The sequence below is a fragment of the Pyxicephalus adspersus genome, chromosome 12 (assembly GCF_032062135.1).
Source record: "Pyxicephalus adspersus chromosome 12, UCB_Pads_2.0, whole genome shotgun sequence".
Classification (NCBI taxonomy): domain Eukaryota; kingdom Metazoa; phylum Chordata; class Amphibia; order Anura; family Pyxicephalidae; genus Pyxicephalus; species Pyxicephalus adspersus.
This window is the reverse complement of record NC_092869.1, coordinates 11,639,614-11,711,702: the sequence shown is the minus strand read 5'-3', so window position 1 is coordinate 11,711,702 and position 72,089 is coordinate 11,639,614. Positions and strand designations below refer to the sequence as shown.

At 37.6% G+C, this 72,089-nt stretch overlaps 3 protein-coding genes across 8 annotated transcripts in view; 1 reads left to right on the top strand and 2 right to left on the bottom strand.

The window, feature by feature from the left end:
* The first annotated feature begins 25,764 nt into the window (after window positions 1-25,764).
* On the top strand, window positions 25,765-30,199 carry SRP14 (signal recognition particle 14). The gene is made up of 5 exons (XM_072428533.1): window positions 25,765-25,886; window positions 26,191-26,263; window positions 28,357-28,469; window positions 28,552-28,584; window positions 29,233-30,199. Exons 1-5 carry the CDS (start codon window positions 25,863-25,865, stop codon window positions 29,320-29,322), a joined length of 333 nt encoding a protein of 110 aa, XP_072284634.1. The 5' UTR covers window positions 25,765-25,862; the 3' UTR covers window positions 29,323-30,199.
* A 2,556-nt stretch (window positions 30,200-32,755) lies between these two features.
* LOC140342371 (cytoglobin-1-like) lies at window positions 32,756-39,966 on the bottom strand. Its single transcript, XM_072428532.1, has 5 exons — window positions 39,324-39,966; window positions 37,882-37,989; window positions 36,887-37,007; window positions 35,324-35,404; window positions 32,756-34,599 (listed from the first exon to the last, which is right to left on the bottom strand). The coding sequence occupies exons 1-5, from the start codon at window positions 39,497-39,499 to the stop codon at window positions 34,507-34,509; spliced, it is 579 nt and encodes a 192-aa protein (XP_072284633.1). The 5' UTR covers window positions 39,500-39,966; the 3' UTR covers window positions 32,756-34,506.
* Window positions 39,967-51,860: 11,894 nt separating this feature from the next.
* PLEKHG3 (pleckstrin homology and RhoGEF domain containing G3) overlaps window positions 51,861-72,089 on the bottom strand; it is a 95,843-nt gene continuing 75,614 nt past the window's right edge. For 4 of the 6 annotated variants that reach the window (XM_072428526.1, XM_072428527.1, XM_072428531.1 and 1 more), the window contains 15 exons: window positions 71,444-71,513; window positions 71,040-71,086; window positions 67,641-67,791; window positions 66,885-67,016; window positions 65,643-65,825; window positions 64,035-64,127; window positions 63,325-63,411; window positions 63,173-63,203; window positions 62,964-63,059; window positions 61,764-61,844; window positions 61,361-61,399; window positions 60,777-60,787; window positions 56,227-56,343; window positions 54,287-55,757; window positions 51,861-53,474 (listed from right to left, as the gene is read on the bottom strand). In XM_072428526.1, coding sequence (XP_072284627.1) covers window positions 52,603-53,474; window positions 54,287-55,757; window positions 56,227-56,343; window positions 60,777-60,787; window positions 61,361-61,399; window positions 61,764-61,844; window positions 62,964-63,059; window positions 63,173-63,203; window positions 63,325-63,411; window positions 64,035-64,127; window positions 65,643-65,825; window positions 66,885-67,016; window positions 67,641-67,791; window positions 71,040-71,086; window positions 71,444-71,513 — 3,481 coding nt within the window. In that variant the 3' untranslated portion in view covers window positions 51,861-52,602. The remainder of the gene's footprint in view (window positions 53,475-54,286; window positions 55,758-56,226; window positions 56,344-60,776; window positions 60,788-61,360; window positions 61,400-61,763; window positions 61,845-62,963; window positions 63,060-63,172; window positions 63,204-63,324; window positions 63,412-64,034; window positions 64,128-65,642; window positions 65,826-66,884; window positions 67,017-67,640; window positions 67,792-71,039; window positions 71,087-71,443; window positions 71,514-72,089) is intronic. The other 2 variants (XM_072428528.1, XM_072428529.1) reach the window with 2 other exon arrangements.

Sequence of the window (72,089 nt, the reverse complement as noted above, 5' to 3'; positions counted from 1 at the left end):
ACTTTAGAAAAGGTGTTAAGGTGTGAGTGATCAAATCATGGACACAATGTCTGGTGGGTAATTTACTTATAAATATCATAAAGAATACTTTGCATAACAACATTTTTCAAAACCTAAAGCTAAAAAACATATTTTATAGGCTATACACTAATGCACACCAGTACCGGCATACATTTATAAAACAACAGTGGCATTTTAAGCTAGATGGATGTAATCCCAGCTGTGGCCCCGGGTAGGCCTCAGATATCATAATAAAAAACAGGATAAAAATGAATAGCTCTGGTTGCATTTGGGATCTCCATTAGACATGGTAAATAGGATCAGAGAGACAGCAATATTTGCCTTTTTTTATTATACAGTATTTATATAGCACCCTCATATTATGCAGCGCTGTACAAAGTCCATAGTCATGTCACTAACTGTCCCTCAAAGGAGCTCACAATCTAATCCCTACCATAGTCATATGACATTAATATAGTCAACGGTCAATTGAGGGGGAAGACAATTAACCTAACTGCATGTTTTTGAGATGTGGGAGGAAACTAGAGTACCCGGAGGAAACCCACGCAGACACGGGAGAACCTGCAAACTCCATGCAGATAGTGTCCTGGCTGGGATTCGAACCTAGGACCTAGGGCCGCAAGGGCCAGAATGCTAACCACTGAAGTACTCTTGTTCTTCAAGCTTTGAGATTAATACAAGAAACAATGCATAAATCAAGGAAACCCCTTTTGTAATGTTGGAGAAGCAACCCCAAACATTACAGGTCACATGCTGTCTATCACATACAAAATGTCCAAGTGTCAGAACTACGATTTTTTCCACAATTACTGATTGCTAGAGGGCTAACTTGCTTCTACAGCCTTACTAATTCACTGGGTAAAATCTTATTTTTTGCTACTAATTTTGCTTTGTGTTCCTTTGCAATGTAGGCACTTCAAGTCAATCATGGGCAATAATCCATTTAGTCATGACAAAAGACAGGAAATCACATAACCATGTCCAATCTTCTGAGCCTCAGGATTCTAGATGTGAATTGTGGTTCGGCATAGCAATTATAGAGAGTCAATGGACCACCATCCTGCAAAATTGCTTAAAGCCTTACCTTTAATTATGATATGTACTCTACATTAGAAACTCCTAAAAACAGATGTTTCCTAATTAATGTGGTTCTTTATTTTATAGTAATATCATACTGGTTTATGTAAAAAGCACTCCTCATTGCTGTTAAACATCCTATAGCATGTATTACGAATTAAGAAATCACATGTTTTCACCAAATTGTTTAGCCAGAAGGAGGCATATAGGGCACAGCAGTTTTCTGATGTATGTTGAATTAAAACCACAAATTAATAATACAATATATAAGACACTGACACAATGGTGTGTTGTCTCTTCTGTTACATTGTAAATATTGGATTACTAGTTCAATAATATTCCATAAACCCTCTCCCCTCCCATGTGTGTTAATTTCCCCACCTCCTAGCTCTTTGGAGCAGGGTCCTCTGTCACTGTCACTGTCTGTATTCATCTGTCATTTGCAACCCCTATTTAATGTACAGCACTGTGTAATATGTTGGCGCTATATAAATCCTGTTTAATAATAATAAACCCAGTGTTAATTACTACCTTCATGGCATGCCATTAAAGCCCCAATCCAGGCAGCAGAAAAACAATTGCTTATATTTTAGGGGTAGGCAGTAATACCATAGATACTCAAATATAAACCCCTCTCATACCTCTCTCGTACCTCACTATAAGATAGCTTTTTTGGCACATATTCATGTGTTGTAGTGCTGTGCATAAAGTTTAACTTAACATGCCTAATAAGTGTTTAACCCTTGTATTAGGGAGGTGGTCAGTACAAGGATAGATTTGTTTTATAAATATGGTGGTTAAGCTTTAAAAAAAGTCTTACGGTCTGATGGGTTAAAGGACATTTATTACCTAAGAAAAAAGAGACACTAACTTGCCCGATTATGAAACGTAATACATTTACGTATGTACCTTTGATGAGGTGGATCAGCTTGTGGCATTAGGTGGTTTATATAAAGGGTAGGTGGCATATGTGTTTATTTATTTCTTAGGATGCCTTATCACCAATATGCTGTGGCAACTCTAGGTAAAGCATGCAATTTATGGTGCAGTACTTTGGTGTAATTTAAGGTGCATTACAGTGCTAATAATTTATAATGACTTCACAAATTACAGCTACGGTAAACAGCAATGCATTTATCCACCAAAGTACTGCAATACACAAACATGTAAACCCTAATGCTTAATGTCTATGTAAACCCAACGTTTATTTTTCAGTATGTTTGGCATCAAGCCTCAGTATATACAGTTGCAAAACATTTTCTTTGTTACTGGAGACCCTGGCAGTAACAGTTCCTGTGGCATAATGGCCAAACCACGTGAGCAGCAGCAGCGTAGTCAACCTGTTGTGCGAGCCCATTTCATAGGTGAAAATAGCTGCCCGATTGAGAAAGGCAATCAACCAGATAGTTTTTATATAAATATTAGTAAATCCAATAATCACAGTATTTTAATAATTTGTAAGACATAGGTCACACTAGCCTTTAAATATAGCAAATGTTTGTATTCAAGCACTACAGATATAGTAAACCAACTTTAGATGCTAATATATATTCAAGAATACCATTTGTTGAAAAGAGCTGCTATAATATTGAACACAATATAACATTTAAAACAAATAGATTACAACAGTCTCAAGATGCAAAATTGAATCCAATAATGTTCAAGAGTATAATCCAAAAATGTGCAAAAGAGACTGCTCCGTCACCCAAAGATAAGATACACACTTACCAAAAGCCGATGACCCTATTTCAAACTAGCGGTCAAATTAAATACGTTAAATGTTGCCTCCCAAAAGTATATATACAAAGTAGGAAACACAAAAAGGCTGGGTTTAAGGTGGCAAAAGTCAAAGTTGTATTTGACATATCAACTTGTATGCCATTTAACTAGTGAATAACAATCGAATCATTGTGCAATACATAAAATTCTTTTGTCTATTATCATTTCAGCAACTATTGATGTTAAAATCACTATTATAAACATTGTTATACTTACCATCCTGATAAATTGTTTGTACTGTTATAGATTATTATATCTTATTACACAGTCACATTACCGGGTCTCTGCATATCCCCTGAAGAAGCCCTCCAGCGAAACGTGTCAGGATTGAGAGGTGTTTTTTACTTGTCTTTATGCCATCTGTGTAGGCAGTCTTTTTGTCTAGTATATAGGCATTTCCCTATTTGGATTACATAGGGTTGCCTGAATTCTTCTCTTGTTTTATGTATTGCACAATGATTGGACAGGTATTCATTTGTTAAACGGCATATAAATTGATATGCCAAATACAACTTTGACTTTTGCCAGGTTAAACCCAGCCTTTTTGTGTTTCCTACTTTGTAGTGGTCAGAATAACTTGTTAGCATTCTAATTAATCAAGTATCCTGGAAGGAATATACTGCTATAATGTATCTTCGAAAACATTGGGTTAGCAACCAGCGCATTTCTGATGTCGACACCACATGTGTGTTGGGGTGCATGATGGGAATGTTATATTTGTACAGAGTACTGTACATGTCATACTCCAACCTGGCTTTTAAAAGCACATAGTACATAAGATACCCCACCTCTCCACTTATCCACTGAGCTCAGTTTATTTACTCCATACTCATCACAGTATTGACATAATTATAGAAAGAAATGTCACCCTATTTAACTAAATTTTTAAAAATTAATGAAAATGACTTTATTCTGTTTATCAATATCTTTGCAAATTGTGTCACATCTAAATTTCTTTATGTGAAATACAATTTGGGATTAAAATAATAAAGCTCAAAAAACAATTATATGCTAGTGTATCTTCAGATAGTATCAGTATGCTACATTCAGTGGTAAATTAAATGCACAGTTGTCCATATACACAAAATACAGAGAATGTTTAAGTACCTGGAAGTGGAGAAGACTAGTTAATAATTTATCATCTACTGTCTTTCTAGAGGACATTTAGAGGTTTTTAAAGATCATATTTATTGATACTAGTCATAGACATAGCTAGTATCTTGCATGTGACAAAGCATGACAAGACTCCTAATACCTACACCAAAAATGTAAGAAATAAGTGGATGGTAGAACATTTACCATCCAATCGACTTTTATACTTTACGGATGGCAGATGCTCATTGGTATGCCTTGGTGTGCTTTGCCCTATAGGCAACCTGACAGTTGTCTGATCCTTATGAAATGGTAGGTAAGACATAAGCCCATCAAGTTATTTTAGTATTCCAACAACGTACGTTCCAGAGACTCAAATTAACATATAGTAAGGGGCCTATTCCCACTATGAATGTGTGCTTTGTTTTTAAAATAGAGACACGTAGCTGTGCATTTTGCCATATGTTACATTTGGCAACCTATTCATTTGGGTAAGTGGTCCAATGCACCACAAATCACAGAAATGTAATGCATGTGGCTGGTGATTTGGGGTGCCATTAAGAATGAATAGTAACCTAGCACATGTTGCATTAATGCACATAGCAATGCATGCATTCAAGCAAAGCATTAATGCAACAATGCTTTCTCAAACACTATTATGAAAATGCACCAACGTAACATCTTATTTAGATTTTTTTTTCCTATAGTATAGATTGGTGGTTGTCAGCCTGTGGTCACAAAGAGTAAAGCTACGTACACACGTCCAATGTTTCTCTGCCAATAATCGGCTCAGGGCCAATATCGGGAGAGAATCTAGAGTGTGTACAGCGCCCCTCGTTCATCGTCCGAACGACCGTTCTGGCTGATCCACGGACAATGGACTACTAACGGTCCTATTGCAAGAGAAAGGGGAAAGTGCGCAGCAGGGTATGTACAGCACTCGTTCATGCATCGTGCAGTGCTAGTCGTTGGAAAGGATCGTAAAATATCCTTTCCAATGACTATTATTGCACGTGTGTATTATGCTTATTATGCTATTGTTTTCATCCTTTCCTCTGGGAAATCTATTTGACTTTGATCACTATCCAGTTAAAATGTAACAATATTTTTTCTTTTATAACCTCTTGTTTACTATTAAACCCTAAACATTGTTCTTAAACTAAATAATATATAACTGAGTATGTAAGTAAAATGTAAAAATGAATTATGAAAAAAAACCCCACTCTGTCCCACTTTGAGATCCAGAAGAAACATTATTGTTTGTTGTACATTAACCAGACTGAGCTGCAAATACTAGTAAGAGAGTTTCTACCTTATCTCTAAAGATAAAATGTTTACAGTTGTACACTAGAAACATTTCAGTTGTCAGTTCTCAGATAGACAAACAATATGCCAGTAATAAAAGAATCTAACAATTATATGTTATAAATCCAAAACCTATTAAAAAATATTCCATAATAGTAAAAGTACCCTTAGACTTTGGACTAGAGTTCCAAAAAAAGGGGAATTCCAGGGGGTAAAAAGAGGTCAGTAAATGTCTGTAGTCAATAGGTGCTCAAAGGTTGATTGGGGTCAATAAATCTTTTGATATTTCTGTAAAGATCCAGTCAGTGTCACCCAGGTCTGGATGGCTAGCCACCAGTAAACCATTAAGCTACGTACACACTTCCAATAATTATCGTTGGTAAACGAACGACGAACGATCCTGCACGATATCGGCGAACGATCGTATAGCACCGATCCTGTACATGCAGATAACGACACGATCGTTCGCAGATATTGTACACACAATAGATGCGATCGTTTGAGCAATACAGGAAGTGACGTGCACGACAGGAAGTGAACGAACGTTCGATCATCACGCATGCTCAGACCATGGACGATCAATGAACGACCGTACACACGATAGATGGTAAACGATCGTCGTCCAATCCGATCCGCCGGTCCGGTCGTTCATTTCCAGCGACTATTCTCGTTCGTCGGCATCGTTGGTTACTTTTTTTACGAACGATTTTTGACCAATGGATCGTTCGTCGTTCATTTCCAACGATAAAAATTGGAAGTGTGTACGCAGCTTTAGTGCAAACTGAGTTGTCTCCACCAGCTGTGAGTCAGTGCGTTTTGCTTTGTATGCCTGTGCCCTTCCACCCTATTTAATATGAAAAAGATACATACATGCATGTTCCTTTCCCTTACTGAAAAAGCCTCCTAGTATTCATAGCCCTGCCTCAAAACCTGTTGGCAACCCATTAAGTACACCCATCACAAAAGAAGGGGTATCAAGAAAACTGATTGCTGTTCCAGTATATGGAAGAATAGTATTATTAAATTTCTATAATTTATAGTATAATTTATTCAATTATTTTTATAAAATACATTTTGTTTCATAAAATAGCTGCTTTTGAAAATCATTGCAGTGTATTGCTGTTTATATTAGTTGAGGATTGTCTGATACTACAATAGCCGTAAAAACCTTCGGATCCTCTAAGCCAGGGGGTCCCAACACGTGGATCACGATCTACTGGTAGATCGCAAAGGCGACGTGAGTAAATCGCAGAGCCCTGCCTTTCAAAATAAACTCTACCGCGCCCAGGAGTTATTAAGTCCATGTTTTTATTGTTGGTGGATCATTTTGACTTGGTCATTTTAAAAGTAGCTCGCAAGCCAAAACATAGTGGCCACCCCTGTTTTAAGCAGTACAAGTTAAATGTACCAGTTTCAGTTTTCCTAGTGTTAAGTTATTATTCCAATGACATAGTGGAGGTTCTGGGGTGCCTGCTTGTGCAGTTTGAGCAATTTGACTGTCCTTGCCCTATTCACTAATTTAGTTTAATCAAATATATTTGTCAGAAATCTCTGATGTGGTTGTTTTAGAGATATGATCCAACCTGAAAAAAGCAGAATATCAAGACACAAATTCAGGGGATCTTTACGTTTTTTAAATTTGAGGGCCTTGAACGATGAGCAGCATACATACATTCATCATACCTGTGGATTTTTTTTTATTCCTGGCCATTGCATACTTAGCATTCATAGGACCTGGTTTAGACCCATACACAGGCAGTGATGAGCCGTTGGATATGACTTTTCCCAAAGTAATTTAGATGTTTCCATCAAGGGAAGTTAATATCTTAAATTTGACTATGCAAATATATTTGTCAGATCCGTGAAAGAAATGCTAAATAAACATAACGTCTAATCACTAGAAAACAGTAAAACAAGCAGTAAATATAATTAAATACAGAGAGCAGTAGACACTTGCTCAGTGTTTGCACCTTGTAAATATATTTATTTTTTTCTGCTAAGGGTTATTAACCCAATTATAAAATGGTGTGCTTGTTTTACAACTCTACTTCTACTAATGCATTTGTAACTGTGATTATTATTTTGTCTACACATGAAGCAAGTGAATTGAGAGCTTCATGCTGGCTCAGTCACCTTTCTTACAGCTGTGGGCTCCACATGCCAAGTCTGCCTTGGCTCTGTCGACTAATAATTGTTTGTGGCTTAGGGCCAGGGACTGCCGCCAGATTCTGTCTCACTTGACTGAACCCGAGACGCAGAGTTTATTAATTCTTCGTGAGCCCTATTGTCTGGGCTCCGGCCTGCGTGTTTATTTACTTCAGCAGGCCCTCTATTGACTCAGGCAAAGCACAGCCTGGCTGCATTGTTTAACTCTGCAACGACCTTGTGTCAACTCTACGAGGTGTCTAAAATAAGGACTGTGTATGTACATAATTATCTGAAAGTATAGAAACTGAGAACTTGGACTTATATACAAAAACTACAGCAAAGTTTAGAACCTGCAAGGCTATATTGCGGTTACATATGAACTTATTCGCCTAAAAAAAATGTATCATTGTTAACTTGGAATAAATAAAGAATTGAACATTTGTGCCAAATATGCCCATCAAGTATGCTCAGTTACATAATTGGCATTTGATATTAAAGTATTAGTGGTATCACAACATGGATATTGGTCGACTGTGTTTAAGACAAAAAAAGAGCTGTTCTCATGTGAATATGGCTACTTGAGGTTGTTGCACTTCCCCTGACATTTTTTGGTTTTTTTTGGTAACTATCTTGTAAAAAAAAATCACTGCCTTTGTTAAGAAAGTTTATTTTGCACATTTTGAAGTGAAAATTAGTGATCAGGACAAGTCATGGGCTCCACATAAAGTTTGCTGTATTTTGTGTAGGAGCTTTGATAGTGGTCCCAAGGCAGGGGTGTAGTGGGGCGGGCACAGGTGAGAATGCCGTGCCCTCCCTTATTTTGGGAATGGGCACACGTGCCCGCTCTTATTTGAGAGTGGGTGGGTTCTGGTATCATGACATCACTCTGGGGAAAGTTTTTTCCCCTATAAGTGACACATAGGCAGGGCTGTAGTGGGACGGGCACGTTTACATAACAATGAAGCACATGTGTGCTCACCATGGATAGTACCATGCCCCCTCTTCTTTTTTAACGACTACACCCCTGTCCCAAAGTAAAAAAATCCTTTTTTAATTTTGGGGTGCCTATAGTCTGGGGGGAGAATTGTTGAAAAAATGATGAAAAATTATATAGGAACTGGGTTGTTCAATGGGCCTCAAGCTGCATTTCCTCCACTCTCATTTTGACTACTTCCTGGAGAACTTGAGTGGGGTGAGCAAAGAACAAGGAAAGAGGTTCCATTGCTATATCAAAAAAATGGAAAGGAGGTACCAGGGGCAGTGTAATATTAGCTCAATTGATGCCTATTGCTGAGCAACTGTTGACAAAAAACATAAACTGGAAGCCTCAAGAGTTTGAAGGACAAGTAGACAAGTTTGAAGGACAGTAAAAACGCCATTAAGTATATACATAGAGACCCATATTTTAATATTGTTTTAATATAATGTTAAAAAATATTTTTACAACAGAGATTATTCATAAAATTTTAAATAAATAATGTAAATGTAAATTGAATAAATTCTTACCAGTGATCGCTTTTTTATGTTAAGTACTAAATATGTTTTTATTATTTTCTTTTTTAATCGGGTAAAATTGATTAATATATTTGATTTATTATAAATGTACTTGATATTATATAATGATATATCACACTGTCATTTGCTGCCAACAGATGGTGTTCTAGGCTACTTTTCACAAGAAAAGTTCAAATTTATACATGCAACCAAATGATTGGAATTGACCAATCCGCCTCTCCCCCTCTTCGTCTCTCCTTACCTGGAGTTTTGAGTCCAGGCAAACAGAACCTCAAAAAGAGTCTGAAAGAAATCAGTTCCTACTGTGTTCTATCTGCAGAAGAGCCTCTATGAATCCTGTGTCACAGGTATATCCTGTAAGGTACTTACCTGGCCAGCAAGCCTGCGGCGTCCTCCGGGATCACGTGGGAGACAGCGCTGCAGTAGGCAGAGTGACCAAAGTCTCTCTGCTCCGGCAGAGGGATCTGTTCTGGCCGAACTACTGTTCGACCAAATGGCATTCCCGCTACCACACACGCCTCTTGTACCCCTCGGGGGCGAGACAGTCAGCTGCCTCACCGCGGGGCGGGACATGTGGAGTTTGAATGGCCGCAGGGCATTCAAACTAAACATGTTGGTTTGGTTTGTGTTGGTTTATCCTGTTGACCTCTGTTGTGTCATCACCACTGTAGACTTTACCCGCAGTGACCCAGTCTGATATTCTGCCTGCCCTGACTTTGGATTTGTTTCTGACTACCCTTGCCTGCTGCCTGCCCTGACTTCAGATTGTCCCTGACTACGCCTCTGCCTCATCCACCTGTACCACACATTTTCGGGCTGACCTTTGTGTATGACCTTGGCTTGTTTTTGGATTTCGTAATAAAACTTCTTGAAAGGTTTCCTGGTGTTGGATAAGGCATTACATATCCTACAATAAATGTTTACAAGATTTATACAAATTTATTACTTACCTTTTACAGTGTGTAAATGTTTACAAAATAAATGCAGCTTGCGTTATAATTAGCCTTTAAACAGGGAAATACTGACCATTTTAATTAAAGTCATTTAGTTGGCATACCAGCCAGGTAACCAGCATTTTCAGTAGGAAAAAATACAATGGTATTTAGGTTTCCTCTGATAAAATGTAGTAGCATCACAAAGGAGTGTCACCCAAAACTGTCAAGTGAAATTCAGGCTTTCATGACATACTTACCATATTTGCAGAAACTGCTGGAATAATAGTTATGAAACCAGCATCTGTTTAATGACTCATAGATCATGAGGGTAGGGAAGGGAAACCTCATACAGCCCCAAGGCTGCCAACTGGGAATGATGAAACTGGAACAAGGAAAAACAGCTTTTCTAAATGTTACTGATAATTTGTCCTGTTATCATTGTTCAGTAAGGTGCAAACCTTCAATTGATTGTAGAGGATTCCTATATTAATTTGATAAATTGTTCAATACAAGGTTCAATTTAAGGGTATGGTAGGAGGAACTCAAGGAGTCAAAAAGCCTTTAAAATGAATCCGTGCATAGTACAAAAGAAGTATTCACATGGTTAATTTCACAACATTTCCCCCCAAAAAAATTCCTAAATTTTATTAATTAATTTAAAATCCAATGGCCAAATATTTATCTAGAACAACTGTTGTGTTATGTATGGTATAAATTTAGCCTAATACCATTTACTCCTGCATACTGCTGTTTCAGGTTTGTATGTGCAGTGTATGGAAACTATGGGTTTCATGGTGCCATTATATTTGATTTCATATCATCACTATGTAATATTACTTTTTATATAAAAAATCGGATATTTGATTAGATTGTTATGAAATATATATGAAATATATAGGTTGAAAATCAAAAATCTGGCAACCTCAGAATCTGATTTTTTAAAAGTTATACTTACGTCCACACACAGGCCAGCCTTCGTCTCGCAGCACCGCAGATATCTGGCACAGTTCTGGAGAGCAGGCAGCAGGGACGTCTTAACGTGTATTTAGTGTAGCAAGCAAGACCTAACAGCTGTTTCTGCAGAACAGCGCCATCAAAACATAAGTGGCCAAACAGTGTACTGCAGTCCCTGTATTTAAAATGCGATCCGAAATTCATGCCGGGAAACTGAAGGTTCCGGATTATCGATGGCCGGATATTCGATTTTCAACTGTATGTATATATATATATATCCTTCTTATATTCAAATCATCCTCCATATATATAAATTCTTCCATACAATTATAATATAGTGTGTAGGTATTGTTTGTTTGTCTGTTGTTTCATTTTCATTTTAATGCTTAGATGATAGATTTATTCAGTGGTGCCCAACATTTTTTCATCTGGGGCCCGCTGTTGACATTGAGATAAAACTAGCAGCTAGATAAAGCTCTCAGGGTTTCCTTTGTACCCTGAAAATTTCACATTTCTATGACAATCAGTGTAGGAGACCTGAAGGGTTATACATGGGGTAATGACAGATGCATGGGCACAAACACAGCCCTCATGCTGCTGCTGCTGGGATTATCTCACAATACAAGGTGGGTGGGGATCAGAAACAGCTGATTGCCAGGTCTATGGTACATGTTCTCAGGGAGCTAACACTGAGCATGCTCAGGAAGCTTCCTCTACTGGCAGCATATAAAATCTCATATTATAATTATAATTATTATAATTTTTTATTATTAATATTTTTAATATTATTACGAATAATAAACAAGATTTTTTATATTTAGATTTAGCTAAGCTAAGGATTTAGCAGCTTCTCGAGCTGGACGTGGCCCACAGGTTGCAGGTTGGGCATTCTGTTGTATTCTTGCATTTGCCATAACCATGTCAGTGGTACAAAAGCAATAACCTGAGTCACCCTTAAATGTCCCCTTTCATATGTCCCCATCTGACACCTGGTAGATAAGGATTCCTGCAAAGAAGATTAAAAATAAGAGAAGTAAAGAAAACTAACATTTATACACTAACCTCTGAACTGACTAAGCCTTCTAAAAATAGTATTGAACCATGTTGGGGATTAGGGGCCCTTTAAATAAAGAGCTTTTGAAGATCCCAGCTGGAAGGAACTTTCCTACATTGTACAGGGGATTTTCTGCCTAATACCCAAACTCCCAGCTTTTGTATAAAACTATGTAACTGATTGAAGAATATCAAATCCAATGTTTAATGAACATATATTTTTTTAAAAGCTCTTGAATCTGAGTAATTTGTTTCCAAAGTATGGTACCTCATTTTTTATAGGAAAGAAAGTGTAATGAAATAAAGACAATTATAAAACACTATGGGGTGCATTTTATTTTTATTTTTTTTATTTATTTATTTTTTTTTACAGTATTTGTCCCTGGTTTGGAGATTTAGCCACAAAAGATTTCCACCTGGAAGATTAGGAAGACATACTAATCCCAATAAAAATGTAGAATAGAAGTGGTTTAGATCTACAGATCTTTATTAGATAATAAAAATCTAGAGTAGAAATAGATTAAATCTATCAGTGATCCCTCCCTCTCTGTGTCAGGTTGTGGCATGATAACAGAGGCCTACAAAATAAATTTACAATTTCCCATTGATAAAAATCTGAAAGATTTTCTCCCTCCCCCTTTCTAATAAAAAAAGTTGGGGATTTGGCTTTTAAGTTAACCAGTACTAGTGTAATAGCCAGTGAAATCACATTGTTGTTGTACAGAAGACACTAGAAGAAGCCACCTTACCTTACCTTGACATAACCTCCCATCTCCCCTTTGTTCCTCCGAAGTCCCCCAAATCCTATGCAAATAATTACTTTTATGAAGTTTGCAAACTTACATAATGGTAAGGTATGCCTTCCTGTCCCCGACTATTCCAAGCTTTAGATATTGAAAGCAAAGGGTCTGCACCAGTAAAATTTACCTTAAAGCAAGAATTGTAATATGTTAGCCTACCAGTCATTAAATGTGGTGGCTACATTAGTTTTAAGTTTGCTTGACTTCTGGAAGATCAAGCAATGCTTTTAATAGACCCTATAACAGAATGGGAGCATCACAAATGTTAATTGATAGAGTTTAAAACCTTTATAAATCCAAAAATGAACAATGCAAATTCTAAAAACATAATGTTAGTAGATTTGACATTTTGAGCTACTATAGCTCTTTTCTGTTTTTAATTTATATTGTTCTCTCACACCATTATTTATCTAGGTACATAGGTATATATACCTAGTTAAGGCAAAACGTGTCAAATTTGCTTAGCTTTTAATCTCAACAAACCCCCAAAAACTGTAGGGATGGAGTCTATAATATCTAATGTTATTGTATTCTATTACTATTGTCACTATTGTTGAATTTGTTAAGCTTTTTCACTAAAATATATGTTTTCCTAAAAACAAATCTTTTTTTCCTCTACTTGTTTTCCTTATTGATTTGTTTTTATATACTTTTTTGTATTCATTGACTAACATGAATGCTGTAAATTGATAAAATAATATACAATTATTAGATAATATGGCTAAAGTAAGGCTGAGCATATACACTGGATTATTGTAATGATTGTTTGTGATCCTCTTGGGCAAAAAAAAAAAAACAAGTAGGAGAACAGTGTAGGATACAGTTTAAAGATAGTGCTCTGCCATGTTAGATCATTAACAACTGAAACCTTTCATTAATTTTAATGAAGATTTTTACAACCAATACTTATCCCTCCCCTTTCCCTAGGACAGAAGAGGTGTCTGTACAGCTATTGTTCCTAAACTGTCACCCGTAACAATTAGCACAAATTATTTGGGTGGCAGTAATTAAAAGTGGACACTAAGCATTATTCCCATGCCCCATACTAATATTTGTCAAACAGTTTATGTTTATTCCATTGTCAGGCAGATTTACACTGAACCATGCTTTGCACAAACTGGAATGAGTCATTTAAATTTAACATTTTGTGCACTTAACAGTCAACACATTTCTAACTATAAAACACATGAACAAATAAGAACCTGTTTACTGTTTAAACTTTGACTGGTAGATAGTGTTTACTGTACTTTGCCCTTGGGGTATTGCCCATATAATTCTTTATATTTCCAAATGTAACTGGAAACCACGCAAGAAAAATGACTAATAAATGAGCAGGAAACATTCCATACAAAGTCCTTCAATATGTAAATGTTGTAATCTGTTTTTAGCTTGTTGAGAGCTAATGCCTTATCACAGGGATTTTGCAGAAAAGTGAAAAAGAAGCTTTCACACACCTACTTATCAACCAAAAAAACAATCATTTTCAGGAAAACGGCTCATTTTAGGATTGTCCATGAACTGCTTTTGAGGAACAATTACACTGCACAAAGTAGGTTTATGAGTAGTTTGTAAGCTACCTTCAGGCTATAGAGCATGTTGGAGCTTGCTGTTTCTCAACAGATGGCTACACTATGCTTGTAAGGTCCTTACTGACAGTGAGAAGAAACACCTGCCTTAGGTGAATCAACATGAGGAAGGGGCACAGAGTGCAACAAATTGCATGACACAGTTTGCTCTTACTTACTTAAACATTTGCATTAGAGCTTGGGAGTGATGTGCAAAGTAAAACATGCTTGTTTTTTACAACAATCTTTCAGCAGCTAGATGGTGCACTCAAGGCTGGTAGGATCCTTTAATTCTTAACTCCAGGCCTAACAACGTAAAGGAAATTAGTGAAGTATTTGTGAAGACAAACATGAAAACGAACGACGAACGATCGATTGGGCAAAAAAGTTCGTAAAAAAGTAACCAACGACGCCGTCGAACGAGGAAAGTCGTTGGAAACGAACGACCGGACCGGCGGATCGGATTGGACGACGATCGTTGAACATCGTTCGTGTGTACGGTCGTTCGTTGATCGTCCATGGTCTGAGCATGCGTAATGAACGAAGTTCGTTCACTTTCCTGTCGTGCACATAGTTCCTCTATCGCTCAAACGATCGTATCTATTGTGTGTACAATATCTACGAACGATCGTGTCGTTATCTCTATGTGCAGGATCGGTGCTATACGATCGTTCATAGATATCGTGCAGGATCGTTCGTCGTTCGTTTTCCAACGATAATAATTGGAAGTGTGTACGTAGCTTTACTGTCAGCAACAGTGCCATGGGTTGCTAAATGGCTCCAATTTGGTATTGTAACCCATCTTTCCTTTAGGGTAAAGGAAGTGAGTCTAGCTATCCTCTACTAGTAGGTCTGCTTTGCAAACCCCCAAAAACTTTAGTATATAGAAAAATGACAGAGAAAAGGCGTTTGTTTTTTTGGTAAAGTAGCATATATTGGGTGAAATTTAAATACATCATATGAAGCACACAAACTTTCTTGGTACACATATATACAAAACAAGGTAGGTCATTCCCAGTAGTAGTTTGGTGGGAGATATGACTTGTAGAACGCTAATTATAGGTTGTGATGAGTTGAGAACCCAGTACCAGGGATATTGTATATATGTGTTGGTTCACTATAAAGTCTCTCTTTAAGATGTAGGGAGAATAGTGCTGGTAACCAGCAGGTTATCACATAGACTTCACATAGACAGTGAATATGAATGGGTGTTATACTCACACATATGGTTATAAATCATCCAGTTTTCACACTATCTTAGATTCAAGATCATATATCAGTTGTATTTTTTCTTCACACATGTTCATAAGGTTTTTAATGGTGGTGGTTGATGCAAATACAATCATATAACTTAAAAAGGATGAACTAAGCATTACATAGAATAATTATTCCCTTCGGATTGCTCAGCCTAAACTTACATGGCTTTCTTGGAACCCAGACAAGAGTTGTAAATATCATCTTTTATTATATGTCCCAAGTCAGCCTTCAGAACTGGACCAATTAGGTCAGAAATTAGGCATGAAGATTGTTTGGTTATGGGGAAAAAGGTCTGTTAGGTTAGTGACACCAGCATATTTGACACATTTTTAGCATCCACCTTCCTTCTCTATACATCAAGTTTTTTCAGAACATAGGACAGTAAAATGTATCTGAATGTTGTATATGTAATTGTGCTAGTAAAATAAAATAAAATGTAAGAGTTTAATAAGGGATAAATATTGATACAATAAAATGTATCTGAATGTTGTATATGTAATCATCCTAGTAAAATAAAATAAAATGTAAGGGTTTAACAAGGGATAACAGCAAAAGACATTCACACTGAGATGTCACAAACACTGGGGAAGAAGTGTCCTTCCTACAGCACTGTCAAAACCTGAATATCTCTTTTGAAGACTGGACATTTCACCGTTGAAGATGAACCCCGCAGTGGGCGCCCCCAACCTGAACTGACCCGGCAATCTGCGATGCTGTCCATGAGCTGATTATTGGGGTCCGGCGAATAACCGCAAAAAAGATAGCCCAGATACTTGACATCACACAGGAGCGTGTTGGGTTTGGTATCACCACTATCCTAGACATGCGCAAGCTTTCAGAGAAGTGGGTACTGAAATGTTTGAACAGTGATCAGAAGAAGGAACGAATTGAAGCATCCAAACCTGTTTTGGCCCATTTTGAAGCTTCACAGGAGTTTTTGGCTAGGTTAGTGACTGAGGATGAAACCTGGCTCCACATCCATGATCCTGAAACCAATGAACAGTCAAAGGAATGGCTCCACAGCGGGTCCCCGTGGGCAGAAGAAGTTCCGAACCTAGAAATCGGCCAAAAAACTCATGGCGTCCGTTTTCTGGTGGACTACCTACCTCAGGGCTCTAGTATCACTGGACAGTATAATGCTAACCTCCTGCACCAGCTATAGGAGGCAATTAAGATGAAACGCCTTGGAAAGTTGACCAAAGGGATCCTTTTTTTGCAGGACAATGCACCTGTGCACATGTCCAACGTTGTGGCTACCAACTTGAACACCCTGGGTTTCCAATTGGTCCACCATCCCCCCTACTCACCTGACCTGGCCCCTTTTGGACTATTATCTCTTCCTGAATTTGAAGAAACACCTGAATTGGCAACGTTTTGAGGTCATTTCTGACGTCAACCATGCTGCTAAGATCTGGTTTGCAGTCCAACCAAAGGACTTTTTTTTGAATGCTCTAGAAAAGCTGCAACTACGCTGTACCAAGTGCATCAGTCTCAGGGGTTAATATGTTGAATAAATGTGTTATTTCATAACTCTGGCTCTCTTCTTTCTGGGCAAAGCCAGGAACTTCTCAGCACCCTCTCGTACATGAACATTAATTCCCTCTTACATGCATGGTTGGTAAGAAAAATAATTCACAATACATATGAGGCCAGTGAGAAAAAGAATGCCGCTTACCTTCCTCTAACCACCAATACAGGAGATATTTCTTGCATTGGTCGACAAGGGAAAAATGTATGAAATAAATGTGTCATTGGCCTCTTTAGTGTCCTGACTCTAACAACTTTTATGGCCCATCATTTAGGAGGTTCTTAGCAAGGGTCAGAAAATACAATTAAAGTGCCCCTTTTATACCACCAATGTGAGATCAGTCTAAAGCTACGTACACACATCAGATTTTTATCGCCCGATAATCGGCATCGGCCAATTATCGGGCGAAAATCTGCCGTGTGTACAGTCGGTGTCGTCCATCGTCCGGACGACCGACCTGCCGGATCCACGGAAGATGGACGACAGCCGATCCTAATGAAAGGGAAGGGGAGAGCGCGCAGCAGGGTGCCGCTCCGTCGCTCTCCCCCTCCCCTCTCCATAGAGCATGAACGGTGCTGTATGTACAGCACCGTTCATGCATCGTGCACTCCCTTGTCGTTGGAAAGGATCTTTCACGATGTGTGTATGTAAGTGTGTATGTAGCTTTAGTGATTGTGAAACTCAAAGTGGAAACAGTGTTGCAGGTTTTCCTGAAAAGTTTAGTTATTACTTGGTGACAATTAGGCAATGCACTTGCAAATCTGAAAAGAGAATGGGGAATCAAATATTATTAATGGGATATAGCATGCAGCAATGCTTCTATTAGAAGAATTTTAGATGTAGGATTTATTTAGACAAAGGTTTTTTTTTACCATATGAGAAACAAAGACAGACAAAAATGCAAATACATTCAGCTGACTCTTTTCCATTTGTAAACATTTGCTGCTTGGGTTGCAGTAAGGAGTTAACTAGCAGTGTTCTTTTTGCTCTAGCCTAAAGGTGAGACCCAGGCTGTAAATCACATCTCCAGCTGTCATCAGGACACAGAGCAGCCTTTTCTTGGAAACCTTCCTGCTCTGGTTACACTGACAGCCTGCAGAGTCAGCAGAAAATAATCACTGCCTTTATCTGGAATCAGAATGGCTGAGGGGGGATGTGGAGAGGGGCACAGGGATAGAGGGCAGATTACAGAGGAGGTCAAGTTTAGTGACAACACTTTATAATGTATTGGGGGAAGGGGATCAGGAAAGCAGCATCAACAGTGCTGACTGATATTTCATGCATTATGTACTTATGGGATGAATAAGAAGGCTTTTCAATGTGACTTTTTCAAGTCAGTAAAAATACAAACAAAAACAGACATACCAGGACAAAGATAGTCCTTAACAACATATATAGTTGGTCTCTGCAAAGTCATACTTACATTAAAAAAAAATACAAAAGTTGCAGAAATTATTGTTTGGAATTGATCGCACATTACATACCGGAGATTTTGTAAAATCCCCGGGCATTGAGAATAAAAACTCTGCGTTAGTTCACGTTTTAGACATGTTTTAGATGTACTTCAGAGTGGTTAGCAAGAGAAATATTAATACCTGGCTATTTTTCTTTTGGGGGGGGAAAATGGTAAGTGTTGTGTTTTGGAGCCCTACAATAGTTGGCAAATGCCTTAGGAGCACATGTTAATAAAATACTTCTACTGAAGTGCATTTGACAAGCTTTGCAAGTGGCAAATATCTGCTAAAGGTTGAAGGCAATAGTGAAATAATGCAAAGTGTTGCAAACACTGTGTAATCTTGACTGCTCCCTACTAGCTTCACAAAAAAGCTTTTGCATGATGAAGAGGTGAGAAGCAATAGGAAGCAAATCCCTGTTCTGTATGTCTATTTAAAGGCCTTGACTCACCATTAGAGCTTTAACCCTCTGGGTTTGCTGGTTAAAAAAAAGTATTTTGTAGCACCCCATTTACATGACATAGCACTAAAAAACAGAAATAACTTACATGGCAACAAAACTGTTATCCCGAGCCCTTGTGTATATGGTACATGGGTATACTTTTAAATTTAGCATAGGGTACCACATAGGATTAGCAGCAGGACAAGCATGAAAGTCATACAGAAGGCCATTTAAGGGATCTTCTGCAGAAATAAAACAGGCAGGGCACAGTAAGTAAAGGAGTAAAGGAAAAAGCCTTCCTGAGAAATTAGGTATTTTCCATGGTAGATTTAGAAGGCGACCCCTTGATCTTAAACATTAGAATTTTAATTTTTTTTTGGTTTCAGATATAACTAAGTACAAAACTTATTTTGCTTATTTGGATAGAGTGGTGGGGGATTGGAACTTCTGTCAGTGCATGTCATCAATAGAGATATTCACCCTACCTAGGTATCCTATGACTACCAATATCACAATCCAGAGTGTTGGTAATTCTAAAACATGGGGTTGCCACCAGAAAGGAAACAGAGTTAGAAATCTTCCAATGGAAATCTCAATCTACTTACACACGTCTAATGGTTCTCGCCAGATAATCGTCTCAGGGCCGATATTGGATGAAAATCTGGCATGTGTACAGCACCCGGTGTCCATCGTCCGAACGACCGGCCTGGCGGATCCACAGACGATGAACGATCCTAAAGCAAGGGAAGGGGGAGAGAGCGCAGCAGGGTGCCGCTCCATCGTTCTCCCCCTCCCCCCTCCATAGAGGAGAATGGTGCTGTAGGTACAGTACTCGTTCATGCATCGTGCAGTGCTTAGTCATTAGAAAGGATCGTGAAAGATGCTTTCCATCAACTGTCTAATATGGTTTATCTTTCACACTGGAAAGGTATCCTCTCACTTACTGTTGAGTCTTCAGGACTGGAAGTGAAGCAAGGTAGCCATTGTCAAACACAGATAGCAGGAAAACACAGTCTTTTTTTTCTTTACTGAAAATAATGTATAACTAAAGCTAAAACTTTATTTTATGTTTTAAATATTGTTAGGCTTGTGGGCGGCAGGGGGGGAAGTAGGAAAGAGTGGATGGTTTGAAATGTTTGATACTTTGAAAAAGAAGGAAGTTATACCAGGATTTGTTAAGCATGGAACTAGGATTCCAGCTCAGCACCACTACTTTGGTAAACAGAATTATTGCAAATATGTTGTATGGAAAGAAATATTGAGGTAGGAGTAACAGCAGCAAAATCACCACCAGGTCAATGCCAAAGACTTATGGGCAGACTCAGCGGAAATTTCACCTCCAGCCATGTGTCCATCTTGGATATCTGGTAGTCTATGGTTCTTCTCTTTTGAAGCTGATAGCATTTAAACTAGAGCTGACATACTAACTGACAATTATGGCTAGGAGCTGCTTATGGTTGTTGGCTTTCCTAGAAGACCCAGATTCATGAGGGTCAGGAAGCACAACTGTATTCTCCAGAATCTCCAGATACTCTCTTCATCCATAAATGGCTCCTATGTTATAAAATTTTATCACATAGTTCCTATGCAAAAAATACTTTATGTTTCTCATGTATTGTAGGTGAGTTTACATGTAAACACCAAATACATGAACTCTGTTTAAAAGTAATACAAAAGAATTAAGCCAGCAGAACACAAACTGACAGGTTTGTTTTCAGTGTTTTCTATTTAAATAACAAAATCAAACAGGTGTCAAGCTTGCTCTTATCCTTGTAACCAACAGCTAAAGCAGACACCAGCCAAGGTTAATGGAGATATGCCAGAGCAGAGTGCCAATTAACGCAGTGAGTGGAAAATGAAATTCAGTCTCCACCTATCCTGATACAAATCAGGTGCCAGCACTAAAGTTTTGGCACAGTGTATGTTTGCATATTCTAGCCAGAAATCTCAGCATCTCTGACTGGATGACACCAGGCAAAAAATATACTTTACAATAGGCTAAGTGACTTAAACCTTAGTGAAAGCTAAAAAAGCTTGATGCCTAGCATTTTAAATGGGAGTTTTAGGTTTTAGAGTCTCCCCCCTCCCCTTACTTTTTTTTTTAGTTAAGTTACACCACATGCATCTGTGTCTTATTCTGGGTTACTTCCAGCTCTGAAGCTGTGAAGATTTAAAACAAAGATTTATTTTCTATAGTCAATATAAGAATTGTTTTCAATTTACTCTTTTTTATTCACTATTAAAATGGCGATTCATTGGGTGCTCTAAGTTATAGCTTACTGCTGAAGCTGTTGCATGTATTATTTGTGAATCAATATATCATATCCTACCTTCTTCAAAACCCACCCTCGAAAAAAGAGCACTGGCATAATAAAAACTGGCTTTGCCAAGTGGCATTGGACTTGAAACCATGCGGGCGCCATCAGATGGAAGCTCAATAAGCCACAGCCTAAAAAAAGCCTGGAGATCTATAAGGAACCCCAGGATGCCATATCGCCTTGCCTAAAATATCTAAATGACAAAGGTACTGAAAAAAACTAATGGAATGGTAAAGAGGCTAAGTATGGCAAGGAAACGCACTTACTCATTTTAGGTGTTTCTTATAACTCAATACAAAGGAGATAGGGCTAGGACAGCGTAGAGTCACATCCATAGCAGTCTATCACAGTCACAATAGTTGCTTTTTCTCGTGTGACCTTGGGTCTTGGGTCTACAATGAGCCAATGAGAACATATATACTGGATTGGGTCTCCCTTAATGTAACAGTCCTGAATTTTTGCAACAGTGGAATCCTCTTCTTAAATTTCTTGTCTATAAGCCCCATTCTGCTGAAGCTTTTTCACTTGAAGCCAGACTCTTTCACCACTGAGAACAAAATTCCACTATTTGGGTAAATAAGTCTTTATGCCCCAGCCTAATCAGGTCCTGAAAGCCTAACCAGGTCCACACGGTCTTCCTTGTTCCTTCTGATTCCTTTAGCATTACATGGTGAGGAACCCCCCTCACATTAGATTTATATTTATTTAACAGAAACCTTGTCATAGACCCATACAGTAATGCACCTCCTCTGTGACAAAATATAGCTAACCATCACTGTTTCTAGTCTAGATTACAGTAGTAAGGGGCATTGCTATTCTAGAATTGTGCTACACCTTTTCTTTGTAATTCCACCTCTGCACTATATCTAAATGTATTTACCAAAGTATACTGCTGCTGTAAATTATATCATGCAGACTTATAAATGGGTCCAATTAAATTTAAATAAAGAAACTGTTTTTCCGCAAAGCATTTGCATGTAGTATAGCTCTGTTAATCATAAGAGATATGAAGTGGCAGCGTATATTTAAAGTTCCAATATTGTCAGCATGATCATTCACCAGAGGCCCTTTGGCCTTAAAAGCTCTTTGTATACACACATAGAGAATATTGTAAGTTACATTAGTGTATAGAGGGCCTGGAGGAAGCTGCTTCCTGTTTTCTAGATCCTCAGTGTTGCTGAACAATGAGGGGAAGAAAAGCTGTGTGTTGTAGAATGAAATGTCTGGGATTTAGGGAAATTAGTTTTTTTTTCATTTCCACAAACAGGCTCAGACTAATCCCATGGGAGGTGCACAATAAACCAACTTATAAAGGCCCGTAAGGATGCACTGCAGACATTTTATATTTTAAAACTAGGTATCTAAGAGAAAATAATGATACCAAGAGCCTGATGAATTGTCCTAGGCTAGAAGCCAGGCACATTACCCCGTGGCAGATAATAACGTGGCATGCATACTATACCTCACCGAAAATGTGTGCATACAAATTAGTATTGAAGATGACCAGTAAATCATTTTGGTACAAATAGTGTGGTGGTCACTCTCAAGGTTTTTTGCAAATATGGGGGTCATCATTTCTATGCTGTCTAGGTGTTAATGTATTTGGTTACTGTCATTCTTTTGTGGTGTATATATGAATGTCGATCTATTTCATTCAGTCAGAAGTGAGGTTAGTATGTTGATCATTAAGTAGCTCTAGTGGTAGTTATGCCATGGCTAATAAGTATTTGCATGGCTGCAGTAAAGATCTTTCTCTGAATGTACCCATGACCAGTCCTTCGGCCTAGCATGCTAAAGTTGTGGTTAGTCCCTGTGTATAAAAGTGGTTGAACAGTTGGTGTAGTAATCATTGTCGTTTGTTGGTGATAGTGGCTCTTTGCCCAGAGGTGTCCCCAATCCCTGGGTGCAGCAGTGGTAAGTCTCTGTGTCCAGTGGCGATGGCTCCTAGGTCTAGTGAGTTTATTTCATCCATGTATGAATGAATGGGATGACACCCAATCAGTCTTTAATCTGTCTTTAAATTTAGTACCTGGCATATAGGCATGAGCGAGAATATTAAGTTCGATCTCACAAATTGGGCCTTACCGAAAATGTAAGCAAGAACGGCCTTCTGATTCGCTGAGAGGTCAAGCTCTCTCCAAACCTCTGCGATCCCTGGGTACTAGAGGTTAATTACCGGGGATCGCAAACAGGAGGATTCCCAGGGCTAAATGCAGCTCTGGGAATCCTCCTGTTTTAATTTCCTCTTAGTTTCGTTTTGCCGAAATTTCGCGGAACCATTGGAAGTTCAAGGAAATTTTCACAAGAATACCAGAGGCATTCCTGCTCATCCCTACTGGCATATCTGTGTGGGAAATTGTGGCCAGTCTCTGGGACTAGCGGTATTAAGTACATGGGTATTGTGGATGGTAATCCTTGATTGTAATGTTGGAAATTCCCAGTGTTTAATGGCAGAAATTTGTTGAGTTCAGCAATGGTTTTTCACCTTAGGTCAGTATAGGTGTTTAATGGACCTCAGTATCCCAATGATCAGAAAAGTGGTTTGTCTGTTTATAGCAGCACTATAACCACTTAATACTCTTGTTAATTCAAGAAATGATACCTACATACAGCAGATTATTATAAATAATAATATACCTATATACAGCAGATGCCTACAAAATGTATACCAAAAGAGTATTTTTAATATTTGTAGATGCATTGGGTCTGACTTTTTTTATTGCAATATTGGTTTTGTGTAATCAATATAATCTTTATACATGACACAACAAAATATTCCCTGAACAACAGAGACCTCTATTGGTGAAAACACATTTACAGTTCCACTTCCTACTTGCTATAATATGCAAACTTTATCTGATGTCAAACCTGAGCAATGGGGCTGTTATAGAACTTTTTGCAAAGGTGCCACTCAAGTGATATTTTTACATTTACGCATGATATTTTTACATTTAAACATCACGCATGAAAACGACAAATAGGTAAGTGTAATTAGAGTTTTGCCTTTGTTATCTTATTAACACTTGATGCACAAAGTTTTTTTCATGATATAGGAAGAAGAAAAACTATATTCACGCAATGTATTATGAAAATGTACAAAAATATACAAAAAATGGCACTCCCACCCAGCCTGGTATTTTTACTTGTAACCACACGCCAAGGAACCAGAGTGCACAAGGCTTCTTGCCGTACTAACAGCAGCCTACTTACTCTTCAGCAATGGGAGGATGCTTTAAAAAAAAGGACCCCACTCCAAAAGAAACAGTTGGGATGTTTTAGCATTTTTGATACCCATAATGCCTAAAAGGTAGTGTGGCCAATGTGAGATCTTATGTGCAAACTGCATATGAATCCATCTGGCCTCAAAACTTTAGACAAAGCCCCTTTTTTCTGAGAACCTAAGAACTTTGAGCATCTCTAAGGGGGAACACACTTTAGGATTAGTCCAAATAGACTGTTTTCCCATTTAAGTGCCCATGTTTTAAATTCCCATGCATTTCAATGGACCATAGCCAGAACAGTTGTAGGAAACCTATAAATGGTTATCATTGCTTCTATTGAAATCAACGGGGGCATTTGCAAGCATTTACTTTATAAGCGTTTCAAAATGATTTCACTGAAAACAAATGGAAGAGTTTACAGGCAGTGGTCTCCCCAGCTTCTTTTAGCCGGGCGCACCACCCAGCACTTTCTAGTCACCCACTCTTACAAAAGCCCGTAAAAGCATTTTGGTTTTTCTAAACTTCTTGTAACATTTACATATGGACACTGCATAGGATTACTTCTTTTGTTTTATACATACTTGCTTTATTTTTGTTTTTCTTTTTATAATAAATAAATGAAACACAGATAATTTGGCATCTTCTGTATGTAGTGTATGTATCAATAAGTTATTTTATGTATATATACATGCTGAGATTAAATATCAACTGTGCTTTATTTATCTATTTGTTACCACAGTATTGACGTTTGCCCATTTGTTGCCATGTATTGTCACAATGGTCTGTTTATTGTTTATTTATTGTTACGATTGCCTATTGTATTTCTATGACAAGAAGTTTGTTACCCAAATATTCCAGGGAAGTGGAACTGTAAATGTGTTTACAATTCCCTATATATTATGCTTGTCATATAATTTTCAACCACTTTTTAATGTACAGTGCTGCGTAATATGTTGGTGCTATAATATTCCTGTTTATTAATATTATTCATATTAATAATAATAATAATAATAATAATAAATAGTGTAATATATTCTCAATAAAGACTGAAGAGTCACAAACTTCCAGGGTATAGTTGTTTTATTTTTGGCTTTTTTTTTTTTATTCACAACTTTAAACAATGTTGACGTTTGGATACTGATAAAGAATAAAGTTGTAAAAAATATAGTCAGTCAGAAAGAAAGAAAGGTGAACGTGGGGCAGTTTTTATAGGATTTTGAAGGCGCGCGTTTTATATTTAGCTGGCCAGCAGGTGACGCTGCAGAAGCATCTTTACAACAAAGTCGTCACTCTATGGTTGAACGCTCTATAACCCGGAAAGATCGATGACTACCGCTGTGCTGTACTTCCTGTTGACGTATTTCCGGCGTCTTGTGCTGATCTCAGCTTTGAGAGAAAATGGTTCTTCTGGAGAGTGAGCAGGTAAGGAACACATATGGGAGGCAGATATGAATGGGAGGGTCCGAAAAGGGAGCAGTAACTATTTGGGGAGGCTGGGCTGTAGTGGATGTGAAGGAGACTGTACTTGGGGTTGGAGGGCCATGGTGATGAAATCAATGGGCAATGTGCTATATCTTGTGTATGTGAGCTCACAGCTGACCCTTCACCTTCCATATTATGTAGTATAGACCTTCCGTAATCTGTAATATAGACCTACCAATCACAGCTGTGTGTATGTCACTCTGTTCCTGTAGTAATAATCTCTGCTTTTATTATATCCTTCCAGTTTCTGACTGAACTGACACGATTATTCCAGAAGTGTCGCACATCGGGAAGTGTGTTCATAACACTAAAGAAATGTAAGTACGCTCCCATAGCAGTGGTTGGTCTGCGAGAAAAGTTTGGTGATCTGCGCCTCTGTTTGGTGCGCCTCCCAGTGGGGTCTGGAGAAGCATGCACCGGCCAGAGCTGCAGACCATGTCCCCTGTATGTATTGCAGGCTGAGAGCGGTGGCTTGGTTGTGTCTCTGAGCCTGCGATGGGAGAGTGGGCGAGTTCTGGCATTATGACATCACTCTGGGGGAAGTTTCTTCCTCTTTGAGTGACACACGGCTCCACGTGCATGCACAGTCCGGAATCCATAAATTTAGTGGTCCGTCTGGTCCAAAAGGTTGGTGACCACTGTCCTATAACGCATATCTCAGGGTATTATTACCTTTGTATGGAAACCCAAGAACAGGAATATCACAGTTTTACTGTCTGAAGGTGTGGTAGCTGCATTCGTTTAATCTATGATCTTGTTCATTTAAAACAGAAGTAAACAAAAAATACAAACTCGCCTTTACTTTCACAGATTTCTTGATCCTTCCAGAGGTTTCCTGGATCGGGTCCTGTGTTGTTCTGGAACCCTTCTTCAGCAGAGCACTGCCATTTTTTCCCCTTCTTCTGCCTATGTCACCTGATCTCGCCCTGTGCAGGTGTGAGATTGGTTGAAGTAAGCTGTGATAATGGGGGGAGGGGTGCTGATATCACTGTGCATGCCTTAAAAAAAAATGCTCCTTCTGTGCATGCCTGAGATCAGAAAGCCAGAAGCCTCCTGGGATGCATGACATAGGTATCCCATGAGGCTCTGCGCTCCCATCCTGTCCTTTAAAAGTGGTCTTTTTTTTAGTAATCATGCCTAAAATAAAGGTAATTTTTACCTTACATAAAAGGTTTGTAACCTAAACATTTTTAGTCCTCCTGATGTACACAGTATGGGGGAGGAGGGGCCACCATGCCAAGTTACCTGGTAACACTGACATTGATCAGAGAATATGTGAATGCTCCAAGATAATTAGGTATTTTAAACTTTTCAAACATATAGCAATAAAAACTTTCAAACTTTAATGAAAGATTGTTTCCAGTGACAATCATCTGACGTATGTTCTTGGCTTAAGATAAATCTGCAATCCTGAACTGCAACCACAACAGAAATGGAAAGCTGTAACTCCGCTTTAAATGCCTAAAATATATAGAAATGATAAAATGGTATAGAAACTGAGCATCAGTGGGTAAACACAATCATGTTCAAGAATAATTTAAATAAATGGATCAACATTTGGAAGTACTTGTTCAACTTGGGCTCATCAAAATAAATGACATGCATAAACTTGCCCGCCCTCTGATAGTAACCATCACTGTCTTTGTTGTAGTGCCAGGCTCTAACCCCATGTAAGCACCATGTGGCATGGTGTTGGAGAAGGAAATGGTTAGCCCAGTGTAAGCTCCATCACATGTGACATTTTTAGGTCTGGTAAATATCTGCTTACTCACCTCTGCATTCTTGGAGGAGGTCACATGCTCTGGTGTTCTATAAAAGGATTTTATTTGGCATTCCTGGATATATAATATTGAAATTGTTTGCCTTGCAATTCACTTGTTCTAGTTTTGTTAGTCACACCACATTACATTGCAAGTGTGCAGTGTGATATAAATCCTTGTTCAGAAATGTAGGAGATAACTGCTGAGAGAACATTTATTGCTCCCTGGCCGGGAGCTTAGCACCTCAAACATATGAGTAAAGGAAATCTGTTGTTGGATGATTTTAAACATAGAAGATGCTTCCTATGATATAAGGCTGCCAGTGGGGAATTCTATCTGAAAATGCTACTTGCTTGGCTTTAATGCTAAACCCTGCTGTACATGCAAATAAGTACTTTTCCCTTTCCCTACCAACTTTTTTTTTTTTTTTTTTTTTTTAAATTATTATTACTCTGAGACTCTCTAGTATGGCAGCCAGTGGTTCAGTTTATCATCCAAAAAATATTTTTAGATTGCCTACTAATTTATGGAAAACCTCCTCAATTTAGGGCTTTGAAGTCTTCTAAAACTGATTTTTAGATGGTCTATTCCATTAAATGAACACATTTTTGATAACAGAAATGTTTTGTCCTTTCTATGTTCTTCTACAGATGATGGCCGGACAAAACCATTCCCCAGTAAGGGCCATTCAGAAAGTTTTGAACCAGCTGATAACAAATGCCTTTTGAGAGCTACAGATGGAAAGAAAAAAATCAGCACAGTGGTAGGTGGACTAGCAAATTGGCATGGTGTGTGGCCTCCTTTGTCAGACCTTCTCACACAATTCTTTCTTCTGTTTCCAACAGGTCAGTTCTAAAGACGTAAACAAGTTCCAGATGGTAAGTACTTGTATAAGTGGAGTAAAAAGAACAATTTCAGGCTACAAAGTTTGATATATCCCTTACAGACACATTTTTGTGCGGGACGGTAATATGAGCTTTATTTTTTTTTTAGAGTTTGGAGATTTGGAGGTGATCTTGCTGTATAATGTTTTAGCAAAGCATATCTTGATTTTACTTTCTTTAGATTAAAGTACATGTATGAAATACATACTTCAAGCACACATCTAGGACCATACTGCTCTGTGCCAGGTCATGGGACCTTCTCCATACCTGGGGACAGTACAATTAAAGTAGTGCAATCAGCTTTTCAAGAGGATGTGGACCCGGCTCTTGTCTTTTAGTGAGATTTTTGACTCGCTGTAAATTCTATTACTCTGAGCATTCTAGTACATGTATAGGCCCCATAAATGTATCTCTTTAGTGATTGAGTAAAGCTTAAAATGTATGTAAACCCTTACCAAAACTGAACTTGTTTTCTTGTTTGGGTCCTAATTATCTTCTTTTAAATATGTTTTGTAACCTGAATACTACCTGTGCTGTGTCTGCACCTGCTGACAGTTATTTGTTATCATTAGCTCTTGCTATATACTACAGATCACCTCCTCCTTTGACATTTAAAGTTGAACTTTTTTTTTTTCTTAACAGGCTTATTCCAATTTACTACGAGCAAACATGGATGGACTGAAAAAGAAGGATAAGAAGAGTAAAACAAAGAAGAGCAGTGCTGCTCAGTAACAGACATGGACACTTGAATATTTAACATTGCCTGGAGTTGTGGGAAACATTTAATGGCAAGAGCTGACACCCAGATATACCTGGAAGATTCATAAAGGCTCTTTCCATAAGGTGCTTTGCTGCTGCCTGTATTTTGTTTTTGTTTTTTTATTAGTTTTTTTTTTTAATAATTGGAAGATATTGTCATTAGAAATACTGTACAGTTTATCCAGTATAGACAAGTTTTTTGTTTTTTTTTGTTTTTTTTTTATAAATAATAATGTGGTCATGAATTATGAGACCATCAGAAGGGTGACTGAGCTACATTACTGAATAAACTGATTTTTTTTTTTTTTTTTTTTTTTTTTTTTTTTTTTAACACAATGGTGAGTGGAAATACTTGGTTTGCTGATAAATATTTTGACCTAGTATGTGGCACTGTGTTTGGGGTATAAACTGTCATTCTTTTTTTCAGTGCTTAGGGATGACTTTTCATACATCACAGCACATGTGTGACATGGTGGTGCAGCTTTCTGATTAATTCATAGCGCAGCGAATTGCTGGCACAATAGTGAAATGTCACCTGTATGCTGGTTTATACAAGCCATGGCCTGCTGTGATATGGACTGTGCAGACACATATGATGTTTCATACAGGAACATTTCATTGTCTGCTTCCCCCTTTATATTAAAATGATCTGCTTTTGGTTATTTTCTACAGTTCCACTGTAGCCAACACTAGAAGACTGCCTTGGACATGATGGCTCAAATTGTTCTTGGTTCTCCTTTTTAATTTTTTCAAAGTGTTTTTTTTTCCCCCCATTGCATTGTAAATGTATAACCCTGAAAAAGTAAAACCTTTGAATATGGAAGAATTAAAAGTGACCTTTACTCTTAAAGCTCTAATGTGTTGTTTTGTATTAGGAAACTTTTTTTGGACCTTTTTTTTGCATTTTTGGATTCAACCTTTGGTGCACCTTTGTCATCTGGACAGTTTTACAGTATATACAGTTAGGAGCACAAAGATCCCCTTGCAGTCTAGAAATGTGTGTATGGAAATTTCAAATGTAATCTTTTTCTTTTTTATGTAATAAAACTATATGCAGGATATGGTTCCCTTACCAGCTATACTTACACGACTACCTACAGGGATATAAAACTTATTCAAATGCAAAGGCTAAGCTAGGACTTTGTAAGGATATGTGTTCATATAATATAGTGCATTTACTATAATAAAACCTTCAACTAATACTTTTGGAGAAAAAAAAGAACATCTAGTACACAATTTTTTTTTTTTTTGTAATTAAAATTGTTTATTGTACAAGCTTGTAGTTTAGCCAGAGAAAAGCGAAAAACCATAATAGAGCAGATGAGTAGATCTCTCTGGGTAGCTGGTGCAGAACAAGGCCCATGATAAACTGCAATGCTTTTTGTACCACTGGTCTAATAGGGTGGTTGTTGGTAATGACAAAACCAAGAGCTCACAGCTTGTCCTTGTAGAATATTATATATGGATAAGGACCGGAATGTTGAAAGGTTTTTCAGCTCATTAGCCATATCTATGTTCTGGCTTCCAAGCTTGTCTTTAATCTCATTCTCCAACCCATTGAGCCAGTGAGGAGGATAGGGTGCAGCATGAAATGACTTGTTGATTTCAGTCATTTCTTTCTAAAAGCACGGAAATATTTCTGCAGTCTTTGTATTCAAGGCCTTCATAAAACTCTTTATTCTGGCTCCTGTGTTGACTTCTTGACATTCATCTTGGTGTCTGTTCTGCCTCTATCTTGCAAATCCTTGAATTTATTTCTTTTTCATCTACATAATTGAATTTGTCAAAGGTTTGCCATGGTAGAATCTCTGTGGTTTCTATGATGGCTGCTTTCTTTTTTTTTTTTTCCAGGCTGGGAGATTTAGGTCCTACAGATGTCCTTTCTTCTAAGGTGTTCCAGACATGGTTAATGTTAAAAGCTATTTGCATCATTTTGTCCAGCACTGTTTTCTGCCAAGTAGTCTACCTAACTATGGGCAGCAAGTTCCATACCATTAAACAGCCGGTGAATCATTTTTATGTTTCTCTACCATCTTATCTCTGTTGTTTTGGGTCGGCTCTTTCTTTCCTTAAAGTTCTGGGTGTATCATTAGAAGCTTCCTCTCTCTATCCAAAGTCAGGAAATCTGGTATCAGACTTGACATCTTTTTTGTCAAACACAGAATAATTCAGAATGGTAGGGGTTTTAGAGCTAGAAAAGCACATCCTGATTTTGATCTGGAAATGTTAATATTTTGTTTTCCCCACTTTATCCAGTTTAAATGTAATGTTCTTAAGGTTTGCTATTAAGTCTGTATCTCTAAAAGAGGTACCAATCTCAGGAAGGTCAATTCTATGAAATGTAAATCTTCATCAGCCAGCATCATGTATAATGTTGCTGATTATAGTGTGTAGTGAACTAGGACCTTCTGGCTGGGCTGAGAAATCTACACTGGGCGTTTGGATAGGTGAAGTCTATTGGTAACCGCTTTGTCATCCAGCTTTTGGCCTAGTGTTATTATTCCATTTACACATCCTCCTTCTAGTTAGAACCCCAAATAAAAAGGACAGGGGCTGGAAAAGGATGGAAGTAATGTGAACAGGAGGAATAGGAAGAGGTGAGCTGCAGGGCCATCTTGACCACACTGGCAAGGAGAGGGCCAAACTGAAATGTGTGAGTCTGCTGATTGCTGATCCCTAAGGTTGGCCTGTATCTCAGATTACAGCATTCTTGTTACCTTCCAGACTATTGCTGCTGTAATCTCCATCATTATATTTCCCTTTGTTGTGTGCAGCACTGTAAATTTTGCATCCTTTCTTGACATTTTCACTTCCATAGTTCTATGTCCATGCTCACCATCCCAGGTCTTTACCCAGTCAAGAAGCCAATGTGAGCACTAATGTTATTCTGAATTTAAAAAGAAGAAACTGAAGAGGGGAACACAGCAGCTATCCCTTTTGTTGTTGCTCCTCACTGAAACGATAATTGTCAAAAAAGATCCCCCATAGAGGTGGCTTCTATTGAATATGGATAAACTCTGGCTTTGCATGAGTGGAGAATTAAGTGGAGCTGTGATCATTGGTGCATGCCTCAGATACAGACCCCATCCATGTGCAGGACTTGAATACAGACACATTTTTTTGGCCAAAAAAACAGGTAAGAATTTAAAAAGAGCCTATTACTAAAATTATATGGCAGGGTACATCTGAACCTGGGTTTCCTTGGATCTTATACTCCCAACTAATTTAACTTCTACATCACGTCTCCATAGCCTACTAAGGCAAATGTGTTTCAATATTGTTTTTAAGAACTGATAATGCAGATGATCCTGCATATGTTCGGCTAACCTTTGTGTGCACCTAAAACGAGCAATGTACTGTCAGAAGAGTTACAGTATTAAGTAATTAGAAAACGATCTCACAGACATTATTTGACATTGTTCAAACTTTAATTATGAAATAGAAAAGACCTAGGTAATAATAGGTGAACCCTTACATATAGTAAATCTTTTTTGTCAAGAACCTTAAAAAAACACTTTCTGAATCTGCTTAGCTGAACTGTGCATTGGTTAGGTAATACTGGTTAATTTCATGTCCATTTAGTTGCCTGAATATCCTTCAAACTACCCAACAGCATTTCTTAGGGATTAGGATTGACATTCTGATTTGGTAATTCAAAACATATTCATTTTCCTACAATGCCCATGGTCTTGTTAAGTTGTTCCTGTGTAACTCGTCACAATCAGGTATACTACATTTTTTTTTTCTGTACATTTCCTGAATTGATCACTAGTAAACAATGCAGCCAATGATGTTCAAAATATTGTCATTTTAATTCTTCCTTAGATTTCAGGTATTAAAGCCAAGATTTGAGAAGAAGATCTGTGCCCACAGCTGACATTACTTCCTAAAATGACAGAGCACTTGTCTAGAATGTCACTGCTGTGTATGGATATTAGGTTTATTACCTAAATAGGTTAGGTTCAAACAACTAATGTTTTGAGGTTCAAAGAGGGGTATGGCCATGTGAAAAAGTATGTAACTTTAATAAATGATGTTGAACTATTGAACAACAGATGTAATAAACACATACTTTTGTTTATCAACCTTTTAATGCCCACTGCCCCTCAATATGTAACACTATAAGTTGTAGATCCCCCACCATCTGTGTATATGCAAACTCTTTACCATGATAGATTAAGTATGTGATTATGATCTGAATAGGGGATGTATTGCACTTGTCTGTAGAATAATTTTACATTAAGTGCATTTGTGTATGCTTGCATTTCTAAAACTATAGTATTCAAATACCTAATTAATTATAAAAATAATAATATATTTGCAAATTCAATCTACTTTTCCTTGGGTATTCTAGAATGAGTGGCAGCCTTTTGTACATCACCTGTGAACCCATAAACCTGTGAAATGTAGTAATCGCATATAAATCTTCTTTTGTATCACAACCTATTTGATTTGTATAAAGTATAGGAGTATACTATACATTAATAAAAAAATTAACATTCATCTTCTAATTTGCCTCCAAAAGCCTGTCTATCCTTTCACCCTACAAATTTACTATAACTCAGGCTAGGTAATCTAGAATACCACTAAGGATAAAAGATGGGAACCCCACTTGTTACTCACCCCTTCGCTTTCACTATCAGTTCAATTAAACTGAACTGACTAAATGCTTGAGGAACCCCTAGCAACCTCTGGAAGAACTCTAGGGTTCCACTGAACTGTAGTTGGTAAACACTGTCTTAACAAATGACTTTCATTCTGCTCTCTTGAAAATCCATAGTTTTTTGTGACACAGGACAACAGCATTATGGGTACAATGGAAATTAATCTATCAAATAAATATTCATTATAAATAGTTAAAAAATACAAAACAACAATGTAAAAATGTGCTAAAATATTACTACAAAAATGTGTAGAAAATAATAAACAGCAGGACTCAAAATGCACATTTTTACAGAAATCTAAAAGATTTGAAAATGTTCACAAACTTCTGAAAAATGTATGAGTGGTCATGGTAAAGTAAAAACAAATACAGATACAGCACATACGTCTGTCAATCATGATACCAACGTAAAGTGTTGTGACTGAGTAGGATATTAGTTCTATCTTCACTTCTTTACATTAGGCTGAAATGACTACTCAGGTCTAACCAGTCTCCTATACTGTACGTGTGACACTCTTCTTTCCAGCACTTCTTTCTTCCTCATCATATCCTCTTTTCATCATTGCACAGATATAAGCGAACAGATTCTGATGAATAAAAACATGACAAACTATTTTGGAATCTAGGAAAATCAAGACACATTAGCTACAGACTGATAATGGCCAGTACTATAGGTAAAACTTTTTTCCTTTTCTTTTTAATACGTTTTAGATGTACCGGCTGCATTTCTTTTCTTTAAGGATCTGTACCTTTTATTTCTCCCAGTGATCCTGCAAGTTACACACTACATTACTAATGTAACTGTGCTTACTCATTTTATTGTATCTGTGTGGAGAATTAGCATTGTCACCCCAGGATAGAACAAGTGTTAGGACTATAGAAAATGGTCCCTTTATAAATAGGCCTCATAGTACTTTCTAGATAATTAATTTATTTTCTTAAAATTAAGAAAATTATGTTTTGGATATAAATAAATGGCAAAAATAAAGCTTTTTAAACTTTTAGTTTTTGTGCCTTTTTTTATTTATGTAATTATGGTAAAGGGTTTAAAGTCATATGAATAAAACTTTATCAATGCATGTACCCCATGCCTAACTCTCCATTGCTTTTTTTTAATACATTTTTCACGTCAATTTCAGTCAGAAAAATGTAGGAATCCTATGTTGATTCACACATTCTCTAATTGAATCCAGCATGAAAAATGTGTACATTTTCCATAAAAGTTGGGTGAATTGTGGTTAAAAACATATAAATTGCTCCATACTGTAATGTCTGATTTTACCCAAAGTTTCATTGTAATGTAAAGCTAACCTTCCATGCATTCTCCAACTCTGTTGTCCATTTGTCTTTTAGAAGTGGGTGAATTGCAGACATAAATTCGGATACCACATACTGTAAAATATTAAAACAAATAATGTTTGAAATGAAAGCATTTAGTTAGGAAAATACAGAAATCTTTCATGGTATATAGAAAACATTTCATGATGGCAATGTTAATGTGTAAGTCAATAACAGGTTGCACACATAATTCTGTTCACTAAAATCTGAATACCTAAATAATAGTAATTCTGAAAATGTGAGTAGTAAAGCGTCTCTACCTCCCAATTCGTCAACTTCTGTTTTTTTTGACAGGTACTATGCCCCCTGAAAGGCACATTATATTCAGGTACTTCCTGTTGTTAATAAGACTGAATCTGCCCTTTTTAAGTCTTAATAAAGGCATTTATAGTGTACTTATTGTGATTTTTTTGTACAAAGTTAGACATGATTTAAGGAGCAGAGGAAAAGCTAATATAAATGAAATAGGAGAAGATAAAAATTTGATCTGTCCTTTGAACTGGATTAGCCTTTCATAATACCAGGTTTATTAATCCACCCTTTTCTAAGGGTATTGAAATTTACTTCTCCAAGCAAGCAGTCTTGGACAGGAAACAGGCAGAATCAGCAACAGTATATCCAACAAATAAAAACACCAGCACTGGTGTCACTGGTATCTGTGAGCAAAAAGGCTATAAAGTTCTAGCAGCCAATTGCAGGGCAGGATAAGGTCAGGGATTAATCTGCTCCTAAAATCCGCTGTAGCTGTGCACATCCCCAGAGAATGTGCTGGGGATGCTGAGAAGGTGAATCACATACTGCACGGCTAAAGGGAAACAGGAGTTACTGTGAACGGCTGATCACATAGCAGACAACTCATTTTTTGTTCTTTTTGCTGCTGCAAGAGACACTGCCAGAGAGAATAAACAGGGTGTCAAACTGCGGTGGCGCACAGCACAGGATCGTTAGCCAGATAAGCTTCTGCTAACAACCCTGTTTTCTGTAGCTGAATGGGTTCAATGGTTTTAATAATGCAGAAATCAGTGGTGTAAAAATCAAATTGACCCCAAATCCTGGCTATCCCGAGTCATTAACAAGAATGCAGGCCCAGCATCAATGACTATACGAGAGTAACGAGAGTACAACTAGATAGTACTTCTATCAGAAGAAAGGCATGATCTTCCACAAAGCATTGTAAGCAAATGAGCATTCTTTAAGGTCTTTCCTGCATTGCTTTTGCACGAAAAAGTGAGCAGGCTGACACCTCTTTAATGTCTTTCTGCCTGAGCCTACAACAACTCCGGACATCTATAGAAGACCATGTGGGCTGTAGCTTGCAATTTTTTTTTTTTCCTAGTATACTGTATGTGTGTATATACAAATACCATTTAGAGGCTGACAAGCTAACAGCATTGTGCTGTGACATGGGGTGTTATTTCTTATTCTTTAGGCACCAACCTGTTGCATTGGCTATGCTAGGACAGTATTTGTACTATTAGTAATTATGCAGCTGACCAGAATATTTCTAGCAATCAATCAGCATCAAAGTGCCTCTACCTGATAATATTTTGGAGGTGCATGATATCTGTAATGACTTCTTCCAAGCTCCAGTGCCAGTTCTTGAAGACGGATAGAATTATCAATCCGAGCAATACTTTTCTCCACAAATGACAGGACCCTGAGATAAAAGGACAGAATTAGACATAGTACATTCTACAGATCCCAATATTGTGTTTACACTAAAAGTAAGTATTGTGTACTTGTACTGAGAAGACCTTCCAAAAGTTTGACTCAAAGCCCAGGTATTAGGTGTAATTTTCAGTAAAATTCCTGCTACATTAATGCCCATCAGTTGCAAGCCATGCAGCTTCTGATGGGATTATCGCATTGCCTCCACTGCCTGTTTCTTTACCCTGGATACCCAAAGCATCAGTCCTGTTCTGACCTTGCTGCACTGCCTTCATCTACACATTGATGCCATTTACTATTAGTACAGAAAATTAAAATTATGCCACCTACATCCCAAATATTCACCATCACCCTCACTGACACTTTTATCCCCAATTTTCTACCTGATCATATCAAGATAGCCCTTACTTCCTGATTGCATAACTGAAGATCAGCCCAATTGCCAGGCATACAGCCAATGCCTTTATTGGACCAAAGCCCCGCTACTGTCAAAGGTGGGCCATTTGGTGGTGGTATTGGTATGGTATGTAACTGGCTTATTCTCTCAACAATGGTAATGTCTGGGTCTCGTGTATATGATTTTGCTTTGTGCTGCTCCCTAAGTCACCTCCCAAATAAAGTGACAGAACTCAATGGATGGGCAACCAGCTATGGAGCAGCAGGCACACAAAGTGCACAAAGCTAATATGGCTATGACACAAGATTATTACTGAATGTAGCTTCTGTCAATATATAAAATTATCATATTCTTAGTTTATAATGCCCAATAAAAGGTATATCTTTAAGTATGCCTTGTATAGTTGGACTATATATATTGAATGTAAAACACTTGCAGAATAACTATAGCCATAAATCACCCTTACCTCAATCCATGGGCTCTCAGGTCCTTACTGGTTATCAGTTCATGCAGGTCATCCACATTACGGAAAGGAATAAAGAAATCCTTACATTCAGGGTGTACTTCGAAGAGCCTGAAATAACATGACCACCATTTGTTAAAGCTGAAATGTAATCTGCTCATATTTTCTGTGGTTCCTTTCCTTTCTAACTTACTAATTCATTTATTACACTAAATATTCATGCTTAGAGTTACTTACTTACTTTTAAGTAAGCTATATACAGTAAGCTGTATATAGCTTACTTAAAAAAGGAAAGCTATAATAGCACCCACATGTGATATTGAGTTTTCATTACCATTGTGTCAGAATAGTGTAATTATGTCTTTGGAGGACACTGATTGTAACAATATGGTACCTACACCATCACCCACAAGGTGGCCTTTCATTTTCATAAAAGTCTGGCCACATGGTGCAACCAGCATAACTCCTCTTTTTTCGGAATATCAGCTTAACAGGGATGGAGTGGCAAGTCTCCATTAATCATGAGGCTCCATGATGCTTTGATAAAATCTAGAATTATCACTGGCAAATGCTGTGAAAGGGCCTTCCATAAAAGAGGCAAATCTTTCAACACTGTTAGTCCATTGGGGTGTAAGCATTCAGGAAGTGTTTGTTGGACCCTTTTACAATGAAACACCCTTTGTCCTGGTTAAACAATACCCTAATATTCTTCAATTAAAATAAATAATAGTCATAGTCATGGTTGTTTTCTTTGTTCAATGTCAGATTCTTTTTTACAACAAAATCTCACTTAGGAAAATATATATAAGGATGTACTGGTCCCTCTGCCTTCATTTTTCATCTTGGCTTGGGAATAGGGGGAATTCTTCTTGAAGAGGAAATGGTTTTAACAGTACTTTAGCACTCTGATTGTAAGCTCTTCATGGAAGGAGAGGACCCTTCCATGAAGAGCTTACAATCTAGAACGTACCCATATCCCCTTTCAGTGCCATATCATATGGTAGTCTCATGTCAGGCCCCCCTTTTCCAATAAAATACTAACCTGCATGTCTGATGATGATAAACACTTCTGTTTAAAAACCTTGCAAGATAAACATTATGGACAATGCAAAGCTCTACTCTCCTAAGCATACTGTAAATGTTTAGCATGCATTTACTATTCATGCCTAGAAATGTATATTTTCAAATGCATCTAGGAAATGATCCCATACAAAGAATGTTTCATATTCAATTGCTTCAGTGATCAATTTACAATATGCATGTGTCAAATAAATAACACGTTTAGGAAATCTTACCCAACCAATATGAATTATACAACCATACACATGTCCCCACAATTCAATCACTTTGTGAACTGTACATTCAGAATCCAAACTGTTCTGTTGGTTTACCCATTCAATGCCTAAAAAAACCTTTAAAATAAAGGAAGTAGATATTTGTCTTACCTGATAAATATAATAACTCCAATCTTAGCAATGTCCTGCTGGATTAGCTTCCAAGACTCAACAAGCAACTCATGCTGGTTTGGAGACAGATCTAGAGTGGGTACTAACTGTTCGGGTTCAGGGTGACTCTCAGAAGTTCTTGATGGCCTTCTTAGTCCTGATAAAATAGAACCCATCCCTTCACCTTTCAAGGATTCATCAAGCAAGCTTGCGTAATAAGCAAATGCATAATATTAGTCCTTTTTGTACAGGCCTGAAGGGATCTGCTACCTTCTTCTTTTAGGACTAAAGTCTTGCAATGTTGCTACTTAAACTGCCACCTTTGACTGGCACATGCACAGTTTTCAAGCCTTAGCTGATCTTAGAAGATTCTTATCTTCTGTGCACATGATGAGCCTCCAGCTGTGAGGAGAAGGAGGAGGCAGTCTGTGCCCAGTAGAGATACTCAGATGTTCTGTGTTTGTTTTGGCTTCAGGGAAAGAGAAGACGTGTTAATAAAACCCATTAATGATGGAGAGATGTGAGCAAGTCACCAAACTGTCACCCAGGCAAAAAATCTCTTCTTTGACAAAATCCATGTCACTCTTAAGGTCCGTAATATCTGTCACTTGCAGTACAAACAAAAGGAGAAGTCTTTCCCTGGTACTGTGAGTGAACAATTCTGCATTCTTTATTTATTGCTTATCTCGGCTCCAGTCAATAAACAATTTCCTGTGTACTGCTTGATTATATTCCTAATAAAATTAATAGATTTTTTCTGTAACAGAATAAAAAAAGAAAAAGGAAGCTTAAGGGCACATTTACTCCTATCCGCAGGGTGACAAGCATTTCCTGGTGTGTCCACACATGATGCATGGTTATGGGCTCTCCTCTATGTGCATCTCTGCCCAAAGTAAATACCTGTCCAATTGTTTTTCAACACATCCGAAAGTAATCTGCGTTCAATGGATTTATTACAAGGCCTTGAAACCCTTACAATGAACATCCCTTACTCCGGCCTTTGCAGCGCTAGGTCCTAGGTTCAAATCCCAGCCAGGACACTATCTGCATGGAGTTTGCAGGTTCTCCCCGTGTCTGTGTGGGTTTCCTCCGGGTACTCCGGTTTCCTCCCACATCCCAAAAACATGCAGTTAGGTTAATTGGCTTCCCCCTAAATTGACCTTAGACTACATTAATGACAAATGACTATGGTAGGGACATTAGATTGTGAGCTCCTTTGAGGGACAGTTAGTGACACAACTATGGACTTTGTACAGCACTGCGTAATATGATGGCGCTATATAATTACTGTGTAATAACAATAATAATAAAATCCCTTATGTGGACCCGGTCTGCTGTCATTACTTTAGATAATACTTTTTTATTTTATATATATAGTCTATAGTTTGTTCCATGTAAACAATACTTTATTATAATACTTTACTTATTATACTAATATATTTATATATATATTCCAAAATATATTACATTACCTAAATGTATTTATTTATTTATTGTTTCTGTGTCCCATTTGGAAGATTTCTTTTTACTTATTGTGAGAGTAAATGTGTTTATATCTACAGCACGATTCTGTGCCTGGACAAAGAAGTAACACCTATGTTCTCGAAGGGGTGTTTGTTATCCAAGACTAAACAATCAATGGTCCAAAACGACTAGGCAAAGATTGAAGACCCAGCCACAGAAGGGAGAGTTGACATTGCAGTTCAGGAGGGGGTCACTTTGATCGGTAAATCCTTTTTAATGCATAAATATGCTGTGCACACATGAATAATATGGCAAAGGATATTTTGTGTTGTAGAGTTTATTACCACTAAAAATACTTCTCTTCTTTCATCCACAATGCTATATAAACCAACCAAAGCAGCGTTTTAGTCTTATTTCAGTCTCTGGTCAATAGTGCCAATATTATTTGAAAATTTGATATATTTACCGAAAAATAGACATGCCATGGAAGGCCTAAACCAGCAGTTGCTAACCAGTGGTCCGGGAGAACATTTTGGTGGTCCATGGCTCTGACTGGTGCGCCCCAGTGGGGGAAACTTCTGCTTCTGTTTTTTTGGCATGTTTGGAGTAAAAACCACACTGCAGGATGATCAGTGTTCTCGGTTTGATATTTGACCACATACTCAATATTAAAGAACATACTCCAGTAGTTAGGAAGAAAAGGGTTGGGTACCACATGCATGAGGGAACAGAGGTTATCACCACAGAGTTCACTAAGAGAAGCACCAAAATGAGTTGGTGGCAAATCACCTGCACTTCTCTTTTTTCACATTTCACATATTTTCCTCTTCAGATGATTCTCTTGCTGCATCTTCTGCAATGTGTTTGGTCTCTAATGACAGGGAGGGAAGTCTCAAAGTTTCAGAGGCTTATGCCATGTGAGAAAGAGGGTGAACAAGCCTAATTCTCTGTAGGATTCCCTAACACCTACCCTGACATCTCCAACAGCATTCTTCGCAAGGCAGAACAAAATCCTCAAATCACTCCCCATTTCCCACAACTTAATGCCAATTCCCAACTAAAACTCATGGAATCTGTTCTGTTCTGTGCTGGTCAGTCTGTATGTTTAATTTATTTTTCAAACTTTCCTAAGCACTCTTTCACAAATTGAGCCCCATGAATCTTGGCATTGTCATCTTGGAATATGCCCATACCAATAGGGAAGAAAAAAAATTAATATTCACATAGTCAGCTTACCTTTTTTTTATTTTGTTGGGCAGATAACATTTCTGAACTTGACCAACAGAAGTACACCCAGATCGTGGAAACTTTTTTTGGCCAGTGTATATAAAAAGTATGGCTATTCTTCACAGATATATTTATAATATATGCATGGGACAAGAAGTATATAAAAGATGTGATGTGGTTTTAGATTTTTTTTCTGCATACAGCTTATTTCCTGCCTGGTCAGCCTAGCTCTATGTTGGTTAACCTGTCCTTGGCAGGAAAAGGTGCGTAACCCCAAATCTTCACATCAGAGTATACAAAATAAAAAATGCTAAAGTGCTGAATTTACTTTAATTTTCGTAAATACCTGTGCTTATATTAGTACTAGTGTATATTTATCAAAAGCGGAGTACAGTTCTTTAACAGTACAATGGCGAGCAATCTTAATAGGTCCATTCTAATCCTTTCTGGTCCATGCATTACATTTTTTTGTGCTTTTGGTAATGCATATACCACAATGCAAAGTATTTGATCATTACATTGGATGCTTATCCAAGTTCTATCAAGGTATAAATATTTTTAAATCTACATTTAATAGGACAGCTGATGAAAAGGAAGTACCCTACATTTATTAGGATAGCTGATGAAAAGTAAGTACCCCTTCTGCACACATTAGCATACACAGGGTCTGTGTTCCTACTTACCAGTTTGAACAATAGAAGAAAATCAGCTTTGGGGTTTGAAGGCTTTAGGCTAGGTATACATCGGCTCAGGGCTGATATCAGACGAGACTCTTGTGTGTGTACAGGGCTCGTTGTCCTTCATCCGAATGACCATCCTATCAGATCCTCAGGCGATGGACAACGAACCATCATTATGGAAGTGAAATCGGAGAGAGCGCAGCGGGGTGCTGCTCCGTCGTTCTCCCCCTCCCCTCTCCATAAAGCAGAACGCTGCTGTATGTACAGAGCTCATTCATGTATCGTGCAGTGAAAGATCCTTTCCAACAACAATTATTGCATGTGTTTACATAGCCTTAGTCCTCATCACATATTCTAATCAGTGGCTAGTCAATGATTAGAAGAGAGAATGAGAGTGAGGATAATTGAGTTTTTATTGCTGTATCCCTGCAGGGGAAAATTCACCCCTCTATGTGTCCTGGTGACAATTGTTACTAAGACGGGAGATACTAAACATTTGTGTTGTATCAGAGCAATAACTCAGGGAAAATCCATCAATGGAATAGCTGTTCTGGGGACAAATCTCCGATAACAATTTTGTTCACTTTGATTTTTTTCCATTCACTGTTCCATCTTTAGGACATGAAATGAAGAAAAATCTTCTGGGTGTGGTGCAGATAGCAAAGTCTGATAGATTAATACTCTTTCATTTTCAGAGGTAAATAGAGAATTTGATTTTTGCCTCTTATGGCCAGTGTTTGCAGATCTCCGGAACTTCGCTGTACAATTTATCCCTGAGGTGGTACAGTTAAGACACCGGGATTGCTTTTTGAATTGTAACAATATTATTTATTATTCAGTTTGTATATATAAAACTGATTTGTATTTTGGTGTTAGAGAACTTTAGGATTTATTTCATTCAAATAACTCTCCAGGTTGCTCCTGGAAGGGGTGGGCATTGGGTTGAACTGGGAAAGGGTTTTTTTTTCTTTTATTGTGCATGGATTCCAGCATGATTACATGTTGTGCACCTTTGAACCTGATGAATATGAGAATGGTTGTTAAGTACATTTCTATACCATTGTTAAACAGGGTGTGCTATGCTTTCTGGAACCATATATATATATATATTGTTTATATATATGTTATAAATGTCTACTTTTATATTGTTATTACAGTTGCCTTTTTCTCTAATTTTATTTTTTTTATATATAAACTGTTAGTAGAGTGGAAGTACTTTTGCTCTCTAACAAATGTGCAACCTGAGTGACCATCATGGAGAAAACAGAAGATGTAAACCATTAACGTTCTGTTTTACTGTGACTGACAAATAGTAAAAGACCAAGCAGGAGGTCCCTGCATAATCCATGGGTGGATGATCGAGTAGTTTTCCTCCTTTTGTTGTTCTCAGGAGATATCTGCCTAAAACCTATAGTACAATGACCTTCCTCTGTTTTCTTTCCAACTTCACAGACACACTGACCCAGCACACATAACGTCTCCCATTTCATTTGCTCAATATATAATATATATATATATATATATATATATATTCAGTATAATAAATGTATAATAACAGAAATATTCCAATAAAGCCTCCAGCCACTAGGAGATAATAAACATTATGACCTGAACTTTTCCTGAAATGCAACATTCATACCAAGATCCACAGGATTGTATTAATGCTCCGTTACACTGGGTAAAGCGTTGTTACAAATGTTGGCTGTCAGCAAATCAGTGTTTCCTAATACATTTTAGTACCCTAACAGTTAAAAATACAAAAATTCAAAGAAGCCCCCACCATTTACCTGAATGTCAAAACCTCAGAGAAGACAGGAAGTCCATTACACTTGCAAATTAGAGGTACCCTTTTGGAATAAATGGCAGTGCATAGTAATATCTCATTAACTCTGCAGGGCATGTTGGAATGCTTGAAAGGACTCAGTATTACTGCAAAAATGGGTCATTCTGAAGACTGGTAGAGAGCATGGCCGTCTCCTTTAATTGTGCAGAGCATCCACATCTGTCTGCTCCCCACTGACCACTTTAATTAGGAGTCATATTCAGTGCAGTCCTCCTTATAGCAGCGCCTAATTCACCCTAGAAATGTCAAGTTAGTGATCACTAATTTGATATATATTTTTTTATGGAGCTCATTTAAGAACAGGCAGATGCCCTCCATGTTCTTTATTTCCCAAAGGCAACAGCATTAACGTTTTTAGCAAAACATATCTTGTAGTGCTACATGGGTTAAAGCTCTGGCCAAAATGGTTACTTTAGTTTTGGACAAATAATGGAAGTGGGCAGATCCCTGTTATTTTTTTCATATTACTGTGTCCACCTTCTGCTCACATCCTTTCCTGGTGACTACAAGCGAAGAACAAATCTTTTCAGGATTGAAGTCATTCTGGGATCATTGAACCTTGGACCAATGGTTACTAGCTTTTAGTTGGTAGGGTATCCATTGGGTATGTGCCTGTTAAGGTACACCATGGGCAGTTTGTCCATTGGCTGGTGGTTGTTTGTGGCAGTTCCATCCTTGACAATCAGAAAATGTAAATGAAGTCTGTGCTGTAACTTTCGCTACAGGATCAGTACCTCAATCATTTGAAGTTGTAGTTGAACTAATGGTTTGAACTCAAACATCATGCCTACTGACAACTAGAGATTCCAGTAAGATCCAGGATGGGTTCAAACTCGAACCTCATCTCTGGGGATTGCTAGAAATTACAATAAGGTATATGTCCCATTAACCCTCTCTATATATGTACCCTATATTCCTATGGTAAATGCAGGGCCACTGGCCCTTTCTTATTTGTTTAGTGGAACACAGGGAAAATTGCTCTCCAGCAATAAGAACAGGACGTTTACCTCACTAGATTTAGGTGACCACTGGGCAGGTAGACAGTAGCGGGAGCCTAATGCAGGTAATTCTTCCCCTAACTACCCACTCCCAAAAAAAAAGTCCACATTTAAAGTAGGATATAGGATAGGCAACACCTTCATGCCTACATGTACACACAATAAACATATTCTCTAGCTAGTTTTATCAGATATTCATCAAATATGTTAATTCCTTTTCTGCAAAAGGAATGAAGTGTTTAGACAGAAGCAAACAAATGGGATTTCTTGCAATTTTTTTTCTAAACGCTCTGATTCTTACAATTAAAAGTAGCTGAACCACAAGGGATCCCTTTGTTTCTGCTTATGTAAAATTTGTGCTGGGTTTCCAAGTAGTGCATACTGATGTAATGTTAATTTCCTGACGTTATTAATGTTAACCAACCGAGGTATAACAGAGGTAGGAGATGGGAAAAAACAAGCTGACTGCCTTTAGAAAACGAGGCACAGTAAAATCACCGTAGTGAAATCAGTAGTAACAGGTGGTTAATAACTAACAGAGGATACCAGATTAAATATTATTGAAGTACGAATAAAAAAATTTCATAAACCTAACAAAATTTCTTCAGCATCTCCTGAGGTGCTCTTCAGTTTCCCACTTCAATAAGAATATTTTCTTATGATAGAAGTGTCACTTGTTTATCATCTGATGGGGGCTTTCCTGCTATGTCAGTGCCTTATCCCTATACACATCCTACATCTGCCAGGGGAGCAGTCTAATAAAAGTTCACTCAACACTAATTGCCAAGTCATTTATTCCTGAGCAGATTACTTTTGTGCTGGTTATATCTGATAATATACTCCTTATTCTATAAACTCATTCATGAACACAAAAAAAATGTACATTCATACAACACCATGCATATAAAAATAAGCATAGCCGTTGTTGTTATGATACTGACACACAGAGCTTGGTAATTGTTCATGTGCAACTTGTATTTGAACATTGTAAAGAATGGATACTCAAAGAAAGAAAAAAAATAAATAAAAAAGGATTTTTTTTGGACGGCTGCCTGCAGCTCACCCACATACCACAACTAAAAAACTCCATATGAGAAGACATCACTTTATTTTCCCTGCTCGATCACTAACATTTACTTCTAATAAAACAGACAGAGATGTCATAATGACATAATGCATATGAAAGTCCTGGATTAAACGATTCAAGCTTCTATCACACTGTTCACGCCACTCGGACATCTGGAAACACCAGCAGTACGTCCAAATTGATATCAGTCTCACTATCAAATAACAAGTAGCAATTCGACATCATAAGGCTCTTAATGCGGTAAAAAGCCCCAGCAATAATACTAAGTCTCCCCTAATCCCTGAGAAAGCCTGGTTTGGGCAAAACGCGTTGGGTGGGACACCTTACTGCCATCGCTAACCTAGTGTGATACTAAACTATATTGCTATTTTTTGCGAAACTAGTGGTTATATGTTAGCCTAGGATTCATTTATAAAGACACAGCTCCTAATCTTTTAAATTATGTTGTTGGAACAATAAAATTTTGTTTTTAAATTGATCTCTGGTTGCCCTTCAAAAGCCTGGCTTTCCATCCCTCCTCTTCTTCTCTTCCTCCCACAGATACACGATATGTAATCACAGGCCTGGCAAATAGGAGTCCACTCCTCCTTTATTATCCAATGGGGCTTTTCTTTCGGGTACAAACTAACAAAACAGGATATTTGATTGCATGACTAAAGTAAGCACAATGCCAACTTACTAAACCAAGTGAAAATACCATTAGCAAAGTGAACAACCTATACCTATTTAGTAAATCATTTGCTGTGTGTTTAAGGGCTGCGTGCAACTCATGGTGTAGCACAGCTTAGCAGAAAAAAAAATTAGGTGCTCATTGCTCGTTTGTTAAAAAGGAACATCAACAGTGAATTATTATGCTCCAAATAAACCACAGTTGTCTCAAATTTGGAGTCCTTATCCACTACAATACCAACAGAGTTGCTTATCTTTATTAATTAAATCCCTAATATTGCTGCCATGTTAAAAGCAGTGCCCTAGTCATGTTCTCTACCACAAGGGATCCCTCAATTCACAGTCATCTGAATCCTTTATGCTCCACCAGCTGGAACAAAATATATAAAATGCCCTTCCTACCCTACAAAAACCCCATAAATACACATATATATATATATATATATATATATATATATATATATATATATAGGGTTTAGCAGAAAAATAGTGCTGCTTAGCATAGAGCTTAGATTTGAATAGAGAACAATGAATTGGGGAATAAGATGACCAAATTAGTGATTATAGTGACCATATAAATGGTCCTACAGCCCTCACAGTAACTAATTACACTTTATCTGAGCCAGTTTTTTTCTTAGGAATATTATATACCCCAGCAGGCTGGTACATGTTGGGAAAATTATAGTGAATAAAAGGACAGTGTTCCCTAGACTAGCAGTTTGAAAGCAGTTATTTAGGTCTATAGAACTGCATTTAGGAGCGCACAAAAGCAGATCCTGCTTATTGTAGGAGAAAACAAATTGACCAAAATCATCCATCACAACCACCAAGATGGTCAGGGACTGTAGGTGGTAGTCCAAATTCACAGCTCATGACCAGCCATTACCTCTTTTGCTTCACTTGTTTACATTTTGCAGTTTTTTGCAAAACTGTAGTGTTTTGTATTCATTTTTCTAAGTGCCCTGGGACTTTGCTATTTACAAAATAAAGGACTTTAGTCTGCCATGTCCTCCAGAAAACTCCAAGCAATCTACTTAGTCCTCCTGCAAAGACTACAATTTCAGAACATGGTATGAAGACTTGTACATTTTTAAACTAATGTGAACAAACACCCAAGTTGTGGTGATATGCAGAGCAGTCATATTGTAAGGTTAGGTCAGATGGAAGAGCTTTACATGGGAGAAATTTGCCATCATTTAATTTGTCGCAATTGTTGCAATTAGAAGCTTATTTTCTTCACGGTGCTTCAAAGATTTTGTTACTACATGTATTATCAGTGTGGCAAAAACCTATAGGAACAGGAATGCTTTTAATTTTATAGCAACATTTTATCAGGAGCTGCTCAAACAAAACCTGCACTGACCATTGCTTTATTGTGCATTTGTTTGGAGTAAAAATAAATCGGTCTGATCTTGACGAAAATCCATCTCATTCTAGTATGTTGATGTGTGCCGTCCTGGATTACAGGTGTAGGGTCGAAAATACACATTAAAACAGACATGCTTGTGCCATAAATATTAAAACACTATTATTCAGGGCCATTTAGGAGATTATATTTGTAGCTACAGAGATTGACTAAATGATAATCATGGCCAAAGCATATTGTCCATTCTCTTTAAATCAGTTACTTGAATCATTAAGTAGAAAATATGTTTAACCTGCCAAATCCACTATTTTTTAAATACTTGGAACTATAAGGAAACTTGCAACTTTCAGCACCCAGTAGCTGAAATTGCACTTCCAGTATAGAACCCTATAGCCCATAATCTACAATCTTTCCAGCAAGACCAACAATATAATTATCTTTGTGAAAGGGAGTTTTGACTCATTTTGTTCCCTTTGTCCATAACATACAGATGTTTTATAGTCAGGTGTTATTGTATGGTTTGTATAATCTTTTCCGGTCCCTTATCAAAACATTTTTGTATCTTTAAAAATATGTAATTTTATTATGAAAATCTAAATGTAACAGTTGGCTTGTGCTGAGAATCTGATCACCTGTTAAGAAACCAAACAAGGTACAAAGATCCACCTTTCCCGAGTCCCCTGACAAGGGGGAGGGGAAACGGCTTTCGGGGTGCACAGAGCACGGGTGAAAAAAAATCCAACTCTCAGTTCCACTGGGCAGATAACATAACCAAAATATTTCTAATATTATGATTAAATAAGAGCCAACGAGCTGTAATACTGGCGCTATGAAAAGTGAAAAGATGAGGATTAGAGCAACATTAGTGTTTTGTTTCTTTTAGTGAATGCTCACATGTATTAATGGATCTAAGATTTATCAGTTTTGCAGTATACCATAAATTCTGATGAAGCAGTTGGTACTGTAAAATGTTTCAAACTCTAACCCTCTCACTATTTGTTGCTATGATTATACATACATAGGGGCTCACTTTGAAGTGTTTTTGGGGGGATCAATTGTATTTAGTACAACAAATGTATATAATATCTATGTTTATTATTGAATTTACATTGTAGAGTGTATGCTAATAAAAGTATTGTATTTTTATATGTTTGTCTAATTGTTGGTAAAGCCAGCAGAAAAAGTCCCATTACTTTAAGGATATAAGCAACTGTTGCTCTAATCCTCATCTTTTTATTTAAGCTTTTAATTAAAGGACTGTCTATTTTTGCATTTGGTCAGAACCATTCAATACTTTTGTTTACCGTAGCTGTGAAGTTTGATTATATTTGCAAACGAATGCACCCAAGATCTTACTGTTAAACAAACAAAAAAATATATTGCATGGGCTTCTCTAAACCAGCTAGCATAAATAAAGTTTTTAAGTATCACTTTTCAGTAATATACAGTTAGGTCAATAAATATTTGAACCGAGACAACTTTTTTCTAATTTTGGTTCTGTACATTACCACAATTCAATTTTCATGAAACAACTCAGATGCAGCTGAACTGCAGACTTTCAGCTTTAATTCAGTGGGTTGAACAAAAAGATTTCATAAAAATGTGAGGAACTAAAGCCTTTTTTTACACAATCACTTCATTTCAGGGGCTCAAAAGTAATTGGACAATTGACTCAAAGACCTGGACGTCCACAGAAGACATCAATGGTGGATGGTCGCAGAATCATTTCCATGGTGAAGAGAAACTCCTTCACAACAGCCAACCAAGGGAACAACACTCTCCAGGAAGTAAGCGTATCGATATCCAAGTCTACCATAAAGAGAAGACGGCATGAAAGTAAATACAGAGGGTGCACTGCAAGGTGCAAGCCACTCATAAGCCTCAAGAATAGAAAGGCTAGATTGGACTTTTTGCTCAAAAACATCTAAAATCCAGCACAGTTCTGGGAAAACATTCTTTGGACAGATGAAACCAAGATCAACCTTTACCAGAATGATGGCAAGAAAATAGTATGGAGAAGGTGTAGAACAGCTCATGATCCAAAGCATACCACATCATCTGTAAAACATGGCGGAGGCAGTGTGATGGCTTGGGCGTGCATGGCTGCCATGGCACTGGGACACTAGTGTTTATCCATGATGTGACACAGGACAGAAGCAGCCGAATGAATTCTGAGGTGTTCAGAGACATACTGTCTGCTCAAATCCGGCTAAATGCAGTCACATTGATTGGGAGCTGTTTCATAATACAGATGAACAATGACCCAAAACATACAGCCAAAGCAACCCTGGAGTTTATTAAAGCAAAAAAAGTGGAATGTTCTTGAATGGCCAAGTCAGTCACCTGATCTGAACACAATTGAGCATGCATTTCACTTGTTGAAGACTAAACTTTGGACAGAAAGGCCCACAAACAAATAGCAACTGAAAGCCGCTGCAGTAACAGGCTGGCAGAACATTAAAAAGGAGGAAACCCAGCATCTGGTTATGTCTATGAGTTTAAGACTACAGGCTGTCATTGCCAGCAAAGGGGTTTCACCCAAGTATTAAAAATGAACTTGTTATTTTCAGCTTTTTAATTTGTCCAATACTTTTGAGCCCCTGAAATGAAGTGATTGTGTAAAAAAAGGCTTTAGTTCCTCACATTTTTATGCAATCTTTTTGTTCAACCCACTGAAATAAAGCTGAAAGTCTGCAGTTCAACTGCATCTGAGTTGTTTCATTTAAAATTAATTGTGGTAATGTACAGAACCAAAATTAGAAAAAAGTTGTTGCTGTCCAAATATTTATGGACCTAACTGTAAGTCTAATGGATGCTTCAGGTTAATGGGCCTGATTTATTAAAGATCCCCAAGGCTGGAGAGGATACACTTTCATCGATGAAGCTGGGTGATCCAGCAAACCTGGAATGGATCTGGTCCAGGATTGAAAACATTTGCTCACAAATAGCAAATGACTTTTAAGAAATCCATTCCAGGTTTGCTGGATCACCCAGCTTCACTGATAAAAGTGTATTCTCTCCAGTCTTGGAGAGCTTTAATAAATCAGCGCTAATGTATAAGAATATAAAAGATTTACATACCAACAAAGTAGATGATAGCCACCCAACATCAGTGTTGTCAGAAAGGGAGGGTATGAATGAAAATCTTACAGCAGGATTCTTGCATGTATCTTAAACCAAATGAATCTGTAGTCATTCTGCAATTCATTTTAGCAAAGAGCTTTATAAATTGATTTGAATGTACAATACAGACATAATTACAGGCGAGTGTATCCAATGCTTCACAAAATAAAAAGAGATGGCAAATAAATAACATAGAAATAAAGGGTTTACATTATCTTCAAGACTTGTTAATGTAAATGGTACCACAAGCCTTCATGATCTAGGGTTGCATAGCTCCAGCCATTAAAAGACCTGATGAGTCTTACAGTCTTAGGAATTGTAAAATTGACATACAATTTTGAAATATGCAAAGAGGAATTCACACAAAATCTTGTGTGTACTTAAACCTGTCAGTTGTACGCAGGCCTTTAAAGACTGGGGTTATGTATTGTAATGGTGATCTACGCTGACAAAACTAGCAGTGTGATAGTGGATATTTCTCTAAATATTTTGACGTGGAAAAGGAGCATTTCATAAGGAAGTAAAAGTTATCTTTTCATATGAAAATTCCATTCATTGAAAATCAATGGCATAAGAATAACAAAAGGTTATTTCAAGAATTCATCTACTGTCCCGTACGGAAACCAAATATACACCAGAGTCATAGTATGACAGTTAAAATACATTATACACAGGAAAAGTTCAGAATATAAATATGTTCAGCAGTCCATCTAGGCAAATTACTTTGTTTAGTGGTCACTGGAAAGCATGGCTTAAACCTTATCTTTCCCAATGGGAGCCTTCTTTGAACCTTTATACAAAATACGATCTGATGAATAAAGGCTATTGATGCTCCGAGTGTTTTGTAGTGGTTGAGTTCTGGAATTTCTCTCTCAAATTTTTGACTCTGCTTTTCTGGCCTACATCGCTGCTTGCTGCAAGCCGTGCTTCTGGTTTTGACAGTTCAAGTGCAGAGTCTAGGCACCCATTGACCCTTAAAAGTTCTTCCCTGGCCTTGTACTCATCAGACTCCTGGTACGCCTTACAACGTTCAACCACTGCTTTGAGTGAGATTTTTTCCCGTGTGGTTGGTGATCTTATATGCACATAGGTGTCATCATTTTCCAGTTCATAATTTGTTGGAAGTTTCTCCATAACTATAACTTTTTTGTTGTTTTCCAAAGGAGCTTCTGCACTAATGTAGTAGCAATCAGCTGTAGTTTGTCCATAGTTCCTGCTGTTCTTTAAAAACTCAGGACTTCCATTTAAGTTGGCACCTTCAGAAGTTACTTTGCCTAAAGCATATGCTTCATCAGCTATGCCATTCATACTGGCAGAATGTTTTATATCCATGCTGTATGAATGGCTCATTGATTCTTTCATTGTGTCTGATTGATTGTCCACATTACGCTCCATCATTTTGTCAGGTACTGAGTGGCTTCTGTTTACTGGAAGGGAATTGTTGCTCCCTGAGCTAGCATACCGGGATCTTAACTCTCGGACATCTGGCCAGTGAAACTTCTCTGTCTTCACTGGGCTCAGGGGGCTTCTGCAGTCAGATCGTACAGGGGAAGATGTCCGAGGGCTGTCTGACGTAAATGATAAACGTTTGGGGGATTTCTCACTAAATGTAGCAGACGTGGGAGTTTTGGGGCTGTGCTCCTGCAGTACAATATGGTCATAAGTGGGAAGGGACAATGCAGGCTTCAGTTTACCTAGGATATAGAAAAAACAATGTATAAATTACATCCAAAGTTCGAAAACACTCTGCAGAGAGCAGAACTGACACAAATCACTGACAAAATAAACCACAATAGAAATTCACTTGAGGGTCCCTCTGCCATTATAGGGAGACAATAGTTGACTGCAGGCAGAAGCCATCATTTTTCATTAGTTGTATTCAATGACTCATTTGAATGAAACTGCTGATACATATAAAGTGGTTGTTTGGATCATGCTTGATTGCCTCATCTGGAAGCATTGGCTCTTAGAAGCAAAAACGGTCTCATACAACTTTCAAACCTCTGGCATTAATTAACAAGGGTATGGTTACTAGACTTAATGTATTAAAATGTAAAATCATACATCAAATATGATTCCGAACAGTTTTTGCATTGAATTTTAGCTGCTTGGGGTTAATGCAAGGAGGTTAGCACACAGACTGGAGACATTTTCATCTGTGAGTTCCAGGGCCAAGACAAAAAGTTAATATTTGTTACAGTAAAGCATTCTCTTATAGGTAGAGCACTGGCATAGGAACGCAGGTGCTACAACTCTCAAAAAGAGTAAGGGGGATTCTCAATTCCTCAACTGTGTTTATGTATATATTTTACACAACTTGCAAGATGTGTAATAATTATTACTACATTAATTGGCTTTGTGCCCTTTGGGTGCTAAATGTAACCAATAATGGAAAAGCAAACATATACTGCCCTTTCTTGTTCTCTTTTATGCAATAAATACAAAAATATAGAACCAATTAGATTTTCTAGGGAGTCTAGGGTACAGATACAGATCCAGTACTCACATTTCTCTTCGGATTTCTCCTCCTGTACAGATGGCAGGCTGCTTCTTCTAATGTCTTCCTCTATATCCCTCAGGCGTCTATGCGGAACTGGCTTATTGCATTTAATTCTTTGGCTGTACTGTCTGGCTAGCAGATACACCTTATTCTTCATTTTGTCTGTGAAGTCTTCTTCCATACAGTTGGCGAGCTCCATAATTGTAGGATGAAGCTTAACTGGAGTCTTGTAGTCCTGATCACTAAAGCCTGTATTGTTGGTAGGATCAGTAAGGTGTTCAGTAGTTATGTGCTCTGGTGCATGAGCTTGAGATTCTTCTTCTATATTTGTAAGATCACCTTCTTCCACTATTATTAGAGGCTCATTAGATTCTACATATTTCTCTGTTTTTTCTTCCTTAATGGCTAATGTTTCTTTAGGGTTATTTAATGCTTTATGGTTGTCCTTCTCTTTCCAGCTACCCTGCTTTTCAATTTCTTCCCACACTTTAATCATTTCTGATGGGGATTGAAATTCTTCTTCAAAATCTGGCATGGGTTGTTCCGAAATGCCATTCTTCAGAGCTGGACCTAGATTTTGTGTATGGTGTGTAAACCCATTAGTGTCCCTTTTATTAATAAGGGTGGAAGTATCTTCCCATGATGTTGGTCCGCTATTTCCAGCGTTTGAACTACTGGAATTGTTGGCCATTCTTTGGCTAGTGTAATTAATTTTGTTGTCTTCAATTCTTGGCAGACTATTGATCTTGAAGACAGAGTTTCTGACCAGCCCAGCAGGAATGTAACTCAAACTTTCTCTACGCTTAATGCTAAACGACGCATCTTGATGCTCTGCTTTGTCATAATAAGTTTTAATCTTGTCAAGGAGTTGCCTGTCTTGGGAGGAGAGAATGGACTCTCTTCGTTTATATGTAGTTCTCTCTTTTTCTTCAAACACATTTTCTACAGAATTTACCTTCATAATTGTAGTCTCTGTGTTCGTCCCATCAACATCCACACTAAGATCTTTATGGGAATCTGGAAAATCAGAATTCCCATTAGAGTAGGGGATTTTTTCTGTGCATTCTAGGTTTATTAAGCTGCTGCTCCTGCTTGCTAGCTTTGGAGTTGTATAACCAATGACTTTACCATCTTCCAGAGCCAAGCTGCTCCTTCTAGAGAAGCTGTTTACAAACCTCTCTGCAATCACACTGGCTTGATCCAAAACAGATGGGGGAAGAATGCTTGTTGATTCATGCACTGCTGCTTCTTCTTCATCTTCCTCACTACTAAATGTCTTTGAATCTTCTGCATTCTCATTTACTCCATTATCCAGAGGGTCATGGATATCGGAATCCGTTTCCCTATCTTCCTCAACTGACTCGATTTCTTTAGAAGTTTCAAGAGGCGCTTCCAATGGAGTTTCAGAACAGCTGACGATATGAGTAACATAAACATCTTCAGGTTCTGATTGATCTTTTTCCATTTCTTCCAGAACCTGAAAAAAAAAAAAAAAAACTTATTTTTTAGTATGCTTTATTGACCGAAAAGAGGACACACAGATAATAACGCCAAGGCAACCTTAACCAAGTTCTAATGAGGATATGGAAAAAGAATGGAAAATATACCAGGGAAAAAAACCCGCCACAATTTTCACTAAGATCAATACAAAGTTTTTGCTGCCATTAGATGGAACTTGTTCATGCTGTATACCAGGTGGGAGGTCATCAGAGATCCAGCTGCCCAACCATACAATAGACATGCTATTAATAAAAAGAAGCCATTATTTTATTATTCTTTTATTAGTACTTACATTAAAAGTCACATTCTTTTTGGATGGACTTTATAAAGTATAGGATTGTAAAAGTGTTTTCTATAGTTAAAGTGACTCCTGGAAAAAAGGGGTTTAATGTGCAACTTCAGATTTCTCCAAGTAGCAATAGTGTTAAACCACGACTATCACTCACTTCTTGGTTATAAGCAGTTACCTCCACGCTGCGCCTCTTTTCTGGGTTCCCAGTGGAGGACTGACTGTTCTGTCTTTTAAATCCTTTTGAGGTCTCGTACTGCACATGTTCTCGGTTCTAAAAAGATATAGAAATTTTGATGAAATCATTGATAATTGTCCCTTTCTTGTCCTGATCTGTGCAAGCTCTGCACTTGCCCAAAATCTGGGGCAACAGAAACAATGTAAGGGAAAAAGTTAGCTCCTGGTGCGTTCTGGGACAAGTGAATTAAAGGATAACCTAAACCAAGAACACAAACTGCATATATTGCAACTTATGAGTCATTAGATATGGCAGCTGTATTTGTTTTTTATGTTTCCTGCTGAAAGTATATTCAGCAAGTACAGACCACACCTTGTGATCTTGCCAGAAAAGCAGAACCCTTCTTACTACCTCTCAGTACAACTAGAAACATGAAACTGAGATATGTTTCTTGTGTAAACTGCTAATCATCCCCCCTACATAATAGAGATGACTAGGGCTACATTCATCCTGACCATAAGTTTGCAGTGTTTTTACTGCTTCCTCGTGCCAGGGAACCCGTGCTTCTGGGAAGATGATATGGTAGCTTCTTCTCACAGCAGCCCCATAAAGAATGAATAGGGGTGACAGTGAGCAGTACCAGTACCACTCACTGCTGCCAGATGTGAACCAGAACTGCATGGTGAGTAATAGAGCAGCTGGTAAGTTCCCAGCCGCTGGGAGCCATTTGGAATCACTTGATCCCAAAGCAGATCTAAACCTGCTCTAAAGGCAGACATGGCTTTAGTTCAGCCTGAGTGACAACCATGACTTACTTTATAGATACATTACAGTAGTGAGCATGGTCACCTAGGGACAGGAGGTGAATTGTTCACACTTTTTCCAGATTAGCAAAATAAAGCCCTGAAAAAATAATGTAGCCATCACATGTAACTGGTAAGATGCAATGTATTAAACATGTGTCCTTTGGGTTTAGATACAAATGCTAAGATAGTGGATATATACCCATCATAATCCAAGAAAGCATGCTGGGGAAAACATTGACTTTTCAAGGTTTATGGATTACCCAACTCTTGCTAAGTGACTAACAATAAATGAAACAACCATGCATCCAGGTATACAAGACAAAGACATATTCCTAGAATACACCACAATTAAACATTCATCAAATGTAACATTCAATGAACATCATGCCTGTTAGGAGCCCATGCAATTAGATGACAATTAAGCCAAAATTAGGACAACACATGAATGTATTATTCCAACAATTCTACTAAACAAGTATTATTGTGCTCTTTGTGCAAAATGCCATGCATGTGTAATAATGTGAAGCATAACTTTAGAGGACATACACCAATGGAAGCGTTAGATGACTAGGATTAGAAGATGCACCTGAGCATTTAAAGAGAAAGGAAATTGAAAGACCCTCACCGTAGGCACGCCCCATGTATCAAGCAAAGTCTTGGCCCTATAGCGCCAGCAATGAATTACTGCCAGTAGGGAGCTGGCAAAATCAGCTACCTGCTCATCATCTCCCAATTGTATCTCCTCCTCATTCTCTTCTTCAGAAGCACTGAGCTCTGCCCCTGAACCTCTATTCAGCTCAGTGCTGGCAGGTTGCTCCTCATCTCCCTCTGTTTCTGGATGTTCATAGCTTGGTGTCAGACTGCCATTATTGGGTTGAAGGATATCCTCAAATTCGAGTAGTGCTCCATCACTACCTGCATGCTGAACAAACAAGGAATCCTATTAATTATCAATCCGGGGGAGTTTATGTTTAGTGAAAGGGTTACTCCGCCTGGGTTTGGTTATACCCTGATCCTAGCTATAGATGCTGTTACATAAATATGAGGAAATCCAACATGTCCAATCTTTATCAAGGTGCAGATGGTGTAATTGATACAGAAATAATTCTATCAGAAGATGGGTTACAGTAAAATAAAATATTCCACCCTGTTCTTCTGATGAAAAACAGCAGTAGCTGCTTCTATACGACTAATTGAATCCAAAAAGCTGGGTATGCTTTGGGTGGTGGAATTACTTTTCTGACTCATTTAGCCATGTTCTTAATTAAAATGTCAGCTTTTCAGCTCAGTAAACTGTCTTTTTCTGCAAAGCAGTTAAGATTAGCCTGGTAGGCGTGTTTTAAGAATACGAGATTCGGGTCTTAAAATAATGTTGTTCTAACCCATTTTTTATGTCTGGAGTATGGAAACATCATCCTTCAAAATGGTGCAGCTGTCAGAAAACTGCCCTTTATGTTTTGTAACTGTTGGCAATGAATGCAACATGATATAGATTGCAAGTGTAAAAGCTGATTATATAGAAAGTAATAAGGAGAGGACCTGCATCTGCTAGACTCATAATGGTGCATCTGTCAGAAAACTTTCCCTACTCTTGGTATGTAATGGATAGGAAATTGCAGACCACCTATGACCAAGTGTTATATTATACAAGGGCACAGCCTATGTAGACAAATCTATTGAGAGACCATGAAGTCTAAAAAGACCTCTATATGTATGACAGGCTGAATTCTGCTGTCCACAATGCATGCATATATCTTCATCATCATCATGTATATTCTTTAAATACAGCCTAAGGTGTGGAAACAGGATGGATCCATAAATCGTACTAAAGGACAAATGAAGACACTAAATTGTATAATCCTATTTTGCTTAGTTACAGTAATTGTATCAAGTAATCCTGAGCACAAATAATTAAGTTTGTGGTAAACCACATCAGAACTTTTGAAGGATCTTATCTGTAGAGCTCTTTAAATGTAGTTGCTACAATAGGAACTATAACTGCAGATTGGTTATCTTCTGCTCGGATGAAATACAGAAGATGGGTGAAATATCTGAACACGCAGGACTGTGTGTTTGTATCTAATTAAATCATGCAAACTATCATAAAGCTCGTACTTGTAAGCTACAGAGGAGCTCTGGGGCTACTGGAAGGCAATCCAAATTACTTTTGAAAGTCTATTGTCTTGTTGTTATTGAATAAACCACTTACAAGTTCACTTTCAGAGGAAGTAGTAAGTGCCAGGTAAGCATGTTCTGAATGTACTCAATTTATTCTATATATCTTTTATATCTTTTAGGTTCTCCTAAAGATAATACAATGACCTCAACTTACAGAAGAACCATAAACAAAGGACTTGGCAAAACAGGGTTTTTAGGTAGGGCTGTTAGGCTGGCTTGTTGAGGGATAAGGATTGCTGTATAATATTTCGATTTTGTATGTTTTCATGCAACAGCCTTCCTACTTAAACCATTGTATCATAATGTCTTGGGATATCAGCATTGCAACAATTTCCAGTAGGTAGATAAATTTGGTTCAGTATTACAATAATCTCCATCTGGCACTCCCTGTTATTGCCTAGGACCCAATGAATGAAGCAGATAAGTATGGCAGGGGAAGGGAGCTTGTTGGCAATCTGGTGTAGTGTCACATCTGAACACTAGAGGGGGATGGTAACCCACTGCCAGTGCTGCATTTAAAAGTTTTGCCAAGTCCAGACTTCCAAAGACTCATATTGTTAAAATTTAAAAAGGGTTCTTGGCTTCTTGGCACTGAAAAGGGGATTGTAAAAGAGTAAATTTAAAGTGTATGTAGGCAGCACAATGGCTCAGAGGTTATCACTCTGGCTTTTGCAGTGGTAGGTCCCAGGTTTGAACATAAGCCATGGCACTATCTGCATGGAGTTTGCATGTTCTCCTTGTGTTTGTGTGGATTTCCCCCAGGTATTCCAGTTTCCTCCCACATTTCAAAAAAAAAAAAAAAAAACAAAAACGCAGTTAGGTTAGTTGGATTCCCCCTAAGGCTGACCTTAGACTGTATTAATGACATATGGTGGGATTTCAGAGTTTGAGCCCCTTTGAGGGACAGCTAGTAACGTTTCTATGGGCAAAGTAATATGTCGGCGCTGTATAAATACTGGATAATGATAATTATAGTGTGTAAACCTTAACAAATAAGTGATATGTTCCTTGGGAATAAAGAGTGATTCCTGTGTTCATAACCTTTGGAAAAATTGTGAAATCAACAAAAGACATGTTAGTTTCATAATGATTTGTGGCACTGAGAAGATAAACTTTCTGACCATGTTTTACTTGCTTGGCCAAGTCAGCATGATTCCCCCAAGAACGAGCAAACACATGTCAAATGGAAAATACTGCCGCTAGACATGGTTGTGTTTGTACAACAAACAGCTACTAAGTTGACTTAGCAGTACAGCGCTTAGACAGGGCAGAATGAACTCCATGCAGTAATGGGCATGTGACACTCAACAAAACATCTGCAAGGTGGAAAATCACACGGAGCATGGATGGCTTATCATGCACTGCCTGAAGTTACACAATTCCTCTCATTCATCTGTAATATCTTCCTTATGTAAATAGCCCACTCTCAAGCATACAAATGATGATTTGTCCGAATAAAGGTCACATAACTTGCTCTGTGTATACACACACGCACACATCTATGCAGAAAAGACAAGCACTGCTGGTTTATATACAACAGCTTACCTTCAAGCCAACTGTAGATCCAAAGGGCAAAAAAAGGAAAAAGGAAAACAAAGGAAAACAATTAATTACAATTGTGAAAGTAAATCCTACTGTACAGTACAAGTACATTTAAAAAAAGCTGTTATTTTAGAGGAATATGTTATACATATGATCTTTTGATCACAATTAAAGTTTCCATCTGTTCTTGGGAATATTTTAGGGAAATCAATCATATCAAACCAACCTGAAAAGCCCTAAAAGATTCACTATAGAAATATTTTTTATTTTTAAGATGATTTTCAAAATACCTTTTTTGCCTTTTGTGTTGTACTAGTTTAATTTTTATGATCACATTTCAGAAACATTTGTAGATAACCTCCCCTTTAATGAACGATAGACAGTAAAGGCTGTCAGAGAGGCAGAAAGTGCCAAGTACAACTACTGTGCCACAATTCTTGCACACAAAACAGCCACACATAGTTGGCGTGTAAACCTGTATTTTCTAACTAGGGTTCCCTGCAGGATATACTTCAATATTACAATCTACTCCAATAATATTTTTTCACATCATGTGAATTCTGTGAAACATAAAACAAGAGACTCACCTTTCTCACCCAGCTGCTTCAGAATGTGTTTTGATGGCTCTAAAGAAAAAAAAAGATAAAACATTAATACACACTATAAAATACACAGTAATGACTCTCCAGTTTATTATAGATCTACAGTATACCCAAATTATACAATTTATTTACAATTGGCAAATTTGTTGTCAGTAATTAGTTCATTATTAGGTATATGTTACTCTATTGGCAAACCTTTTCTACTACAAAGATTTGATGCCTACAGAGGTTATAAGTTGGTTAGTTGGACAATGACAAAAGTTAGTTGTAAGGCAAACTCTAAAGACACTGTCAAGACTACAAACAGCGTCAGGCTAGAATTTACATCTTATAATTTTGTTTTATTCTTCACTGGTTTCACCATTATAAAAAGAAAAAAACTGCGCACCAGACTTTCTGCGACCTTTATCTGCGGTGTGTGCGTTTCCCTCCTTAACATTTTCCGGGTTGTACTTAGAGTTGTTCGGATCTGGGGACAGGACAGACAACTTGTTAGGATGTTCATTCATTTTATTCCACCACCAGTCCGCCAGCCTCAGCGCAGGTAATATTGGAGGTACCAACTATGTCAGAAGTTTCCATTATTGCTGTTCATAGTTGTGTTCAAGCGTTTGATTTCACCAGCAGGAAGAAAGTTATTAACCACCAAATGTAGTCAAAGGGAATAGAATGTTACCAAGCAGACCTACAGTGTATTTTACACTACTGTGTATAGCTTAATCTTAACTAAATAAAGGTAATATCTAACAATCTCATATATACTGGTTTGATTTTAGTATACTGAAAGTTATAGACATTTAAAATGTGTTAAAATTCAGGCTGAGTATCTTTTGTAGTTGCAGCTTGCTATATTTGTAAAATAAGAAGAACCTTGAAGGAGAATTGTTATATTTGTTCTTTATTCCAGCCTGTTTTTATTTTTGTTGGCCATATTCATATAATCAAGCAACTGAATGTATTGTTGTTTGGAGTTACCAAAATTAATTGATATGATATGCAGAGTGTAAACCACAATTAGGTTAAATGGCAGATAAAATGAAATATTTTAGTTGGAGGAGGGCATGCAGTAACAAGGTTTCATCTTTGAAGCAACAATTTAAAAACATGTTAAGACATAAGAATAAATATGGACACTTGCTCCAAAAAAAATAAAAATAATACAAAACAGCACTGACAATCATTGATTATTGACAATGAAACCCCAAAGCAGAAAGATTGCAAAGTAAAAAAAAATAGAAAGCAAAAAGCATTTTTAAATCATTAAATATATTTTATCAACATTTACTTGTCAAGTGATAAAGAAGAATGTTCTCACAGCCAACATAGGGCAATGGTATATTTATACCATAAATGGCCCGAAACACAAAGCAAATATTTCTACTTTGCACAGATGAAGATAATAAAGAACGCATAACAGATTTTAGGATTTGCTTGTTTTTCTCTTCTAAACAAGACCAAATCACTGACATTTGATATACATTTGATGCTACTATTTGAGGAGAGGCCATTCTGGCTTTACATTCCATTGCCAGGAATGTTGGCAGCTTTACACCTTGACACACAACTCTATTTAATTTCAGCATTATACCTGACTGTCTGCGCCCAGACCGCAAGGCCACTGGAGGGTCAATTGTTGATATGGCTTTCTTTATTCTTTCTGGGCTATATTTGTATCGTCCAGGATCTGAAAGCAAAAATAAAATAGATTAAAATAATATTAAGAATTAAAAATAGGTAGAAATCCGCTATATGACCAGCATACATTTTATTAGTTTATATATCATAAAAAAAACTCACATGCATCCATCTCTAGAATTGCTTCCTTTGCCTAAAATAAAAAAAAAATAGATATATTTAATCAAAACGTTACAAATACATTGAGCAGTTCTCATATTTAATGTACTTCATGCACACGAAACGTGTGTCAGAATGATAAATGATCGGCTTACTTTCTGTGGAATGATGGCATGGTGATTCTCTATTATAAGCTTCTTGATGTGATGAGTCCAAATACGTTTCTCCTCCACAGTTCTGGCCTGCACAAAACCAGAACTATTGTAAATTCATATAAATACAAACTGAGAATACATTGCACAAGGCTAAACAAATTTTACTCTATTATATCTGTACTGCCGGCTCCTTCTCTTAATAGTACCAAGGACGCACATGTGCTTTTAGGATTTTTCCTGACTCTAGATACAAATTCCCAGCAGACACTAAAACTTTCACGTGGTTTAGAATAAAAGCTTTTGCCATGGCAAAAGAGAAGTATATTGTCATTTTTTATAGCTGATATTTCTCCTGAAGGATCTGTGCAAATCACTAAATACAAGCATGTATGTATACCTTTTCCACTTTGACAATAAAATGTTAGTGGTAAGTTGCTATGTTATTGAGTATGGTATCACAAATAGAAGTTGGAATGTTTTATAGATGTACAAAGTATAGTTATTAACACTGGTTGAAAATTATCGGGAACAAATCGGGAAACTTTATATTCTGCTGGAAGTTTGTGCAAGAAATACAATAGGAAAAAACAGATACAAACTTGGGTAATTGGAGACACTTTATCAGTGCCCCCGTGCCACCAGTTTTAGTTTTCCATTGCTGGAACATTGCTTTGTCATATTATGTAGAATGTTCGAGCAGTGACACTTACCTGCACATTATGTTGCTGCTTGCTGTTCTTATAGTGTGTTAAGGTGAAGCAGAGGGAGTCCCTTGTACTTTCAATCAACATTAGACTTGCACACTGAAGGATTACAAAACCACAGAAGAACAAAAAACATTTTTAGTATGTTCATTTAAAGGAATTTGTGAAATAAAGCAGAACTACATATACAATATTATATGCCAGTTCACACCAGTGCCATGGCAATGTGCAAATTACTGCAATAAATAGTTACACATAATGGTGTGATGTGGTGCCATTAATCGTAAATGACATCCCAACACACCGCACGGTTGTAGTTTACTGCTAAACATTTTGCCTGCATGATTTTTGGTCCATTGTGGTGCATTAGGCAGTGAAATCAAACAAATAGACTGCTTGTGCTTTTAATGGACCACTAATGAATGGGTGCATTTCTTAGTGGTCCATTAAAAAAGGTAAAATATTGTAATGGAGTTTCAGATATCGTCTAAGCCAATGCAGGGATATCAGAGGAGATAAATACATCCAACTCATTCCACCAGGCTCTTGGCTGCAGAAACCTTGTTAACATTACCTTCTCTGGTTTTATCAGCATTACATACAGTTCTAAAGGAAATGTGATCATTATCAATTCTGGTATTGCTTCATGATAGGTATTGCTCTAAGCAAGAGGATGCACCACTTGGCAGTAGAATGTGTTTGCTGCAGCCACTGGATACTAAATAAAATACATCTTTGATAATATTGCATGCTAATAAGCCACCTTGACAGGACCTGACTATTGATAAGCTGCCAAATATTCTATATCCTTATAAAAAGGAAATCAGACATAATTTGATAGTTTATGGGATATTACCAAGCTTAAGGTGGGCCTAAAGAAGACCTAAAACTGAGAGGTTGGTATTCTGATCTTCTGCCCTTAACACCAGATTCTAAAACACTGACCCAGAATGAGTATAGAGCCCAAGTGTTCAGCTAATTGCCACACAACTTGTGTCACTGTCTTTCAGGAGCGTGACTAAAACTACAAATAACAAAAAATAAGCTTTACATTTTATTGATTGTAAGCTCCTCGGGGCAGGGTTCTCCTCCTGTGTCACTGTCTGTATCCGTCTTGTCATTTGCGACCCCTATTTAATGTACAGCGCTGCATATGTTGACACTATATAAATACTGTTTATTATTATTATTATTAATAATAATATTAATAATAATATCGGAATTCTTTTGAATGAGTTCAGCAATCGCAGCCTTCATATCTCTCATTTTAAAAATGTCTAAGCAAAAAACATTTCTTTTAAGGAGATGGAGGAGAGCAGCCATTCATCCTTCCCTTCTGCACATATCACATGAGAGACACACACATTACCGATATTGCCAAGAACATCATTTTTCTCCAGGCAATGCAAGTATGTTAGCCATAGCATTCCACTTTATGTTAGCAAGCATTTTATGTTAGCACTTTATCCTTAGCAAGCCTGAATGTAGATTTGTGTTTGCATTTAAAACACAAGTCTGCTTTCATATGCATTTGTCAATATACACACTTCAGTCACCCTGCACACATAGAAACTAGACATTCCCCAGCATCATATACATTTAACCCCTATTTACCGGGATGTGGGTTTTGTAAATGAAGTGATCGCCTCGTTTTTTTGTTATCAGCAGGGCCTTGTCAAACAGGAAGAAGGTGCGTTCACTTCGGGCTCGCTGGACACGGAATGTGCCCTCGAGAACCAGCTCGCCATAAGTGGTAAGATCCATGCCCTTCCAGTTCAGTAGCAGAGACTGGATTTCCTGGAAACAGAAGCAAAGAGATTCTGGTTACAGAACTATATTTGTTTAGGAAGGGTGATTCTGTGCTTAGTATATTGCTTTGTAGATACTGCTCAGCTGCATTACTTTAATAACCTCTCTGGCAGTCTAAATATGTCAGTAATTTATGCCAACATCAGTACATTGTTTTGCATAGAAATTTATTTTACATTGTAGGCTTATAATTCTTAGGCATAACTCACCGAAATATGTCCAATATTTATTAAATTGTACTAAAAAAACACAAAAATCTGTTAAAAAAAAGGGACCTTAAAAATATAAAACCTGTATTATAATTGTACAGTAGCATATATATATATATATATATATATATATATAATACAATTATCTAATGATTACTTTGTATTGGATTCAATAGAATTACTGTATATTGCATTGAATCCAACACAAAATAATTTGAATTACCCGCTGCGTCTCCCGCATGCACTGATGTCACCGTAATCTCCCGGGGAACGTCAGTGCACTCGACGGCAAAAGATCAGAAGAAAAGGACGCGCCCCGAGGATGGGCACAGATGGGCAGGACGCTGATGGGACCAGACCAGGAAAGTGTTTTTTTTTTTCTTGTTTTTAGCTACCCCGAGTGTGGCTTGGGGTTACTGCTTACAGCATGGTATTTTTACCCTGAGCCACACTCGGGAATACCGCTAGGGGGCCTAAAATTTATGGCAGCAACTTATCAATCTAGGCAGGCTCTCAGATGCAATTGTAATTTCTGACATTTTTTTTTAGCTTTTTGTTCTATACAATTGATAACAAATGTATTATTGGAAATGCTTGAATGAAACTACTAGCATGTGACCATATACTAATAAACCCAGAGTGAAAGGCTAACACTAACTAGTACAGACATAAACATAAAGTCCTGATGAACAGCCATGGAAGTGACGGAATGACAAGTATTTTATGTATGGCAAGGGTGGTTTCTATAGGATTTGTATTTATCTTCACCTATTACTTATGTTTTATACAGGTCAATTGCTGCTGCACAAACATGAGATAAATCACCCACATGACTTACCTGCTGGCGCACAGCGTGTTCATGTTTTCTCTTCATATCATTAATGTACCAAGCCACGCCAGTCATGGTCTCAATAGCCTCCTCCACCACTTCATACCCTTCTTTATCCACATCAAAATGCTTAGCAATTTCCTGAAAAAAAGAAAAAAAGTATTTCTACATCACGTACCAAAGTACAGGTCTTAAATTATCTGTACATACACCACACTGAATGCGTATTCAAACTGTTCTGCACATCCACCCAAATATTGACATGGGATGCAGAGTTCAACCCAGAATTTTTTAAGCTGGGAGGGAAGAAATTGTAGGTGGGTGGCAGCCCCTGTATTGAAACCCAACTCTTCAGTAACCACCCAAAAACAGCTGGGTGGTTACTGAAAATTGCCGGGTGGTATACCCGACTAAAAGAGTGGGGGGAGAACACTGGGATGTGTCAACCCTTTCTAACTGCTACTATGAAATTTCCTTACAGTGGCCCTTATTGATTTATAGGACACTATCATCCCCATGGTGTTGTTCAAAGTAACAAAGTCAAATGGAATATAGTGCAGATAACAGATTAAACGTCTTTGACAAATGAAGTGACAAATATGTACAAGTGTAGGGCAAAAACTAGAAATGACAATATAGGAACAAGAGCTCCCCAATGCAATGTTCCAATCGACTAATTCAGATAAAAGTACTGGATTGAGAAATTCTACAGATAACAACCAACACTATTAGGGTGAGGAAACCCAGCTGAATATTATGTGTTACCTGTAGCAGAAGATGGTACTTTAATATCCTCTGAACTGGTTTTAAGAGGTAGGCTCCCAACGGAAGGGACTGTTTTAGTAATTCCTGCTTCTCTCTGAAGAATTTTGCCAAGACTTTGTTCCTCATGCATTCAGTCAAGGTAGCCACAGAGCTGAAATTAGATAGTACAAACACAGAGTTGTAGCTGTTGTTCATAATGCATATTCAAAACAAACAAATGCAAATGATATATAAAATTCCAGTGTTCTAAATAGAGATTATAACCAAAACAAATGTAAATGCTCAAATACAGAAGTAGGTAGCAAGGTAACAAAGACAGAATAATGGAAACAGATAAAGTAATACTCCAGCCTAAACATTTTAACTTTAAATCATGGATGGAAAGTGAAAGATGTAGGTCCTCAGTCAGGTCTGTTTTACTTGGAATACAAGGAATGAAGTTCTAGTGTTTTCCGAAATTGGCACCATAAACCTTTGACACTTGTCAGGGTCTCATTTGGTTTTCCTCCATTAGGGTTTGAAGCAACACAGACAGACATGCTAGACTAGTGCAAATTGAAAAATGATGCAGAAAAAAAAGTAAATCTAGATGAAGGATTGCCCCCATTACCATTTTACCAGTGGTTGGCTGTTGAAATAAACAATCCAGCACCCCAATCCCTCTTTCTAATTTTCAGGTATGCAATCCTCACTGGGGAGGCATATCCATTTCTGTCTTGAATACACTACAGAAAGTGAAAAGGAACCATCATGTTTTATAGTTATCATTGGTAGATCTGCCCGTGTCTCCTGCTTTATATATACCTGTAACCTTACTTGTAAGCCCAAGACATCTGGCCTCAGGAACAAAAGGAAATCCCTTCCAATGGTAAAGACACCATTGGGAACTTTTCTCTATTGTATCAAATTCAGGAAATCAGTGTTCTCCCTAGCCTCTTTTAGCTGGGTGCACCACCCGGTACTTTGGGTCACAATACAGGGGGGGCTGCCACCCACCTACAGCTTCTTCCCACCCAGCTTAAAAAAATTCTGGGGGACAATGCTGGAAATGTTGGCTTGTATTCCACTTAATAACTTTTATGACCTGTTTATGTTGCATTTGGCTATAAACAAATCTTCCCACTAGTAACTGTAGGGGGGGGGGGATTTCATTTTCTACATACTTATTAGTCAAAAAGGCTAGAAAAGCCTGTAAGGACAGCAAGGGTAACGTATTTAAAAGTGCTTTTTACTGCTATCTTAGACTTTCAGAAGCAGCACAAGTTTTACCTTAATGGTATACAAGCTCTTCGGGGCAGGTTCCTCTTCTCCTCCTGTGTCACTGTCTGTATTTGTCTGTCATTTGCAACCCCTATTTAATGTACAGCGCTGGGTAATATGTTGGCGCTATATAAATCCTGTTTATTATTTATTAATAATAATAATAATAATAATGATATTATTACTCTTGGATTCAAATCACCAGTTTTTTTCCCACTCAATTTTTCAGAATCCTTTACATCAGAAAATGTCCTATAAAACTCTTTAAAGCAGATTTTATAAACTAAAAGCATTTCTGAGCCACTGGCTGCAGCTTTAATGAAACGTATGAAGGAGTGAAATCAGAAAGGGTGCGGGATTGACAAAAGTGAACTTCATCTAAGCCTTGTTAGTGACAGATCTATAGGCATTGTACTGAATGTTTTATGACATTACTAGAGAATTGGCTGGTTGGCGGATTCCTGGCCCCTGTATGCTCCTTGGCCTTTTGTTCATGCTCTGCGATTCAGAATCAACTTTATGATCTTGTAGTTTCAAACCAACATGCAGAAATAATTGACCTATTTAATAGTTCTGAAGATTATGAAGACAAAAGGGCCAAAAAATAGAGCTAAAGAAAATGGGACCTTCCCCATTCCAATTAATCAAATGGCCATGGTTATTGCCCTGTCGGTAGAGGACAAATTGGGGGTGGATTTTCTAAATCTTCCTACCAGCAATTAGAGGGCAATTTAAATGTGTTTTCAAGTTGAAATAGAGATCGCCTCTTTTCTTCTGACACTTTTGTGCGGCATTATATAGGAGCAGCGAGTTATTGGTGGTATAGAGGCTTGCCCTCCTGAACATATTGTGGTTCTACTGGCATCATTAAATCTAAAGAACATACTCTTGCTTACAATTGGACAAAAGAAACTGGATGGAGATTCCAACTCTGGCAATAAATAGAAACCCCTAGCAAGCAGTTGCACAACAACTTAATGCATTTTCTTTAAATTATATCTCTATGATGTTTTATTTGCCATGTCACTATTTACTAAACCTTTCTAAAGTAAAGTTATTAGGATAATATGTTTCAATATTACTTCAGAATAAATAAATATATATATATATATATATACACATACATACACACACACATACATTTTTTGCCATCTCTTTTATTCATTCCCATTTCAAGATGTCCCTTGCATTTGAATTCCTAACAGAATGGACTACTCTCTCCTTGATAATATAAATGTTTAGGATGCCTTCAGTTCCAGAATATTGTCATCTGAAGCTAAGGCTTAAGGACTGTTTCTTTTTAGGGCAGAAAGAACTATGTGAAGCCGTATACACAGGAATGTAGAGAGATTCTGCAAGGTCAAGCCGTCTGTGCTCCTGACTAATGAGCATGTGCCTGGAAATGAACACGCAGTACCCACAGCCTGGGAATCATTGGTATTGCTGATTTCCTGCTTTTGCCCAACACTTGTTTAAACAAGTCCACCTCCACTCCCAGATTCCACACCCTCCTTTTCAGCTTTATGTGCATAAAAGGAACACAAACCTTCTGAGTACAGAAAAAGCTGAAAAACCTGAAATATTTTTAAATCTGTCAGAGACCATCCTGCACTTATCAACTGCCTATATTGGGATTCTCCATAATCATTGGAAATTACCTTCACATAACTCATTGTATGTAATTTACCAGCTATTTTTTAACAGACCTCTAATGCAAATAATTATATTTCTAAAGCTAGGTACACGTGCAATTGTTCTCGTCCGATAACCGGCTCAGGGCCGACATCAAACGAGAATCTGGTGTGTGTACAGCGCTCATCGCCCATCATCCGATCAACCGTCCTGGTGGACTCATTCATGCATCGTGCAGTTGTTAGTCGTTGGAAAGGATCTTTAGGCAATCAACAACAATGATTGCCTAAAGAGAATTGGTAAAGGGAACAATATGATCATTTCATTCCAAAACAAGGAGATCAGCTTCTAAGGGATAACAAAAGTAAACCTTTCAATTCCCCAAACATGTATAGGTAATAGCTCTTGATCTGATCCACTGGCCATTTCAAATAAAAATGTATTTTCCCCAAACCTTAGCTACCTTGTGCATCAATAAACATTTTCATTCTACATGAAAATACTTACTTTGGATAGTTATTACAATACTGGGTGTAAATATCAAAGTCTTGGCTCTGTAAAGGTAAACAGGAAAAAGATTAATAAGCACAGGCATCAGCAGATATTTTGCCAATTACTTTACTCTTATCCGCTTGGTCAGTGTACAGTTTTGAATCTAAACTATCACTGCCCAAAGCCAAAAATGATATCCAGTCCATTATTAAAATGCTATCCACCCTGTTTTTCACCCCATTACCCATAATCTTGTATTGCAAAACATTCACTCTATGCTCAGACAGAATGACCATGCCAGAAGTGTAAAGATAAGCTGCCCATCCGCTTGCACCATATCTAATCTACACATGTGAAAACATTCACCAATTTATCTACAAGTAGACCAGATAGAACAGAGGCCAACACTTTGTATTCACCTTTTCCACAAAGCAGTTGGCCACAGCCACGGGGTCATCTCTGCAACTGTCCAAGTCTTGGAGAAGCTCACTGAACAGAGAGAAAAATGTAAAGATCAGATCATTGCAGGTGCCCATAATTCTTACATTTCATCTACAGTATACACAAAAAAGGAATTAAGGTCCAATGAGCAATGCAGAAAAGATGGAAAAAGTAACGTTAAAGGGTATTCTGACCTGAACTACATTTGGCTTGATTTAAAATGTGGAAGAAATATTTAAACACTTTTATTTTAGCCCATGATAAATGTCTTTGTAAAACAAACTCTGTTGAGTTCTGCTGGTTACATTATATCAAAAGCTACAGAGCCGGATCAAGTTTGTATTTGCTGTGTCCCATTGGGTGGCTATCCCTTTAGCTTAGGTCCCATAAGCATTAAAATGAAAGTCTATGCTGTTGGCATTTCCTGTCTCAATGGCAATGGTCACCAGAATGAATAGTGTGAATCCAATTAATGGAGACAGGGACAACAGAAAATACCCTGGCCAAGGCTACAAATGTTGCAAAGCATTCTAAGATAGAGATTTTTCCAGGGCCATGGGTTTTTGAATGATGGTGATTGATTCTGCACCGCAGCCTAAACTTTTATGATAATATGTGTGATTT

Excerpts from the sequence above, each read along its gene's own strand:
- SRP14 (XM_072428533.1), top strand. The coding sequence starts at position 25,863 with ATGGTTCTTCTGGAGAGTGAGCAG. Across the intron at positions 28,470-28,551 it reads AGAAAAAAATCAGCACAGTG|GTCAGTTCTAAAGACGTAAA; the intron begins GTAGGTGGACTA and ends TGTTTCCAACAG. Across the intron at positions 28,585-29,232 it reads ACGTAAACAAGTTCCAGATG|GCTTATTCCAATTTACTACG; the intron begins GTAAGTACTTGT and ends TTTTCTTAACAG.
- LOC140342371 (XM_072428532.1), bottom strand. The coding sequence starts at position 39,499 with ATGGGTTCTATTTTATCAGGACTAAGAAGGCCATCAAGAACTTCTGAG. Across the intron at positions 35,405-36,886 it reads CACCTCCAAAATATTATCAG|TATGTGGTATCCGAATTTAT; the intron begins GTAGAGGCACTT and ends AATATTTTACAG. Across the intron at positions 34,600-35,323 it reads AGTTGGAGAATGCATGGAAG|AATCTGTTCGCTTATATCTG; the intron begins GTTAGCTTTACA and ends TTTATTCATCAG.